Source organism: Vigna unguiculata, chromosome 11, assembly GCF_037176805.1.
Source record: "Vigna unguiculata cultivar grain cowpea cultivar isolate G323 ecotype 2 chromosome 11, ASM3717680v1, whole genome shotgun sequence".
NCBI classification, from domain to species: Eukaryota; Viridiplantae; Streptophyta; class Magnoliopsida; order Fabales; family Fabaceae; genus Vigna; species Vigna unguiculata.
In genome coordinates, this window is record NC_140802.1 from 39849260 (window position 1) to 39921348 (window position 72089).

At 30.5% G+C, this 72089-nt stretch overlaps 7 protein-coding genes and 1 long non-coding RNA gene across 10 annotated transcripts; 6 read left to right on the forward strand and 2 right to left on the reverse strand.

The window, feature by feature from the left end:
- The first annotated feature begins 10078 nt into the window (after positions 1-10078).
- Positions 10079-12685, forward strand: LOC114194957 (uncharacterized). Its single transcript, XM_085668441.1, has one exon. The coding sequence runs from the start codon at positions 10079-10081 to the stop codon at positions 12683-12685; it is 2607 nt and encodes an 868-aa protein (XP_085524567.1).
- A 3859-nt stretch (positions 12686-16544) lies between these two features.
- Positions 16545-17511, forward strand: LOC146881898 (uncharacterized). Its single transcript, XM_085668423.1, has 4 exons — positions 16545-16745; positions 16812-16904; positions 16987-17088; positions 17171-17511. Exons 1-4 carry the CDS (start codon positions 16674-16676, stop codon positions 17462-17464), a joined length of 561 nt encoding a protein of 186 aa, XP_085524549.1. The 5' UTR covers positions 16545-16673; the 3' UTR covers positions 17465-17511.
- Positions 17512-21259: 3748 nt separating this feature from the next.
- Positions 21260-22771, forward strand: LOC114168907 (uncharacterized). Its single transcript, XM_028053880.2, has 2 exons — positions 21260-22025; positions 22525-22771. The coding sequence occupies exons 1-2, from the start codon at positions 21314-21316 to the stop codon at positions 22629-22631; spliced, it is 819 nt and encodes a 272-aa protein (XP_027909681.2). The 5' UTR covers positions 21260-21313; the 3' UTR covers positions 22632-22771.
- A 4528-nt stretch (positions 22772-27299) lies between these two features.
- LOC114168382 (large ribosomal subunit protein uL2my, C-terminal part-like) lies at positions 27300-30864 on the reverse strand. Its single transcript, XM_085668552.1, has 3 exons — positions 30678-30864; positions 28339-28436; positions 27300-27989 (listed from the first exon to the last, which is right to left on the reverse strand). The coding sequence occupies exons 2-3, from the start codon at positions 28427-28429 to the stop codon at positions 27472-27474; spliced, it is 609 nt and encodes a 202-aa protein (XP_085524678.1). The 5' UTR covers positions 28430-28436; positions 30678-30864; the 3' UTR covers positions 27300-27471.
- A 917-nt stretch (positions 30865-31781) lies between these two features.
- Positions 31782-37680, forward strand: HDA9 (histone deacetylase 9). Its single transcript, XM_028053108.2, has 14 exons — positions 31782-31981; positions 32952-33064; positions 33178-33295; positions 33768-33842; positions 33929-34148; positions 34275-34338; positions 34459-34551; positions 34696-34804; positions 34975-35024; positions 35104-35194; positions 35856-35926; positions 36121-36219; positions 36787-36853; positions 37403-37680. The coding sequence occupies exons 1-14, from the start codon at positions 31945-31947 to the stop codon at positions 37483-37485; spliced, it is 1290 nt and encodes a 429-aa protein (XP_027908909.1). The 5' UTR covers positions 31782-31944; the 3' UTR covers positions 37486-37680.
- A 2292-nt stretch (positions 37681-39972) lies between these two features.
- On the reverse strand, positions 39973-42031 carry LOC114170501 (uncharacterized). 2 transcript variants are annotated; one of them, XR_003601085.2, is made up of 4 exons: positions 41668-42031; positions 40859-41161; positions 40692-40779; positions 39973-40351 (listed from the first exon to the last, which is right to left on the reverse strand). It is a non-coding gene; the product is annotated as an uncharacterized LOC114170501 (long non-coding RNA). The 2 variants fall into 2 exon arrangements; XR_003601084.2 differs by having other exon boundaries at positions 39973-40779.
- A 4231-nt stretch (positions 42032-46262) lies between these two features.
- Positions 46263-49461, forward strand: LOC114168513 (Protein kinase superfamily protein). Its single transcript, XM_028053362.2, has 2 exons — positions 46263-46960; positions 48635-49461. The coding sequence occupies exons 1-2, from the start codon at positions 46422-46424 to the stop codon at positions 49431-49433; spliced, it is 1338 nt and encodes a 445-aa protein (XP_027909163.2). The 5' UTR covers positions 46263-46421; the 3' UTR covers positions 49434-49461.
- Positions 49462-62072: 12611 nt separating this feature from the next.
- LOC114169280 (TATA box-binding protein associated factor RNA polymerase I subunit C) lies at positions 62073-68199 on the forward strand. 2 transcript variants are annotated; one of them, XM_028054353.2, is made up of 4 exons: positions 62073-66094; positions 66374-66666; positions 67462-67613; positions 67946-68199. In XM_028054353.2, the coding sequence occupies exon 1, from the start codon at positions 62177-62179 to the stop codon at positions 64841-64843; it is 2667 nt and encodes an 888-aa protein (XP_027910154.2). In that variant the 5' UTR covers positions 62073-62176; the 3' UTR covers positions 64844-66094; positions 66374-66666; positions 67462-67613; positions 67946-68199. The 2 variants fall into 2 exon arrangements, with proteins under 2 accessions (XP_027910154.2, XP_027910156.2); XM_028054355.2 differs by lacking the exon at positions 66374-66666.
- Positions 68200-72089: the final 3890 nt, after the last annotated feature.

Genomic DNA, 72089 nt, shown 5'->3' on the forward strand with positions numbered 1-72089 from the left:
ATTGAGTAATATGAAGAGAGCAGTAGGAAAGTATTATAAGAGTAAAAAGTTAGTTTTGGAGTTGTCACCACAACTCAATAAGTTTCTTGGATGTATGAGGGGGCTTGGGTAGTTGTGTGTCATTGGAAAGTTTGCAGTTTTTGCTAGAAAAATTGCACTATGAAGGGGTTGCAATTTTGATCCACAAAAATTGCATTATGAAGAGTTTGCACAAAAATTGTGTTTTTATTTATATTTTTCTGCTCTTATTTGTAAGTGTACTCTCGCTTGAAGAGATTATTTTTAGTGCGTGATTTCTCAACAACAACTAAGGTGTCAACTCAGTCGAGATTTCATATTTTCATAAACATAGTAACTTTTTAGAAAAATCATTGTATAAAATTATTTCTTAATGTATAAATTTGTATTTACATATCCTTATTTCATACTCACGTGCAACATTGGTCATTATTGCTCACCTTGAAATAAAATTACGCACATTTTGGTGTTCTGTAAATGTATCTTCCATATGCATATATTTTGGTTGGTTGATTGATGCATTGAACAATTCAAAGATACAATAAAGAGCATGGAGTCAAAAATACATTCATTTGGCCATGCCTTGCCTAAAAAAGGCTAAACACCAAATCTACTTTAGTAGGGTATGTGAAATGATTATCTATGGCGAAGACATTGAACGTGCAAAAAAAACCAATCACCAATTTGAAGTAACATAACTTTTTAGAAGGATGGTCTACAAAAGCAATGGCAACTCTAAAACAAAAGTAAAAAATTTCTGATTTATCTTTTTATTTTATTTTCTTAACTTCTATTTCATCTTTTTTTTTTTTTTAACTTTTAGCATTCAACACATCAGTCCTTTCGTTTTTTAGTTTTATTCAACTTTTCTGAAATCAATGCTAATTAAGTTATTTTCATATTGGATTTAATATTGTTTTATTTTATTACCAAAAATTTTAGAACTCCTATAAATTTTCCCCCCATTACCTTTTTTCTTTGATTTTTGTTTCAAAGCATTTCAATCTTATTCTACACATTATTATTGACACTTCTTGAAATAATTTCACTTTATCCTGAATTTTCGTTTGCCTTTATTATTATTATTATTATTATTATTATTATTATTATTATTATTATTATTATTATTATTATTAAGTTGCCTTCACATATTCGGGAGGAGAAAACAAAGCATTAGGATTTCTTATATTATATACTGATAGAAATTTCGTTAGCATAATATTATCACAAGGATATATAACAACATTGATTCCTTTGTTTATATTTTTTTAAAAAAATCATTAATATGACTCCATGAAAAATTGTTGAGAAAGTAAGTTTAAATCCTACATGAAAAAAATGAGTATTAATCCTGAGTAAAAATAGAAAGTAAAACATTATATATAATTAAGAAGATCCGTAAATTTATTATTGTAAGGTTTTGGATTAAAGTGATATCGATCTTTAATGTGGGTTCAAATTACATCTTATTAGTGTAATCTCTTTTAGGGATGCAATTTGGGTGGTCCATCCTGTTTTGTCCCATATCCAATTTGACTCACAAAAAACGGGTTGGTCCGCTCCTTATAAAAAGTGTGAGCTAATTTTTTGTCCCACGCTCACATGACATTTTGCCTACGAGCTTACTTGCTAGCTCATAGTCCACATAAGGAACTATTTTCTTTGTAATTTTTTTTTCTTTTGTAAAATATTAGCGTGCAAGATTTTAATAACTTATTTTTGTATTTAATTTAATTAGTAGAAGTAATAAATTATGATTCTATTTCTTAAAATAAGTAATATTCACAATTTTATAATTTCTATTTTTTAAGCATAAATGAAAATAGAAAAGACTTTGAACTAGATTGAAACAAGATAAGAGAAGTGAATGATGAAACTACTTTTGGATGAATTGAGTACAAATGAACAAGTTACTTTTTTGGATGGAATAGAGAAGAAGCTTGAATGAGCAAGTTGACTAGAAGAAACACTCATGACATACGGTGTTGTTGAATTTTAGAAATTTAAGTTAATGCAAATTATGCGAATCAGCTCGTCATTGGTCCACACAGACCGTGGGGCGAACTTAAGTGGGCTAGTGGACTAAAATACTCAGTTCACCATGCATGTAGGGATGGCAACGGGGCGGGGCGGGTACGGGTATCATGATCTCATCCCCATTCCCATAATAAAAATTCATCCCCATCCCCATCCCCAAACCCAACGGGTATACAACTTTTGACCCATCCCCATCCCCACCGGGTAACGGGTATTTTCTTATACCCATACCCATACCCATTTTTTTATTGTTCCATATATCAATTAAATATTTTTTATAAAAAAAATTTAAAAATCACACCAACGGAATCATGATACTATCAAAATATTCAATATTAAAATAACATACTCTTTTTGATTTTCATGATGTCAAATATTAAGAAAAATATTATAATAGTATAAATCTCAAATTAAAGTATCAAATAACAACTAAATAAAATTCAAATAATTATATAAAAGCTAAAAAATTACACATTACTAAAATTTTATAATAACCAAAATATTTATTAATTTTACAAATGATCAGTGGTTTCATTTGCATTCGATCCACCTACACATAGAAAAAAAATGAAAAATTAGATATGATATAATAATTGAAATTGAAAATTTTAATTACTAGAATATAATGTACCTTCTTCATCAGATTCATTTTCACTCATGAGAACATCTTTTCCTTTTAATTTTTTAACACCTACAAACACCAAATGTAGAATATTAGATGAGAATTCACAAAAAATACTAACAAAAAATATTAATAAATTTGAGTAACTTACCTAGATGGTTTGAGTTCCATATCCAACTTCTTGTACACATCAAAGCCTTTATAGTAATATGATGAAGTCGACTACGGTGAGAAGTTAATATCTGACCACCAGTACTAAAAGCAGATTCAGAAGCTACAGTTGTTATTGGAATAGCTAAAACATCCCTTGCAATTGCTTGAAGGGTTGGAAACTTTAACCCATTTGTTTTCCACCATGATAGGATATCAAATTCTTGTGTAACCGGCAAATTATCTTCTTCCAAGTAATAATCCAACTCTGTTTTCATAACTGTAGTTCTAGATTTTTTCTTTTTTGCCATAAACTCTAAAAATTCATTCGCATCATTATCAACATCCTTTCCCAACTCCAATGATGTAGCTCTATAAGAAGAAGTTTCATTCTTTTTTGATTGATATTCCAAAACCAAATCATAGCACATTTGACGAATCCTACTAAGTTTCAGATCAAAATCATTACCATACAATTTATAAAAATAATATTCTAACATGTCCATCTTGTACCTTGGATCTAAAACTGAAGCAATTGCCAATATATCATGAATAACACTCCAGTAACTTTCAAATTTCTTTAACATTTATATTGCCATATTTTGAATGGTTATCTCAGGAGATTTAACCCAATCATTTATTGCAATCTTGATCTCACAAATCTTTGGGAAAAAGATGTTGGCAGTTGGGTATTTGGAGCCAGAAATGATTTCTGTGATGTCATTAAATAATTTTAGCCTTCGACAAACATCCTTTGCAAATTCCCACTGCATATCAGTTGGCAAAGAAGTGTATTGAGCTTCACGTTGCTTTAACCTAAAAAACACATCCTTATAACATATGGCAATATCAAGCATCTTGTAAGTAGAATTCCATCTAGTTGGGCAATCCAAACTTAACTTTTTAGTGAAAGAAATTCGCAATTGTCTAGCTGTTTCCTCAAATTTTTCCATTCTTTTAGGAGTTGCTGTCCAATATGCTACACTTTCTCGAATTTTTTCCACCCCTTCTTTTAGGACGGCTAACCCTTCTTTCACAATCAAATTAAGGATATGTGCTGAACAACGCATATGAAGCAAAGACCCTTTCTTAATGAGTGTGTCCAACTTCAACTTATCCTTAATTTTTTCAATCATGCTATCATTTGTGCTGCAGTTGTCTAAAGTGATAGTAGACAATTTTGTATCAATATTCCAATCGAACAAACAATCAACTAATACATTGCAAAGTCGATCAGTTGTGTGAGGTGCGGGAACATAAATGAACCTATAAATTAAGCAATATTTTGTAAGACATATAATCTTTCTAGAGGTGCATAAAAAAAATTACTGGAAAATTTATAAATTAAAAAAGGTGTACCTCAAAATTATATTTTGCAATGTCCAATTGTCATCAATATAGTGAGCTGTGATAGACATATACCCTTTCTTTTGATTGCTTGCAGTCCACATATCCGATGTAATTGCTATTCTTCCTTTATTTGTATCTATCAACTTCATAACAACTTGTTTTTCATGTTCATAGATGCCGAGTATCTCTTTCTTTATCGTATTTCGTGAAGGAAGTTGAAATAATGGTTGAATTGTTGTCACGAATCTAATAAAACCAATATGGTCCACTATTGACAATGGATATTCATGCAATATAATCATTGTTGCAAGTTCCCTCTTGGCATTTTCTTCATTATAAGCTCCACAAGCCAATTCCTTTTTGCCACTTGAAATCTTAGAAAAAAGTGTTTTTTGTCCCCCTTTTCCTTTTGCTAAAGTCTTCTTTTGAATACATATGTTTGTATGATGGTGCAAGTGCTTTGTTCCATTCTTTGTTTCTCCACCAAGCAATTTCTTGCAATAGTTACATTTAGCTTTGTATTTTCCATCAACTTTTATCTTTTCAAAGTGTTCCCACACAACACTTTTCAATTTCCCTTTCTCAGGCTCTACTTGTGTTGTTGAATGTATTTCATCATGAACTTCTGAAGGTGTTTGCGTAGATGGATTCAATGAAGATTGACTGTCATTATTGGAACTTTGAAAGGGAGTTGGTTGTTGTGAACACAGTGGTGGACTTGGTACCTGCAAATCTTGATCTCCTGTGCTCATTTTCTCTAAAAACTAACATACGTAACAAAAAAAAATCAAACAAAGTAAAAAGGTTAATTTCTTTTTTAACAAAATATAAAAGGAAAACCAATAATCAAGTTTAAAAATATTTCAAATATTTTTTATACTATTAAAAATTTATATTATACCACTTAAACGAAATAGCACAAATAACAAAATTAAATTAATAATAATTCAAATTTAAACATAGATTCTTCATCTTTTGATCTTGAATTAAATTAAGGATTTATGCAATTGAGCACTTAAAATTGAGAATTAAACATTATCATGAAACAAAAAATAAATAATAAATAAAATTATCATAAAGGAGTAAAGATAATTAAATGTGTGACCCAAATTTGAGAATATCCATTTGAACATAACATAACGGAAAAAAAAATGTATAATTAAGATTATGATAAAAGGAAAAGTACCTTGAAGATCTGCTTAAACCTTAAAGAACAAGCCAAACAATTAAAAGAGAGTAAAAAAGTGTATAACCAAAGTAACAAAAAGAAGAGCTACAAAATAAGAGTCAAACATTTTCATGAAAATAAATAAATAAATAAAGATAATCAAATGTGTAACCTAAAAATTATTTCATAAAATGAAATTGAGGAACACCTATTTGAACATAACCATGTACAGAGAGTAAAAATTATGTAATAAGAAGAAGAAAAATTACCTTCAAAATTAAATCTTGAAAAACAAACCAGACAATTGAGAGAGTAAACAAAGTGTATAACAAAAAACAAAGAGAATGAGAAATATGTTATATATATATATATATATATATATATATATATATATATATATATATATATTATATTATATTATATTATATTATATATTATATTACTATGTATATATATATTATATGTGTGGATATCTTATGTTTATATATATATATATAATTATTTATATATATTATATTATATTATATATTATATTATTATTACTATGTATATATATTATATGTGTGGATATCTTATGTTTATATATATATATATATATATATATATATATATATATTTTATAGATATATATTTATTTTAAGTATATATTATATTATATTATATAATAATATAAATATAATAATATATATTATATTATTATGTATATATATTATATGTATATGCGTAGATATTTTATGCTTTTATATATATATATATATATATATATATATATATATATATATATATATTTCTTTTAAATTTTTATAAATTTGTAATGTTATAAATTTGTTTATAAAAGATCTCACTAGTTAAATGATTAATTTGTTTTATACGTATACATTATATATATTATATTATATTATTATGTATATATATTATATGTATATTCACTACAAGAATATGTAATTTTAGATGAGGTTTATTCCTTGAGGTTATAATAACCTCCGGTAAATAATAGTAAATAATAGGTATGGTGGAGGTTTTGAAAACCGTATTTAAGTATCAGGGGTTTTTTTATGAACCCCGGAAAATTTTTATCTTACCTTATTTTTTTATTTCTCACCCTTTTTTCTAATTTTTAGTTAGATTATTCAGATTTTCTCCCTTTCTCACTAAGTCAATCTAGAGGAAGAAAATGCAGCCTTCCCGTGCCTCCATCGTTTTTGGTTCAAGTTCAAGGTAACCAAGATCTTTTCTCTCAAAATGTCGTCTCCTTATTTTTGTTGTTCTTTCGATTTCATTTCCCTTTGTCTCATTTCAATTTTGATTTCGTTTAGTTTCCATGCTGCTATCGATTTGGTTTCCTTCTTTTCATCTCCTTTACTCATGCCCTAGGTCACTGATTACTTTGCCACCATCAAGTAGTAGCGTTGATCGTGCCACAGTTACCGGAACCAGAGTGTGATTCCATAGCCACCGCAACCATCGTAACAGTGTAATCCCTACTTTTGTTCAGGTACTCCTCTTTGCAGCTCCATCTTAGATTTTGTTCTTAAGTTTCACCACTTCGCCATTTTTTCTTTTCCAACTTTTCCTTTCTTTGCTGAGGTAACTCGGTAGGTTATTCCCTTTCTTTGTTGTATGCCTTCACACCTCTTTCTCCCTAAATACTTATCATTCACATTTCTAAATATAAGTGATATAAGTGAAACCAACACTTGTAAAAAATAATATTTCATTAATTTACTCTAGATTTTCCAGAATAATTAATCTTTATTCTGTGTAGAGTAACTTTCCAGAAAAAAAATTGTGTAGAGTAATTTGTCTTTTATAAAAGTATCCCGAGAAAATGAAGTTATGGCTAATTCTGTTTTAATATTGTTTGGAGGAGAAGATTCCAAAATGAGGAAACTGAATGATATAAATATGTCCTTGAAATGGCATATGGTTAACACTTAAATACTATAATTGACCGAATACTTTGTATCACCTAAATAACAACTTGGTGTAGTGAGAAAAATTTAATTAAGTTGTAGTTTATATAGTGAGAAATTTCCACGTATTTAATGGTGACAAGGAAAAGCTTCTAATTGTCCATGGCGTGCTGCCTGAAAGAAGAAGCATTAGAATTAATGGCATGTGAGAGTTAATGAGCAACTTAAACTCCTCCAAATAGACAAAGTAAAACACAAGAACTTAAAAAAAATGAGAAGAAAGTATTATTCGTTGTGCTAAAAATAGCTAGATGCCAGAATTGGAACCCAACACATAGGGTAAAAGGACTTTATTGGCATGATTTGATCTCTGCATTTTTGTTGTGAATGTTTTTTGTTTTAGCTAATCAATTAGGCATAGAGATATTGTGAAAGACAAATTTTCTTACAATCAACTACAATTTGATTTATGCAGTGCCAGTACAATACATGTAAATGGTAATTCAATATGATCACAACATCCCTTTTATTGTTTTGTATAACAGGTGGTTGAAAGTGGTTCTTATCGGGTGACAGTTGTACTTACAATTTCAGATTCCTAATCAATCTTCAATATTAGAGTTTTGAAATTTCATCTTATGGTGAAGTCAATCTTAGTTTTGCATGTTGTTAGATGAAGCTTACAAATGGCTATTTTTTTGGTTGTTTTATGTAGGATCTAACATATATTTCTGGACAACTATCCTTCCTGTATTTGTAAGTTACTTCATTATGTCCTTCATTTTCGTTTTAGATATCCTAATTGCATCAAATGATAGTGTGGTGGATAAACTAAACTTTTAAACTTTTGTTCCAGAACTATTTAGATGAATGGCATATGGTTAGTTCTTTGTGAAACAATATTGATATTTTTTGTCTATGATAGTTTAAGATTTTTTTATTAACTTATTACTGGACAGAATTTACAAACAATACACACGTAATTGACAAATTAAATTCTATGAACATATATTTTTATCTTCTTATCACATGTTTATGTTCTCCTTGTTTTCTTGTAACGCTTTTGATCCTGTAGTTGTGAATTTTACAATATTTTTAGTCTCAAGGCAAAGGTAAATTCATGAGAATTATGTAAATATTACAAAAGCCAATGAAATATAAGATGTTTACCATAATCTGTTTCTGGGTTGCAATCTTTTCTAAGATGCATTTTCTTTATCTATTTCACAATTCTCTAAAAACAAATTATTTTTCAAATGATTACTGTTTACTATATTCATATGATGTTAAACGAGTCTTCTAAAAATATTGAAATATATATATATATATATATATATATATATATATATATATATATATATATATTAACAATTCTCTAAAAACAAATTATTTTTCAAATGATTACTGTTTACTATATTCATATGATGTTAAACGAGTCTTCTAAAAATATTGAAATATATATATATATATATATATATATATATATATATTAAATTTAGCATCTGTTTGGACTACATAAACAATCTAAAAATGAAATAAATGAATTTTTTCATTCATGTTACTCCTAACTATAATGCACTATTAGTTTTGAAAATAAGATACTAATTTATAATAAATTTTAAAGAACATCCATGTAAAGTATAACCGAGAGAATATTATATAATGAATATGCCATAATTTGTAATATTGAATAAATATTATCCAGTATTTAATTGGGGTTTGAAAATATGTATTCGAAAATGTGCTGGTAGCACTCCTTAAACATAGTTCAGAAGAGATTGGAATTAGTTATGTTGTGTGATTAATATTGAGTGAGTTTAAGATAATTGATATGTATATTATCCATGTCTCTCTCTACCAACCCCACAAAATGAAGTGGGGAGTGGAAGGAAAATTACAAGATAATTTTGGAGGTAGCAGCATATTCAAAAATTACAATTCAAACGGATGACAGATAGGAACTTGCCCAGCTTAGGGAACATACCCCACAATGCTGAAATAGATAACATTGTACTCTGATTAAGGTTTTCCTGCTTTAGTTTAAGCCCTTCCAGTTATATATATATATATATATATATATATATATATATATATATATATATATATATATAGTCACACAATGTTTCACATTAATTTTGGTGAAAACGTGAAAACTTAGTAATTTGTTTTATAAGCTAAAGTTACAACTTTTGGAGAAATAAGAGCTAGAAAGTTTAGTTCTAGTCTTTCTATAATTTATATTTGTTTTCAATCTTTGAATTTTAAAGTGTATTATTTTTTGTCTTTTTAGCATTTAGACATCGTTTTATAGAAAAGCAAGGTGAGTGTATTCCTTCCTTGCACCACTTCCTCCTTCCACTAAGTAAAAGTATTGGCTAAGACTTTAGTAAATAACTTAAAAACACACGCATATATGTAATATAATACATATATGTAATATAATAATATTATATGATATATGATATAATATAATATGTATTATTATATAATAATACATATTATATTAAAGTTTAACCACGTCTAACAAATTTATTTCTGTAGTTAGTGTTAACTAATTGCTCTTATATTTTTGTATATGTATATCTTATAAATATAACTTGACACTTCCTTGTTTTGATTATATTACTATATTTTATGTATTTATGTAATTATTTATATTTTAATATTTAATTTAAAATAGAGGGCATTTTCTTCTCTTCATCTCTACTTCATCTCTCAATTTCAGCAAACGTGGTCCTCTCAATCATAGCTTCCAATTTCTCTGCTTTTCTCTTCTCCAATCGGTCAATCACAACTCCAAGTACTTTCGTTTTCATCTCAATGGACAAATCTTGGATAGAGATGCCTAGAAATACACCTCAATATATGGAAGGATTGAAGACATTTTTGGACTTTTCATTTGCTAATAGTAGTGTGAGGGGGGAGATAGTATGTCCATGTCCGAAATGCAACTTTAACAAGTGGCAATGTCGTGAAATAGTGTATGAACACTTGATTATCAAACCTTTTCCAAAAGGATATACAGTGTGGCTTCTACATGGGGAGAGAAAAGGAGCAAATGTGACGGATGAAATACATGTAATGCCAAGAGAAAATGATGAAGTAATTCCCGCTAATAATCCAATGTGTGACATGATTAATGATGCATTTGGGTATCATGAATACAACGATGACATGGTGGATGATAGGGAAACGGGTGCAGAGTCAAGCCATAATATGAATGATGATCTTGGAGACTTTTTTCAGTTGATGCAAGAAGGTCAAGAGAGTTTATATGAAGGGTGTGATAAATATTCTAAACTTTCTTTCTTGATCAAGTTGTATCACATCAAATGTATGTGCAGAATAACTAACAAGGGAATGTCCATGATACTAGAGTTGTTAGCCGATGCTTTTGGACATGCTAAAATACCAAGCTCATTCTATGAGGCGAAGAAAATTATTAACAAGCTTGGTCTTCATTACACAAAAATTGATGCTTGTCCAAATGATTGCATGTTGTACTTTGGAGAAGACGCAAATATGGACTTTTGCAAGAAATGTAAAACATCTAGATGGAAGGCAAAAAAGAAAGGTACAAGTGACAGTGGTACAAGTAATAAAAGAAAAAAGATTCCTGCAAAGGTTTTAAGGTATTTTCCTCTGAAGCCACGCTTACAAAGGATGTTTATGTCTTCTAAAATAGCTGAGCATATGCGATGGCATGCATCAAAAAGTACAAATGAAGACATCTTAAGGCATCCAAGAGATTCTAAGGCATGGAAGACATTTGACCTTAAACATCCTCAATTTGCCTCAGACCCTCGAAATATGAGACTTGGTTTGGCTACTGATGGGTTTAATCCATATGGCAATCTAAGCACCAGTTATAGTATTTGGCCAGTTGTACTCATACCGTACAACCTTCCTCCTTGGATGTGTTTGAAACAAAGTTCCTTTATTCTCTCTATGATCATTCCAGGAAAGCGAGCTCCAGGAAATGATATTGATGTATATTTACAACCACTAATAGAAGAGTTGAAAGAGTTATGGAGCACGGGCATAAAAACTTTTGACTCATATGGTAATGAAGTGTTTGATATGCATGCAGCCGTATTGTGGACTATTAGTGATTTTCCAGGTCTTGGAACTCTATCTGGATGGAACACGCATACTGGGTTGGCATGTCCTAGATGTAATTTTGACACAACTCCTAAGAAGCTTCTTAAAGGTGGTAAATTTTGTTTCATGAGTCATCGTCGTTGGTTAGATGGGAGGCATAGATTTAGACTAGCTCGCATGGGATTTGATGGAACTATAGAAAATAGAAATCCACCTATGGTAGTGTCAGGATATGATGTCTTACAACAAGTTGAAAATGTCAATGTTGAATTTGGGAAAGAACCAGTACTTGAAGAACGAGCCAAAAGACAACGGGGAGTTAATCATGCCAAGTTAGACACTCAACAATGGCGAAAAAAGAGTATATTTTTTGAACTTCCTTATTGGGTAGACAACTTATTACATCACAATTTGGATGTTATGCATATTGAGAAAAATGTATGTGATAATGTGGTGTTTACCTTGTTGAATGATAGTTCAAACAAATGTAAAGACAATCTAAAAGCACGAAAGGATTTACAACTTTGGGGTATTAGACCTGATCTTTGGCCTGATGAGAATGGTAGATATCTCCCTGCTATATATACATTGACAAATGCAAATAAAGATATCTTTCTCAAAACTTTGAAGAACATGACTGTTCCAGATGGTTACTCTAGTAACATTAGTAGATGCATTGATGCCAAACAACGTAAGCTTGGTGGATTAAAAAGTCATGACTCACATGTTTTGATGGAGCAACTTTTACCTTTGGCAATGAGAAATACACTTCCTAAAGAAGTATGCTCTATCTTGGTTGATCTGTGTATGTTTTTTAGGCAATTGTGCAATAAAGTTTTAAGAATGGATGAACTTGACCAACTACAAAGTAGAGTTGTCCTCACATTGTGCTACATGGAGATGTTATTTCCTCCTTCTTTCTTTACAGTCATGATTCATTTAATTGTGCATTTGGTAGAAGATGCCAAGCTTGGAGGACCCGTCCAATATCGATGGATGTATCCCATTGAGAGGTATTTAGGAAAGTTAAAGTCCTATGTTCGTAATAAGGCACAAGCAGAAGGGTCAATAGCTGAAGGATACATGGCTGAAGAGGCTTTAACTTTTTGTTCTAGATATGTAGATGGAATTGAGACTGTATTTAATCGACTGCGTCGTGTTAATGATGAACCTCATATTGTTCCATCTAATATAAGTACATTATTCCCACAAGTTGGAAAACCAGCCAGTTCTTTTGCTTATTTCACTCTATCAGCAAAGGAAAAGTTGCAAGCACATCGTCATGTGCTAACTAACTGCACCATAGTTGACCCGTTTCTGCAGTAAGTATTTATGCATTTTTGTATAATTAGTTTTTCCTTCAACATTACATTATATATTTTATATCTTTGACATAGGGAATTTAGAGACACTTTACGAAGACAACTAAGAAGCCGCACACGATCATCCTCTATGATAGACAAGAGGGTTCATAGGGAATTTGTAGAATGGTTTTCACGTCGTGTATGTATATGTTCTCCAATAATCTTTAACTTATATATATTATTAAAATATTAAGCATGTTTCTTAATATTAAGTATTTTGTTTTATTTTGTTTTAGATAAGGAATGAATCAATTGGTACCCATTCAATTGATTTAAAATTCTTAGCTATGGGTCCGATTGATTGTGCAAAGCGATACAGTGCCTATAATGTGAATGGGTTCAAATTTCGTACATTGGAGCGTGACCTTTGGCTTAAAACACAAAATAATGGAGTGTTTGGTACATTTGGGACAAGGAGTTATGCAAGTAGCATTGACAATTAAATGCGGTTTGGAGCTGTGCCATATTACGGTCGATTGGTAGACATAATTGAGATAAATTACCATGGACATTTCTCAGTTGTTTTATTCAAATGTATGTGGGCTAATACAACTTCTTCTAGAGGGATTATGACTGATGACTTTGGATTTACATTAGTAAGTTTTTCACGTTTGATCCACACTGGTGATAATGATGATGATGAGCCATACATTCACGCATCAGAAGCTCAAATGGTGTATTATGTAGAAGATGAGTTGGATAAAAATTGGTGCATACCTGTACATTTAAAGCCTAGAGACATGTACGACATGGGTGAAGAAGATGTTGACGATTTTCATGAATCTGAACCATTTGAGCAACAAAACTTAGAATTATTATATCCAGATGAGGATGGAAATATACAACTAGCAAGGTAATTGTCACATAACACTCTTTGAATTTTAGTTTTTGTGTAATTGATTTTCTGATTTTAGGATTCTTATTTCTGCACTTGTTTTGATTCAATTCTCTATTCCATAATCCAATGCTATTTTTCTGCATATTTTATGTTTCTATGGATTCAGTACAATTTTGCATCATGACTTTGTATTCAGCTTGAAGATTATCAAGCTTGGCTTGATGCAGCCTTAGTTTCTCATGTTCTTGTTGAAGAGCATCTTCAACCATAGCTTTATCAACACATAAATCATAAACCTCAAGTATAGTAAGTCATCCTCTTGTGTCTATCACAGATACAAGATATCTGGTCTCTTAAGTGTGCAACCTCTCTTAAGTGTATTCCAATTCTTGAACTAGCTTTAATATATCAGAAAATGCAAAATGTGATTCCCCTAGTTTAGAATCTAATACTGTACATTGGCCATGCGCTTCAGTTCTGCCCAAAGATCTGTTACCACATCCTCAGCTTCATTCAACTGTGCTTCAAGCTCTTCAATTTTTCTTTGCTGTTGCAATGATGCTTTCTCTGCTTCAGCTGTCTGTTAACAAAGAAAGCATTAGTTTATGGAAATTCATTAGTTTGTGACTTTCAAAGGAGAAACAAGAAAATCCAACCGAGATTATTAGATTATAAATAATGACATTCATAACTAACAATAAAAAGTCATAGGTGTCTTAAACACAACATATAAGTAACTACCAACAAAAGGAAGTGTCAATCATCATCTTCTAAATTCAATTCTTCTTTAACATTTTCACTATTATTATTATTATTATTATTATTATTATTATTATTATTATTATTATTATTATTCTTACAAGGTAGATTAATAAAATAAAAAAAGGTGAAGTATACCACTGTTAGCATTAGCATAGGAAATGCATGAGGTGGGACGCAAAATCCCATAGGAAAGGGGAAGAACACTAAACAGGGGATAAGAGGTTAATATTGAATGAAGTCAAAGATAAACACATAATTTATCTTCTGGGTTGTTAGTCTTTTATGGAGGTGTTCATCAGAAAATAGCTTCTGGGTTGTTTGAGCCTTTCATATTTAATGAAAGTCTAAAGTTGCTATATTTAAAAGACTTACATCCAATTCTCCTCCAAGAAAACCTAGAAGGATTAATATAAGAACAAAATATACATGCTCTCCCAAGAAAAACACTACCCACCAACAACACCAAAGTGTCAAAAAAATTATTCGGCATAAACTGTTTGTGGAGAACAAAGTAAACATTTGTTACTTACATGAAAGCAAAGTCAAAAGATCCTTCATTTGCAGGCTGCACCCAAACATTCAAATATGTTTTTAGATAAAACAGTAAACATTCACATAGTCTTAGAATCTTAAAATTTGGTTTACCTATTACACTTTATATTAAAATCAATTAATAGTTAGAGCTATTTCACCATACTTATGTAATTATGTAATGAGATGAATTCTTTGGTCAATACTATGTTTTATTAACTGTCAAAGGTGGCGGCTTATAAAACCATCCACTCAGAAAAAAACTGTCAAATATTATATTATATATTATCAATGTGTTATGAGCTTTGACTTTACATAATACTTGATACTAACATATGTGTTTCTCTTATTTTTTAAAGACCACCTGAAGATGAAGAAAACATCAATCAAGAGTAATAGTTCGGATGTACACACCACCCATAAGTCCTCTTCTACATGGGGACAAGTAGTTGATCACAAGTCTTCTTCATGTCATCATCCGTCTAATCCAGGTAGTATGTTGAATTTAAAATTGAGCTTTATTAAATCTTCAAGAGTTTTATTGGTTGTCAGGAGTCTTCAAGAATAAATTTGCAACCTCAAATAAGTCTAAGTCAGATACACAAGTGCATATATCATTTCCTGCACCTAAGTTTACTAATTCTAGACATCTTCAACGTCCATCTACACCAGGTTAGATATCTCAACTCTCTTACTAATTTGTTTTCCATCTATATTCAACAAATTTATTCATTTTTCAAAACTAAACAGGTTCTTCATTTCCATTTCCCCATCCACCTTCAACTGCACCTCAAAGAAGTAGTGAACATGCTCCCCCTCCACCTCCACTTGCACCCCAAGCAAGTACTGAACAAGATCCCCCTCCATCTGCACCTACACCTCAACCAAGTAATGAAAAGGATCCCCCTCCACCTGCACCTGCACCTCAACCAATTAATGAACATGATCCCCTTCTATCTGCACCTGCACCTCAGCCAAGTAATTTACGTTTCACATATTTATGCACACTTGTTTTTTTTTTTCATTCAACTAATTTACTTCCAGGAACCTTGAAAGTGAGGATATCTTCAACTAGTACATCATATGTATATTCTGAAAGTGAAGAGGAAGAAAGTGAGGAGTCTGAGTTGCAAGAAGATCAACATAGGCTTGTAGCACGAAAAAGAGCATGGTTTGTTGATGTTATTGGTATGCAACTACTTAAATTATGTGCTAGAATACAGTTTTAAATTATGTTATTGGATTTTGATGTATCAAATACCAAAAACTTGTAATCAAATTCTGTCTACACTGAAATCTTATTTTTAATCATGCAGATTTTTAGTTAAATCTACATTATTTAATTTGTTTTTCAAACTTTATAGATGATCAAGGAAAGATAAATACAAAATAGCTACGAGCCAATGATGTATGGAATTTACCTATAAATGAAAGGATTGTTGTGCAATGGAATAATGAGGGTCAACCAATTGGAGATAGTGGAGCATTATTGAATAGGTTTTTAGGTAGTGTTTCAAGAAACTCCAATGCTTTTCCTATTAGTTATTCTAGTTGGAGGAAGATTCCTAAAGATTATAAAGAAGATATACTTAAAAACGCTATTCAAGTAAGGAATGTAAAAGTTGAATTTATAATTTAATTATACCATGATTGTTGTTAATTTTAATTGTTTCATGTTTTGAAGGTTAAGTTTGATGTCCATTCTGATGTTCATGTAAACTATGTTCTCAAATCACTTAACACAAAGTGGAGAGACCATCGACAAGAATTGTGGCAACAAAGGAATGATGGTACACGTACTAGAGATGAATTGATCACAATGGCTCCAAAAGGAATAGATAGAGACCAATGGGCTTCTTTTATTGACTATCGTCTAAATTCAAAAACAAAGGTATAATTGAAACTTTTTTTCATCAACCTTATTTATTATTATTAATTTTTATACTTTGATGATTAGGACCATGCCCTCAAAAATAAAAACAATAGGGCAAAGCAAACCATTGCTCACACATGTGGATCTAAGAGCCTTGCAAGGAAAAGAGATGAAATGGTGATAATATTACATATCTTCAAATTAAATTTATGTTTTAATTTTTTGAATTGTGTCATAATTTTTTTTTTCAACTCTATAGGAAAAAGAGTGTGGCCAAAAGGTTAGTAGAGGAGAGGTATGGATAGCCACCCACAAGCATGCTAATGGAACATTTGTTAGTGATGAAGCAAGGGAAATTGGTGTAAGTTTGATTCTAATAAACTCTATAATTATCATCCACAATTGACGTTATTTTAATTAGTTTCTTCTCGTGTTTTGTATAGGAAAAAATTCAATCATATGAATCAAAATTATCAACATCCCAATCAAAAGATGTATCTAGCACCGATTCCTTAGCTTTTGCTTTCGGAAGTCAAGAACATTGTGGACGTGTTAGGGGTTTAGGTTTGGGACCTTGTCCATCTAAAGTGTTTGGCTTCAATGCACATTCATATAGTGGGGCGTCTTCGAGTTGTCCTTCTTATACACAGTTACAAAATCAGGTTAATAATTTCTTATTTTCAATTATTGCTTTTTTTAGTTTATCTCTTCTGTATAATGGTATTTTATTGCCATGAATATAGTCTTTTTTGTTGTTATATTGGGAATACAGAACCCCACTTTTAAGCTGCACAGTAGCATCCCACATGGTTACCAAAAACGTGGTGAAAGGCATGCTTTCTATTGCTGTTAAATCACCTTAAATTGCTATTGCTGTCATTGTTGTTATTGTTATCATTATTAAGACATCATTATCCTCATTTGGGTGTATGTATCACATTGTGAATGTGAAAAGTGGTTATTGAGTGCACCTATCATTGTTAGTTCTCTCTCCCTTGTGCCTTTTATTGATATACATAAGCCTCTTCTTAATAAGCCTCTTCTTAAATTGGGAATACTGGTTCATATGGGTATAGGTTGTACAGTATGGTATGGTTTCACACCAGGCGATGGTATTAATATACCTACGGAAGGATTGACACTCCTATTTAGTCCAATAGAAAATTATGAATCCTTCTTGACTAACCCGGATGTTCATGTTCAACCGGGCTTGTCGGTGTTAGCTTAGGACTAGCAGTTGCCATCTTATTTACCCTTGGTATTAATCTAAGTTGTGGAGAAACAATACCACTGTATTTATTGCGAAATGATATTATTCAAATAAATAATGGATTTTTAGTCTGCATGAATAAACTATAATTTATCATTATTTCACTAAGTAAAAGTTTTTCCCATAACCATTATTATTATTTTTATATATAGAGATATTATGAAACCAGTGCAGATATAGCTAAATGAGACAATTCAACACGTTCTTAATCTCACTTACTTCTATTCACAAGGGATTTTGCATGAATCATAAACTTTTTTTTAAAATTTTGTAAGTTTGCATTTGGAACATTGCTTCAATCGAATTATTTCTTTTACAGTAACATGTACCAACATTTCTTTCTTTTCTGCACCATTCATGTCACACAACAACACTACTCAGTTCTTTCTTGAAGGAGATTGTGGAAGCTTCCATTTCATGCAAACGATGCCTAATTATTATAATCCTAGAATATATTTATTTACAAGACAGTATTCTACAGACCATAATTTACAATTACAACTATCTAAGGATATAGGTTATGTACATGATTCTATGAAATCTGAGAATTTTATACCTAGTCTGACTCTTTATCAATTGTCTAGCATTCAACATCAAATTGAAAATGGTTCTTACAAGGTAGGACCGCTAGAGTATATTGATTGTTTAGAAGAAGATATGAATCAACTTTTAGATTCTACATTACCTGATTATCCGGATATCCATATACATGTATCAGAAAAACCTGATGAACATCTAGTGATAATAAAACCTGATGAACATTATTGATGATTTTGAGTTTGATTTAAGTTTGTATTATTGTTAGGCATGCTGTAAAATGCAGATAGTTTGATTAATTTGATTAGTTATGTTCTCAAACAGGTTTCTTCATTAACATCGCAAGTCAATGAAATGAAGGCAATGATGACTTTTTTTGTACAAAACTATCAAGGAGAATTGCCTCATGATTTTCCTGTGTTTCATTCATCATCGGTAATATTTAAATTTTAAGTATATTAATATATATTTTATACTGTGAAGAATGTTACCAATTATTATTATTTTTAATGTTAGGTATCTGATCAGGGGAGTGTTCCCAATGGAGAAACAAATGACTCAGATCAAGATTGATACAGAAGAATCTTATTAGACTTTCATTTTATTTGACTTTATAACAAGTATAACAAAGATATTGTAATATTTCACTAGTTTGAATGTTTAAACTTTATTATTTACTTTGAACTTATAAACTACGTTCCTTACTTTTATGAATGCTATATCTAGTTATAAACAAATATCTAAATGTTAGAATTTTTTCATATCATATATTTTATGAATTATATGCACTCAAAAAGTACAATAAATAAAATTAAGGGAATTTGAAAAGTAAAAACATTAATAAATAATGAATTGCATTGTAGGGGTAAAAAATGAACTTTCAGTACTATTATACGGTATAAAGGATTTAAAACTACATACAAGAAATAGGTACTAGAGTTACAAAACCACATTGAATACCAAGGGTTCTAAAATTGACGGTAATTACTAGGGGTTTAAAAACCTCAGAAAATACCAGGGATTACTAGGGGTTTTAAAACTGCCGATAATTACCAGGGGTTTTAAAACCGCCGGTAATTACCAGGGGTTTTAAAACTGTCGATAATTACCCGGGGTTTTAAAACCGCCGGTAATTACCAGGGGTTTTCAAACCGCCGGTAATTACCAGGGGTTTTAAAACCGCCGGTAATTACCAGGGATTTGAAACCGCCGGTAAATACCAGAGGTTTCAAAACCGCCGGTAAGTGCTGTTTTACCAGGGGTTAGTGAAAACCGCCGGTAATTCGTTAACGACGCTGGTTTTTCTAGGGGAAAAACAAACCGCCGGAAACTCCTTTAACGGGGGTTAAAACCCCCGAAAATGCCATAAATAACCTCTAGTAAAAATTATTTTTGTTGTAGTGATTATATTATATTATATTATATTATATTACATGTATATGTGTAAATATATATATATATATATATATATATATATATAAAAGTATATTTTATTTATATGTATATATACTATATTATATTATATTATATTATATTATATTATATTTTATGTGTAAATATATTATTTATTTATATATATTTTTTAGATTATTTAATAAATTATAAATAGTTTAGTAATTTAAGCGGGGACGGGTATTTGGGCGGGTATATATATATCCCCATCCCCATCCCCATCCCCAGTTGAAAATTTCGGGTATTACCCATACCCATACCCATACCCAGTCAAAGCGGAGATTCCCCGTCAAAACGGGGACGGGTTCGGGTGATACCCACGGGCACGGGTTTATTTGTCATCTCTACATGCATGGCCCGCCTGAATTGTCATTCCTAATCTCCCCAATGAATCATCCTCGAAAGACTCATCAGTGATTTCAAAGTCTTCCTGAAAGAAAGTTTAGGATGTGTGCGTATATGCATGTTTATCTAATAAGTAAAAAAACCTATACATTATTATAAATACAAATGCTTTAAAAAATATAGAAACTTACCAATTACCATATATAGAAATTATTACAATTAAAAATAAACATGGTGACAAAGAAGTATTAGAAAACTTTGAAACAATATTATTTTTTCCTTAGAGATCAAACTTGAGCAAATGAAACGTTTATATTGTATAGTTTTTCTAATTTACTTGGGACTAATATCCAAAAAATATTTGGTTCAATAATTTGTTCAAAAAACACTTCTAAGTATGATAGAAAGATTATAGAAGTTTAATTTGTGAGATTGTATATTTTTTTTCTTAAATCAAAATTCAAACAATATATGGTTAAACATTATCAAAGGGTTTACACATAAAAAAAAAAAGCAACAACAAAACTAGTGATCTCAAACGAAGATACCAATTGGTTAGATTTTAAAAGTTTGAAGAATAAAACAAAGTAACATTTAATCAGATATAAAGATAACTTAAGATTATTACCATCTAAAGTCATATAAAAATAACAGAATTTGTTGAATAATAAAATTTGGGTTAATAAGTAGGAAAAACATAAAAAAAAAGTTAAGAATTAAAGTAGTAAATTGACAAGAAAAGAAAAAAAGGTTATTAAATTTGAAGCCTAAGATTCCCTCTCAAAGCAACGTGACCTTTTTCTAGTGACTAAGGAAAGGAAAAGAAGGAAAAAGAAAAGTCACTAAGCATCCATGGGGCCAACATAGAAAGAGATTTGAGAAAAGTGTTTTCCAGAGTTATTAACACCATGCTTTCTCATCATCACCAATACAAATATTAAAATAACTTAGTGAACATTCTTTGCATCGATTCAGAAAAGGGATGAACATGAAGCCATTTTTGAAGCCACAAATTCTTCATTCTTTACTCTTATTCAATATCATATTATTAGGTTCTTCTGTTTCTTCTATACCCCAGCAAAATTATGCAAACTACTGTGAAAACACCACAAAACAAACACCTTTCTTGAATCCAAATTCTTCTATATTAAACAGCATCGTTTTGTGCATATCTCAGAATCTGTATTTCAGAACATCCCTTGGTCTTTTTCATGTCTCATCACTAGACAACAATGGTAGATTCCTAACCATCACTCACTCTTCTTGTTCTTCTCTGCAATATGTTTCTCCCATGGCTGTCACAGCTGGTTTCCCTTCTCCTCCTGAGCCTAACTCACTTCTTCTCTTCAATTGCTCAAGCAGAAGAACACACCCCATTTTACCAACCATGCAAAATTGTGGAAACTTATACACATGTGGAGGTGCTGAAGAGAAAAACAACTACCATCATCCATGTTTAGTTGTTGAAGATCTCAGAAAATTTGACAGGGATTTTCACCCTCGGCATCTGAACTGCTCTCATTTCAGCTGGGTGCATAGAAGAACATCACATGGTGGACATGATCATGGATTTAAGGTTGGAACAAGAATATCTGTTGACATTCCTCGTGTTCCTGAAATTTGTCAGGGGTGTGAAAAGCCTAATGGAACCTGTGGTGCTGGTTTGAATTGTTTATGTCACCCTAAAGAGTGCAGTAAGTAATTAACTTCATCATTTGACATGTATATACATATTTTTGTTCAACAAAACTTACAAGCGCTATTGATGTTTTTATAAGATGTTTTCTAGTTAGGCTTAAAGTTTCACGTCGACTAGAGATAAAATCAATTTACATTATATAATTGGATGCAATTCTCACTTTACAAGTCAATTTTGTAAAATTGAGTTAGGCTTAAAACTCACTTCTAACTTGGTATCAGAATCCTAATTTCTAGTCCCATGCAAGTCTTACACTCGGAATGCATATATTTCAACGTGAGTAGGTGTATTGAAAGTTTTACATCAACTAGAGATAAAACAAATTTACATTATATAAATTAAGAAAAAATTCTAGGTTTGATTGAAGGAAATACTGAAAGAATATTTTATAAAACTGTGTCTATGTTTTGGCTATTTTTTTTGTTTTGCTTTTGTTTGAGTTATGAGGTAACTGTTTGATGACTCTGACTCAGTGACTAACGAAAATTTTGCAGAAGACAAGGTGATCTCCAAGGCTGTGATAAAATCTACTGGTAGTGTTTTTTTCTGTGTGCTTTCTTTCATTGGTTCAGTTATTGTTGCCTTAATCATTTGTGTCTAAGAAAGTTTAGCTAAGGGTTGGTTTGTTAGTTAAGAGTACTTGGTTGTTGTACACTTGTCATTTGCTATTAAAATCTAATATAATATGCATAATCTTTGAACATGTTATGTTAATTTTAACTAACATGTATTGAACATGAACCTTGTATATTTTATCTCAAGGATTTTCTAACTAAGCTTAGATTGAAAGTTTGTCAGAAATGGAAAATGAAATTATCAGTAATAATGAAATAATAGATTTAACAAATAATAAATTCTGATAAAACAAACATTTATAAAAGTTATTAAGAAATAAATTTTAAATTTAATTAATATTATTTTTTCTATATGAAATTTGCAAATAGTAACCAGAAAAAGATTGTTAGAACTAAAATTGCCTATAAGGAGTAAAAATACGGTCCAAGATAAAATCTGCAACAAAACTTTCAGGGGTTTATAGGAAATATAATTTTTTATTTTATTTTACTGTCCTGTAAAGAAAACTGAAGCATAAACATTGAATAACGGCATGATAAAAAAGTGTTTTCTTCGACTCTAAGAGATCTATTAAAATACCTTTACCTTTTTTTATTGTTAGGATACAGAACTTTGAAACAAGACTTTGAAACAATTTCAAAAAATTAAAATATATTAAATTAAAAAAAAAAAACTCAATACTCTCAAACTTAATCTTCACATATGAAACAAAATTAATTAGTCAGAATTAATCGGTTGAAACTACCAAACTTAAATACTAAAACAAATTTTGAAGTCATGGTTGGTTATGAGTTTTTATCGAGTTTATCAATAAATTTATGAGTCTTCAATAATACTTTAATGTCTCATTTCTACACAGTTAATTTTAGACAGATAATTGAATTACAAACATTTGATATTAAATTAAAAACCACACAAGCCGGAAACAATGATTACAAAAAATGAGGAGATAAAAAATAAAGCACAATTTTAGCACCATCATTTCATGAAACAAAACATGACTGAATTCGGTAACATTCAGACATGGAAGAAGCCACTAAGTTGTCGTGTTCTCTCTCAATTATGTGTACTTTTGTCTTCCAGTTTTTGTTTTGATTTGAAATATCTTAACTTTTGACTAAATCTATTAGAGAGAGTCCATATAAATGTAAGATATGATGAGTTTTAAAATATGAGTTAACTTATATAAAAGACCTAATATTATATTTAATTCAAAATTTTGAAGTGATAAATTGAATTTTTTTGTCAACTTGTCCCACTCGTCTCTACTTAATATAGAATTCCTGATTTCAAATCATGTTATAAAGTTACAAGAGTCAATTTCAATGAAAAATATGAAATAAAGTGTTAATAAAATATTAAATAAAGGATAAAAGAACCTTCACCTTATTTGTGAAATCTCTTGCATCTTGGACAAATTTAATTGAAAAACCAATTCAAAACAGAAAAATAAAAAATTACATAGAAACTGACAACAAAACAAATTAGGTTAAAAATATTTGATAAAAAATAGCAATCATGCAAGCCTTAAGAAAAACAATAAAAGTATACAAATTAGAGGGATGTCTTGATTTTAAGTATTATTTATATTGTAATATCATGATTTAATTAAATTAAGCTTTAACGGATCTTTGAAGAAAATATTTATTGGACAATTTCGAAAATAATGAAACAAAGGTTCAACTCACATAATAAATTAACACAATAGATTATAAAACTTCATCTTTACATGATAGTTAATTTTTTCATATTTACTTAGTAGGATTTAAACTCATACTTATATTTAATTATATTTTATTTTAATTAACTTTCAGTCAAAAAATTATTTTGCTTAATTAACTTTATATTTAAAAATACGATTTTGCATAAGACATTTGTTATTTTTATATAAATATCTTTTTATTTGATTTTTGTCCGTGATTATTTTGTTCTCCAGTCTTTAATTCACATATTAACTCGTTTATTTTTCTATTCAATTATTGATCAATAAAATTAAAGAGAAAGATGCTAATAAATTGATATAGTATACTAACATAAAATCAAAGTATGTAACACTTTTACGAAAATAAATAAACAAATATTTTAAGTATGTAATGGACAAAATTTTTTAATTAAAATTTAATTAAATATAACTAAATTTATAAGTTAATTAAGCCATTAAATTATACATATGTTTGTAGATATTCAAAGGATTCAACTAAGACCTATAAAACAAAAATTAAACTATTGTAATACTTAAAAAGAGAAAAATAAGAATTATATCTTACATTATTCATTCTAGGATAAAAAAACTATGTCTGCAATAACTTCATAGTTTTTGGACACAATTGTGTCTCCACCGAAAGAAGAATAGAAAGATTAAGTTTAGCAAAGAAAAAAAAAAAGATGAGTTTAGACATTTCTGGAGGAAGGAAGTGGTCATTTCATTGTAAAATTGAATGATAAACATGAAAAACAAAAATGGTGGGGTATATATATATATATATGAAGTTATTGATAATGGATAACCTAATTAAAAGAAAAAGAAATAGGGCACAAAAAAGTGTAGATGGATCCCACAATTTTAGAGATTGTAGGTAAGAAAAGGTGTCTATGATTTTATGTTTGAAAATATATAAATTATGAACTAGGGTAAATATTTTCCTGTATAACTAAGTGATGTTTAAGAATATTTTGTAAAAATTCACAAAAGAAAAATAGGTTAAATATTTGTATTTAATTTTCCTTTTTATAAGTATCCATCTTTGAATATATATTATTAGTTGAGTATATAGTTTATCTATCCACATTATAACTCTTTCAACATACTTTTTTCTATAAATTAAGGTTAAATTATACTTTTAGTCCCATTTTTGTAGTAAAATAAAATTTGAATTTGGTCCCTTAATTATTTTTTATCTCAATCTAATCTCTATTTTGGGAAATTTGATACAATCAAGTCTTTTCCGTTAGTGATGTAGTAAGGTGTTAAATGGGGTGCCACGTGTCAGCTTTTGGATTTTTTGATTTTGTTTTATTTTAGAATTTTTTTATATTTTTTGCTACGAAAATAAGGACCAAATTCAAATTTTGCTACGAAAATAGGGACCAGATTGAGATAAAAAACAATTCGAAACTTTAAACCAATTTAGTCTTTCATTTTTTGAAATTCGTGAATTTAGTCATTTTAATCAAATTTTATTATGTTTATTTAATGTTTTGTACGTATTTAAAGATTGTATATGAGTTGTTTATACTCTTTAACACATTTTTGTTTAAATGTTAAGTCAAATATGAAACGCGCTTGAAATGTCAAATAAACTTAACAAGATTTGATTAAAATACTAAATTCACATATTTTGAAAGATAAAAAACTAAATTGGTCCAAAGTTTCGAAATGGACTAATTCCAAAATGCGTTGAAAGTTAAGGGAAAAAAACATATTTAACCCTAAATTAAAATAATTTGCTTGAATAAAAAAATCCTTAGGAATTAATCTTTAAGGAAAGTATATTAGAATTTCTTTTTCCCACTAGAACATTTTCTCATATAATTACTAACTTCTAATACATTTTAATATATAGTTTTTTTGCTAAATTATATTTTAATCTCTTTAAATATTTCTATCATTAAAATAACATTATATCACACCATAAATTATTTATCATAAATCATATATAATATATATTTGAAAATATTTATTTATTATATTATATAAATTATGTATATTATTTCTTATTCAATATTTACTCCTAGCACGTTTTTTACTAAATTCGTTATAATTTACTTAGACAGTTATCATTTATTTCCCATATATTAATTTAAATTATAAATAACTGTAAAATCGTTTTTTTTAACACATCATATATAAGATTTTATTTCAAACAAAAAGAATCACGGAATATTATATATATATATATATATATATATATATATATATATATATATATATATATATATATATAACTAATCATTATATATTAAAATTACATGTAATATAAAAAATCAAATTGTAATTATAATTATATGAAACACTTTTATTTAAGTAACTTTTAAATAAAAAAGTAATTATTATTTTCTGGAAAAATATTGTTCACGATATATTGCAAATGAAAATTAATTATGTGATTTTCTTATGAAAAGATTAATTTACTTAATTGAATTATAAATTCAAAAATAATGTATGCACTGATTTAATATTATAATATCAAAATTAATATATAACAAATAATTTATAAGCTCTAAATCAAAATATAATTATTTTTAATAAACTATAATACTAAAAGTAAATTATTAAACTAAAATTAAAAATAATTATGTATATATATATATATATATTTAAATTCTATAATTATTTTAATTTGAAATATATTTTTCTATCTTAATTATATTAATTAATATTTTTATGTTTAGATTTAAGCTAGCAGTAATTAGCAAAAAAATGAGAAAAAAAAACAGTTAAAAAATAATACAAATTTAAAATTAACAGATTTTTATTGGAATTATGATAGACCGAACTTAGTTTCCTTGCTGATATGAATGTGACTTTATGCACAAACATTCTTTGCCTATCTCAAGAACAATATCAAAGAGCATCAACATATTCTTTTTCTCTCCAATACCAAACAGAAAGATAAAAGAAACAAAAAAACGCTCTCATTTAAGCGAGTAAACAGAATTAATCCAAACCAATTAAGCTGAGTGAATACAAGACTAGTGCAGAGAAAATGCAAAAACATTTTACTTAAGCAACAATAAAATCTGAACCCATAACATTCACATTATCTGAATCTAATCAGTTCCATGATTTTTCTAACAGTTTCCACACTTATTACAAGCATGTTAAGCATCAGAAGCAGCTATAATGAATGTTGCATATACTAATACTACCTTCTGCGCTTTAGGGGTCCTGTCTTATAGCCACTCTTGGTTGGCTTGCCCCAAGGAGTGCGAGATCCTTTCCCCCATTTTCCACTACTCTTGCTTTTACCCTCTCCTCCTCCATGAGGATGATCTACCGGATTCATTGCCACTCCTCGAACAACCGGTCTCCGACCAAGCCATCGGCTGTGACCGGCCTTCCTAAGCTTGCGATCTCCATGGCTTGGATTAGATACAACACCGATGGTGGCCCTACACCGAGAATCAATTAACTTTTTAACACCGGAGGGCATCTGGATTAAACAGTATGCTGATGTGGGCTCTTTCAAGATCTTTGCACTGGTTCCTGCAGCTCGGACAAGCTTGCCACCTTGCCCTGGGTTCAACTCAATGTTGTGAATGATTGTTCCAATTCGCATTGCAGACAGTGGCATGCAACTCCCAATTCGTGAGTTTATGTCAGAATACATCATTTGATTCATCATACTCTCTCGCGTTCTTTGAGCACTGGTGTTTGTTACCTCTGAGAAAAGGCAGAACAAACACATGTAACTAAACGATATAGAAAGAAGTAACAAGGGTAGCATAGAAGCCATAATTTCCATTTGGATCTTGCAGGTCTAAGATAGCATTTAGCCCATAGACCAAATAAAATGTACAAATTTCAAACCCCATGTTTTTTTTTTTTAATTTTAAAACGCAACCCATGTAAATTTTCTTTGGTTCGTCTTCTAACAAGTGTACCTAATGCTACCTTAAACAACATTATTTTGAAGTAGGGCATGGACAAGGCTATTACTTGTTCTTATTGCTACAAAATACTACAAAACTAATGTTCTTATTGTTGAGAATTAAAGGAGAAATGAATGTACCAGAAGAGAATCTGCGAAGAGTATTGGCTAACAAGTTCAGTGTTGATGAAGCAGTGCGACTTCTCCACAGTGACAAAGCCATTTCAAACATGCAGTGCCTACAAATTCAGGGCCCATTTGCTTAAGCTTATAACAGATTGTAAATTATATAAAGAAAAAATGACATTTATAGAGGTTTTATGTTAAGCAGAAGTTTACATTTGGATATAATCATATAAAAAAACATACCTAGAAAAGTGATTTTACATATCATTTCTTAAGAAATAAGTTTGGATTCAAAAATGTTTTCTTTTGGTTCAGGTTAAAAATTTAAAAATGTAAACCACAATTACATTCATAAGTATTTACAGAAAATTAAAAATAGTACAATTAAATAATGTTGTGTAAGGAAAAACAGTTGGCCAATGACATTTGTATAGAAAATCCACAATATACATTCACGTACAGCAGTATTTCACAGTAGCAAGTGCAAGTTGTAAGCCTGTTTACTTTCATGTTGTTCATTGTGCTTGTAACTCAGGATAATTAGTATCATGGAACAAGTCAAGTATATGTTAAAGTGGGAAGCAGTTGTTTGTTTTCTCCATTTTCTTGCAAGTAAATTAAGGTGTACATAGTGCAAACATAACCAATACCCAACATATGTTCTGAAAACATGAAAAATGGGTCTATAGTGTGTACTCACTGGTCTCTACGTGATTCCTCCTTAGGAACAATAACCATCACTTCTTTTTCAATAGAACTCATTATACCAATATGATTGCTATTGGTAAAGTTAAAGGCCCGAGAGTCAAAATAATTGATGGTATCATGCCTCACAGGGAGACAGAAAGGGCACATACTATGAATTATGAACACTACCCAGTTTCTCTAAGTAAAAAACAGGATATATGAACATAATAAAATGAGAAATTGACTATACTAGTTATGTGGATTAGCCCCAAAAACAATATAAACTACCAACACAACTATATTTTGTTCCTTCAGCTAATTGGGTCCTCGTTTTAGCAGCAGTATCACATGTTATTTCTACAACACACAGCTCTTCAATTTCAATTTTCAACCTTTTCACCCAACTTCTCAGTATGATTTCTTTTTGGAAAAACCAGACGCCTTCATTAAATAAGATCAATATAATTTGTTTTCCTCTTACAAGAATCACCACACGATTTTCATACAACAGCACCAAACTAAGACGGAGAGAGATATGGAAGAAAAAATACACAATAGTGGATGTGTAAATATCCAAATTTTCAACCGAAAAAACAATTGACCCGATATTTATTCATAACAAAATGTACAGAGCATAATGTCCCCCAGTACAAAAATATTAGTATTCATGTTAGGGATCCCTTTGTAGACATGGATAGCTGTGTACAAAATGGGTGCATTTTCAAGCTAGCCATGGTGAATTATGGGAGGTTTGCATTGATTTCAAGAGAAAGGTGAAACAGGTTGAAAAAACAAAGTGAAGCAACAAAATATTGCAGGCAACAAGAGAATCGAGCAATAACAATAAAAATTGAACTTGAAATCACGAGAAGCTGTAACGTTTGAAAAAGAATACCAAGGAGGAGAAAGCCTTAACTCTAAATATATCTATTATCCATTTAATTAATTATCTTAAAAGACATCTCTCACAGAAATAATCATTGTTATTGTTTAACAATTGCCATAGAGCACTGCCCAATTGTGATAAATTAAAAATGATAACCATCAATTATCTTCTGAATAACCATCTCTTTCAACCAGGTGTCCCTGTTGAGTTCACCATAAATCAACATATGCTAGAAATTGAATAGGATCAAAAAAACAAGTTACCAAACATAACATATAGGAATCAATTTCTTTCATAAATAATACATGTAGGAACTGATTTCTTTAAAAAAAAAAAAAAAAACTCTAATGGTTTTCTAGGAATAAAATGTGTTATCTTGCAAGAAAGACTAAACTAGTAAACAAATTGGACATTTTTCCATGGCTTCGGCATATGTTCAGTAGAAGATCAATTCAACATCGTACATTTCTAATAACATTCAAACCAATCAGCTCCAAACGGTCCAAGACGACAGTGTTCTACAAATTACAACGACTACCCCACATAATTTCTAACTGTTATATAGTATAACCCCAGTTATCAAACTTGCGAGCCAACTCCACATCCTCTAACTTAAATATCTCGCACGCATAATCATTTCTTTTTCAGCAGGCTCGTGTGAACTCGATTAAAAAACGGTTTTAGAGACGATTCAGCGAGTTCGGTTGGATTCAAGAAAAGAAAAATCAAAAAACGACAATGCATTTTCTTGTTTTTAGGTCATGATTTATGCAGAACGTACCTAGGCAAGTTTGTGTCCGTTTCGGGTGTGGATGCTGCGTCCTCCTATCGCACTAACAGATCTGTGACGCGTCTTTCTCAGGTCGTTTTGCGTTTCCACCTTCACCTGGGAAGCTTCTGCAATCTCAGGCTTTTTACTTTCTGCAACCCCAAATTTTCAAAATAATTATTTTACCCTTTCAGGTTCATGTTCCGAACCAAGCTTTTCAAATTATTTTATCGATTAAGTATGATTTTAGTGGTTTAACTTCTTGATAATTTAAATTAATTTCTTTTAAAATCCTGATCCAATTAGTTTCTTAATTTTAAAAATACATAAATTTAATTTTTTTTAATTAAAGTTTATTAAAATTATTTAACATTTTAAATATGATTTATAATAATATTTAAGATAACATTAATATAAAAATCTATTAAATCATGTAAATTAGTCAAATACAATGAATGAACTAAAGTCCTTTTGTCTAATAAAATTCACTCACCCGATATAAGAATAAAGAATTAACATTAGTTATTATTTATGACATGACAAGGTTAATGTAAAATTTAAGTTTGATTAAAATTTTCTTCTCTCTTCCATTAGCAACCTTTTAAGTGTATTCACAAAGATTAAAAAAATATTTATTTACAACTTACCTTTAAGGATTATTATTTTTTACTATCCATCAAAACTAACATTTTATTTGAAACCATATTACAAAAATCAATGTTCAAATAAAAGAAAAAAGAGGCAATTATAATAAGTATTGTTATAAATATGGACATGAGATGCCCACATTATCAAAAGAAAATAAAATTGAAACAAGTTAAGAAGCAAACCCAAAATTGGTGTTAAAAGTGATAATAGTAAAACCCAAAATTTTAAAAGCAAGAGTTATTCTTTTCCCTAAACTATTATAAAAAATTATATTTATTTTTAAGCTAAATAGTAAAATATTTATTTTCCATGTTTTATTGAAAGTCACATAAAAACATTTTTTTCAACAATTTAATTTAAACACAAAAATATTACTTTTTATAATAATTTAAGAAAAAATATATTTAACTTGAAAAGAAAAGGAGTTGTAAAAAATAAGTTAAATTATTTATCTGTGAATTAAAAACCAGACAAAAACACGGTGATTCAGTGACAGAGAGAAGAGACACGGAAAAGAAAAACAAGAGGCGAAATGTCACAGCAGGGAAAGCTAATTCCATTAACACTGCCATGCTAGCCATTTTCTCTTTCATCAATTCCCGCCACTGCTCTTCAACGCTCTCTCCAAAACATGCGCTCCAAGGACAGAATCGCTTACTTCTACGACGGTGCGTTTTCCCTTCATATTCTTCAAATCGCGTTTCTTCGTTTCTTTGTTTTCTTGTTCGATTCTTCTCTCACGAAATTGAACTCGTGATGTTCGTCAACGCTCTTCGTATCACGCGATTTTCAAATTCCTAGCTCAGTTCGTTCTTGAATATCGAACCCTAGTCATGTGAGGTTTTTCGTGGGGAGATACCGAAGATTCGTTAACCGGTGCAGCAAGTTGTGAGCAATACCATATAAAAGCACCGGAACTATTTTCAACCTAAAATCAAGAAAATGAGTTTATAGTTCTTTCTATTTATATATTATTCATTTTACTTAATTTATAACTTGGAAGTTTCAACTCACAAGTTTCCTTGACAATAAGGATATGAATTTGTCTTTAGAACTGTTTTAGGTTTCTGAATCTGCTCCATGCTTGGCTCAGTATTTTTCTGAAAATTCAGTGTAGAGAATTTTCGATAGTTGCACTTTAAAAACCTCTATTTGTCTGTGTCACTGTGGAGTTTAGTTTTACATATTTTTTTTATTATTACTCATGCTGTTCAGTAAGAAAATCAGCATCTGCAATGACAGTCGAGTTCTGTGAGGAGCTGTTCGATCTTGAATACCAATTAGTTATCGGGTTCTAGGTTTTAAATTGTGGCTACAACATCAAGGTTTTTGTGGTTTTCACAACCACATGGGGACACCAGCCACGTTTATTTGCGGTATGACGACAATTTAAAACCTTGGCTCATGTCAAGAAGTTCCTTTAGTATAAATTGAAAAGTGAAATTATTTAATGAAAGTGCAATGTTTAGTTGATTGAGAACTTAGAAAAGCTTTGCTTTTCAATTTCCATTTAATGTCTGTTTATTTTTGAATCCTTAACAGTGTCATGACAGTCGGATTAATATTTATGTTATCTGCTAGGTTTTGTTTCTTTGCATGTTTTTTGTCTACTCATGTATTTCAATGTTCATATTGCAGGCGATGTCGGTAGTGTTTACTTTGGGGCAAAGCATCCAATGAAGCCGCACCGGCTTTGCATGACACATCATCTTGTTCTCTCATATGACCTTCATAAGAAAATGGAGATTTATGTTAGTTACATATATAGGCTGTTCTGCATTTTTTTAATATGTTTGTCTTTTTGTTGCCAAGTTGTTGATTGCATAATATTGTTCTGATGGTTTCTATTTTATGTATGATCCAGCGTCCACATAAGGCTTATCCTGTTGAGCTTGCCCAGTTTCACTCGGCTGATTATGTTGAGTTTTTGCACAGGATTACGCCTGACACTCAGCACTTGTTCTTAAATGAACTGACAAAATGTATGCTATTCAGTTTTAAAGGCATTCAGATATGATTTTAAGTGTTGCGATAAAGCCCAAATACTGAATGGTAATTTGTTCTAGATGTAGCTGTCACTAAATTAGGGTTCCATGTCCAGAAACATTCGCCTGGGGAGGGGGAGGGGGGGAGAGGAGGAGGAGAATTCCATAAATGTTTTGGATGAACATTATCCAACCCTAATGTTCATGGCAGTTAAGCTTGGGGGGAAAGGATGGCTTTCGAAAGTACTGTAGAATATAGTAAATGTTTTACCTATAATTCCTGTTACTTTTCATCAAATATGTGGTTACCTCCCTAGTCCTTTCTATAAATTATTGATATTTGACTTATGAAATTAATGTTTTCCAACCACAATGGCTATATAGTTATTTTTCTTATATATTATCAACTTACTGTCTAGCTACTGGCTAAAATCACGTTTCTCTTATTTTTGTTAATCATTTGTGTCAGATAATCTTGGAGAAGACTGTCCTGTATTTGACAACTTATTTGAATTTTGTCAGATTTATGCTGGTGGAACTATAGGTATAATATGTTTATAATAGTGCTTCTCTGAGTTTTTGTTATGCCTAGTTTGCTATATGTATGCTGATTGACTTATGTGCCTGCAGATGCTGCACGTCGATTGAACAACCAACTTTGTGATATTGCTATAAACTGGGCTGGTGGACTTCACCATGCCAAGAAATGCGAGGCATCTGGGTTTTGTTACATCAATGACTTGGTTTTAGGAATCTTGGAGCTTCTTAAATATCATGCCCGTGTTTTGTATATTGATATAGATGTGCATCATGGTGATGGCGTAGAAGAAGCCTTCTACTTCACTGATAGGTCAGTTGGTTTCTAATATCATGTTAGGCTTATGAGGTGAAGCTATTAACGATTGAGAATATAGGGAGTTTAGCCATACTGCTTATGACTTCTCTACCTTGTTAAATGGTAACTTTCTCATTACAGGGTGATGACTGTCAGTTTTCATAAGTATGGAGACCTGTTCTTCCCGGGTACCGGTGATGCTAAGGTAATTTTCTTTATTCTGTTTGTATCTTTGGTTGTGCCAATTAGTCTATTCTATCACAACCTTATTTTTAAATACTGTATATAGATTGGAATGATTTGAACTGATTTTACCATATTAAAGGAAATAGGAGAAAGAGAAGGAAAGTTTTATGCCATAAATGTCCCATTGAAGGATGGAATAGATGACCTTAGCTTCACGCGACTCTTCAAAACTGTAAGTTCAATTTTTTTTTTTGTTTTGCTTTTCTTTTTCTGCCAAACTTCAACCTAATTTATAAAGCTTCTCATTTTAATATTCATTGCATTATTTCTGCTTGGTGGTAATTTGTCTGAACTTTTTTAAATACTTATGCCATAGATTATTTCCAAAGTAGTTGAAACATATCAACCTGGTGCAATAGTTCTCCAGTGTGGAGCGGATTCGCTTGCTGGAGATCGCTTGGGTTGCTTCAATCTCTCTATTGATGGTGCTTATCTACCTGTAAATTTCCTATTCTGATGAAAATATCACCATTCATTGTTAGGGATAAATCCCGGTTGTTGTTGTTTATGTTCTCAGTCTGTCTTTTCAAATATTGGTCTGTATTGCTTAGTGGATGGTTTAGCTTAATTAGATTTTTTTTTGTTTCTTTAATAGGTCACTCCGAATGTGTTAGCTTTGTGAAAAGATTCAATTTGCCATTGCTGGTGAGTTTATATCAGTTTATGTTTGCCTTCCAGTCACATGTGCTATGGATGATTTTACAAGAATGGACTTCTATCACAGGTCACTGGAGGTGGGGGATACACAAAAGAAAATGTTGCTCGATGTTGGACTGTTGAAACAGGAGTTCTTCTAGATACAGAGCTTCCTAATGGTATTAGTCAGCCTCTTTTCAAGTCTTGAATTATGACATGTTATACCAAGATTTTTTTTAACGGGATGGAACATTTATTTTGTTCAAGCTTCAAAGTGAAACTAAAACACTATTGTCATGTGAATTATCAAGTGATGGTGATTTGAACACTACAGACCTTTGATGCTATGTAAAGTCCCCCTCCAAATTCACTGAATACTGAATCTCCTCTCCATTTTTCCCACCCTTTTCACCCTCTTTGCCTATTCCTTGTTATGACCAAGACCCCTGCTCTGCCCCTTTCTCATAATTTCTATGAGCATAGGATTTCGGTAGTTGCACACAACACTTGGAATGGGTGAAAAAATTATGCAATACTAATTTTCCCTCAGGAGCATAGGAGAGTTTTCAGTACATTAATTTAGTAATTGTTGCATTATATTTATCTTGCAACATTTGCCCGGAGAATAACTTATCCCCAAAATGCTTTCTAGCTTAGTTATAATTTTCTGCTTTAGGTTTATGTCCTGATAGACAATATAATCCGCCTTAACCCTACAAGCCCCTAAATAATACCATACACATGTTGTCCAATATAGTTGATTCAGCATTCCAGATTTAAATTCTGCCTTATTGTTTTCAGAGTGAAAATGTTTCTTACTTGCTTTGTTCTTTCTTGCAGAGATTCCGGAAAATGATTATATTAAATATTTTGCACCAGAGTTCTCTTTGAAGATTCCAAATGGGCAGATAGTATGTATTTGTTTTTTGGGGTTTCTCTGCTATTGAATTTAATTTGTTTGGCGATTTGGATTTCTTTTTGACATTTAATGTCTCCGATTTCATTGGATACGATTAAATACTCCTTAGAATGTTTAATTTGCATCTAGTGCTATCTTTCCTCTTTACAATATTGCTTGTACTAATCTTTCCTTTAAATTGATCAGGAAAACCTAAATAGTAAATCATATCTTAGCACCATTAAAATGCAAGTCTTGGAAAATCTTCGTTGCATCCAACATGCTCCAAGTGTTCAAATGCAGGAGGTGAGTGTGAGTTCATCCTTGAAATAGGAGGACCCCATCTTGTAGGCAGACTCCATTACTTTATCATACAATTGTTTCTTGTGAATGTTTTGTTTTTAGTTTAGAGGTGTTATGTTGCAAGCTCTTCAACTTGTATTAAAAATCTGTTGCCAATGGTTACTAATCAATTTTTGGGAGGTATACCTTTAAGCATTTGAAGTGAAAAATATTCCTTCCTATAATGCTTCTAAATTAAGATGAGAATCGTTGGTAGATTGTGGAGAGTAGGGTGGAATTTCAGGAACATATCAACCACTGATTCAGTAAAAATGTTAAACTGAAGGAAGATGACCATTGAAATTGGGCATTTGGACTATTGAAATCTATTATTTAGGCTAAGCTTGTTAGTAAACTTGGAATCTCGCTAATAATTAATTCTTCAATGTTTCTTGTCGGTCTCCATTCTTTGTTGAATTGTTTTGGATTTGGGTTCAAACCCATTTGATGATGTCGGATCCAACTACTTTTAACAATGCATCAACTGGTAGAGTTTTCCAAACGGTGTTACTAACGTTTTGTGGATCACAGGTCCCTCCTGACTTCTACATTCCAGATTTCGATGAAGATGAGCAGAACCCTGATGAGCGTATTGATCGTAAGGAAAAAGAAATAAATTATTGCATTTCTGATCTCTATTTTGATCTGTGATTTTGGGGTGTCTAATTTTGATTGCTCACATTTAGTCTTCATATTTCTCTAATTGTTCAAATAAGTCTTAAACAATTTTCCATTCAATAATAGCATAAATATAATAGAGATACAACATATCATTGGTTTATATAAATTAGCCAAGAAAAATGTGTAAAATATTTGAATAAAAGTAGTATGAATGTGTATGCATCTGTACAAACACACATGTATAGGGAGAAAGAGAGAGTAGCAGATGAGAGTCCTTCTCAATCCTTTTTTTTGTGTGTGTGTGTGTGTGTGTGTGTGTGTGTGTGTGTGTGTGTGTGTCACACATCACATTCACATTTTTATTATACATTTTTAATATTTATTATATTAATCAGTGGATAAACTTTTGGGACAAATAACTTAATGAAAAATCTTAAGGACTAAATATCCGTAATTGTTAAAATTCAATATAGACTTTACCTTGTTGCCAAATCTTGGTTTATGGATATGACAATTACCTTTTCAGAGCACACTCAAGACAAGCACATCCAGCGCGATGATGAATACTATGAAGCTGACAATGACAATGATCAAATGGATGTTTCATGAAGTTAGCTGGACCTTGATTCACTAGTCACATTTCAGAGTCAAGGGCTGCAGTCACGATATTATTTCTTTTTATCTTATTTTTAGTTTATGAAGAATGCCAGAATCTCACTTTTTAACACACTCTTCCTTGTACACCCTCTTTTATTGGTTAAAATTTATTGAAAATTATAAAATCAGAAAAGAGTCATTGAGTTACGATATTTACCAAATTTTGTAATTTTCAATAAATTTCAATCAGCGAGATTGTTCTAAAAAAGTATGTAAAGTTAAGTGAGCTCTGTAGCCATTGTCGGAGGTGTGACCATTTTAAGAGAAAGAAAATCTAATTAGAGATGGACACCTACGTGTATCATGAAAGCGGTATATTTGATAGAATTTTTGGTTTCGAAATTTTATATATTTGCTCAAAAGTTCATTATCTTTTATTTCCTTTGTATTAAGGAATGTTTTTTTTTTATTGGAGCAACTCTGACACGATTTGAATAGCATTATTTATTTGTTCATTTTTCAAAGGAGGTTTCTCCCTCCACCTTCAAATAATCTTTTAGCATCTTCAAATGTATTTTTTATGTCGAAGATGTCACTCTCTTTTTGTTACTATTACCTTCGTTAATATTACGTAGTAAAAGTTTTAAAAGAGTGACATTTTTTTTAATAAGAAATACTTTTGGGTACAAAGAATTCTTTGGAGGTGCGAAAAAACCTTTTTGTCAAATAAGGTGCCATTTCTTAAATAATGTTGGCACCAGTGTTGCACTTGTCTAATTACAGAAGTGATAGTATTCTACAAGAAACGGAAGGGAAGAAAGGGGGTTGTGATATTTGACTCAATTTATTGGAGAAAGGAAGAATACAGAAGAGAGAGAGTCTAATTTTCGATTATTTAATTTTTCCCCTCCAATATGGAGAGATTTATAAATTATTTAAAGCTTTTTGGATATATTGATCACAGTATTCTTGTTCTTTGAAACTAAAAAGAATACAAGGATATTTAGGTACTTAAAATTGCAATACAGTCTTTAAATTGGGTAAGGTGATTATTATTTCATTTGTTATATTACTTATTGTCTTCCTGAAATATAAAATTTTATGATTAATATAAAATAATAATATTATAATTAATGTAAAATAACTAAAAATTTATATTACTCGTTAATTACAATATTGTTTTATAATAACAACAATTTTTTCCACATTTTAATATGTGAAGAAAAGATTATAGTCAGATCACTTAATTAATAAAAAATTATAGTGACAAAAAATCAATTAAAATATATAAAAGTTTTGACTATTTAATAAATAAAAAAACAAACAAAATTTAATTAAAGATATAAAATTTTATGAGAGATTTATAACGTAATTAACCAAATAAATAACAAAAAAGACATTATAAATTGATATTAAAGAAAATGAATAAATTGTAATTTTAATTAAAGACATGTAAAAAAGAAAGGAGAATATTGAAAAATGTTCCCTTTCTCTTCTATGAAAACTCTTATCCTCTACACCAACCAAAACATCTAATCAATATCACCCACCATTAAAATCTTCTCTCCTCCAAAACAGACAGCCCTGACATTTTTTGAAAATCCATTTTTCAATTTTCTCCACAGTAATCAGCTTTGTGTCTACTACATGATATTCGATTCAACTTTTAAATGCATTCATCACCTCATTACTCCCAATCAATGGTAGTAGGTAAACCTTGACAAACCAAGTTAAATGAATCTGAAGTTTTGTGTTCAATGCTGTAGCATGTTACAACTAATAATAATGTGCCTCATTTCAAAAGGCTTAGAGAACTAATATTTGTTTGGCACTCTTCTTAAACTTATAAAATCACGTTCACTATGTAAAAATGCACAAGTTTTTATCCATAGCTTCTGAAAAGATGTGTAACATAACATGCCACTAAACAACCAAGTTAAATGAATCTGAATTTTAGGTTTGATTCAGTGGTTGCATCTAACAACTAATAATAACATCCATCATTTGAAAGGCCAAGATAACTAACCTGTGTTTGCTTCAAAGGTATATAATATTATGATACACCAAAGTATATAATCTTACGATATATATTGATACTTCAACTTCAATTTGAACTAAGTAGTATCTGTGTTGACATATATCTATCTTTGATACTTATCAATGAAATATTTAAACTATAAAACAATAATATTATTATGATTTTAGTAATTTATAACTTTTTTTCACAATTTTAAATACATATTATTTATAAAATAATAATAAAATATTTATCATATTTTTAAGAATTTGTACATATTTTTAATATATTTATATCACGTATCATATTTTATTATTTTTAAAATAAACGAATCAACATATCAAAATATGTCATATCCGGTGTCATTTCCGATATACATATAGTACATGTGAATCATAGCCATTATATAGCTTCTAACAAGACGTGCAAAGCATACAAGTAAACACAGAACCAAACTTGCCACAAATCAGTCCTCACCCATATAAGAATTCAAGAACATGTACGTCAACATAATAGCCACCAATATAAGAATTTAATGACATACATCTGCTATAATCTGCTGAATTTCAGCATTGAAGGTACCAGAAGAAAAACAAAGAGAGAATCGAACTTATGACTCAAATTGTTATATGACTATGGCAAAAAGTTTCCAACAATATGTAAAAAATCGTTGCATTTAGGACAGTGAACTACTGAAACAAGAAGATACTATGATATCTGTTTTTCCAATAATCAATGGATCTATAACTTCACTACAGGATTGAATCTTCTGTACACGTTTTAGGATTCTTGTACATGTTTATTTTCTGCCAAAATGGTTTTCAGTAATGATCCACAAGCATCTTCTAGCAAATCCAACACCTGCCAGTGCCAACATGATGCTGATAACCAAAGCATCAACCAAGAGTAAAGAGTTCTACTGTAGTTCGATCATTAGTGTTTGTTATCTTTGAAAATATCAACAATTTGAGACCAGACCCATCATGCAATATTCATATTGTTTTTTCAAACAAAGATTCTGTAGTATCATCATTCAAAACTATTCCAACAAAGACAATAAGTTTATGTATCTTCATCCTTATATAGTGTTCAACTTTTTTATTTTTATATAGTGTTCAATTTTTTTATTTTTACTTCGACGTGAGACTCAGATTCACTTGGATTTCCAATAAGTACCACCATAACCAACGTGAATTTTTACCTTCCCAAAGTCTTGCGTTCCACCTTAATAGGATCCAAAACTTCACTTCCATCATGCTTCTTACAATAAGAGCACATCAACTTAGCCTCTGCATCATCACAATCCTAGTTAGACCAAAAAACATACCGAACAAAAGCCTCAAAAGAAGAGCAAGACCTTGCACCAACCTTTTTATGTGCATCATCCTGTAAGGAATGTTTTCCTTTCCATCTGTTAAAAACCTTTTTAAACAATCTATAGAGTTTAAATACCATGTACTATGAAAACCTTTTTACACTGCAGATGCTTGGTATAACTTTTTAACTTTCACTGCAAAAACCAACCAATTTATCATCCATGATAACTTGTGATTGAAGATGTATTATAAATGAATGAACCAGCACAATCCTTCATATTATATCCCGTCATTTCCACCCCCAAAGCTTTCTCAATTTCCTCTTGAATTCTATAGAAAAACGCTTCACAATTTGCTGTCATTATCAAATGCAGACTTAGAATTAGTGATTTGTTCTTCCAACAGAATTATGCATGCACTACTTATCCAAAAGTCCTCAAACATGTGTGTGAGAGAGAGAAATCCAATCACAAAATGACACAAGACATATATGATAATCCCCATCTTAAGAATTATTGCAGTGAAAATTTTGATTGGTGGGCCATATTGAGAAAATCTCAAGTCCACATTGAGTTTGTGGGTCATCTAACATATTATCCACACACTAATGGTGTATCAAAGTCACACAAATTTACCAGAACAAGGACAAAGAAAATACATAAGTGTGAAACAACACTCATCTCACCAACAAATTATTTGATGGGATTGAGTTAAACTTTACTCATATTCTAAACTACAATGTAAAAACTTTGCTCACTCCTTTTAAACCAAAGATAAACCCATCACAAATTTTCTTCTAAAAAATAATCTTTTTGGATGAAATGACATTAGGTGTTTGTTATAAGCACAACACAAACCCACCTCGTGGTAATCGATGGTGCCAGCAATTATGAACATCAAATTGAGGCTCTTTTTGTTGACTAAGTCAGTGAAGACGCCTTCGATAACGGAGCTTCTGCAGATGTTGCTGAGGCACACAGAGAACTGAAAATGGCTTTGTTTCGTTCTCAGTTATGGAGACTGAGGAGGCCATGGACGCACAAATTGGAGAAAAGAAACGATTTTTGAAAGAAATTCTCAGAGTGATGTTTGGAGTTTGCGGAGAAAGAACAATGCATAAGAAGATATTTGGTTAATGGAGGAATTTGGGAAGAGTGGCAAATTGTAAATTCATAACATTCATTTCGTTCTTTCAAAGGACAGTTCTCAATTTTTTTTTCTCCTATGACGTTTTTGAAGAGACCAAGAAAAGAAAAATCCTCCAATAAAAATTATATATTTTTATTCATTAATGTCTTTATAGTGTGCCCATTTTCTATGTTGTTATTTTATAAACTTTTTTAGAGATGTTTAATATGTAAACATGCTTAATTGTGGTAGAACATTTGTTTCCTTCCTACAATATCTTTGCCTGTTTAGTTCTTCTTTTTGTTGGAATAAATTTTTTTTATCGATCAGTGAATTTTAACATTCGAATTTTTTTTTTTCATCATTTTATCATCAGTATTTTTCATTTTCACGATCTTTTTTAATTTAATTTTACAATAAAGTGACAGTGTAATATTAGAAAATTTTTTAAGATTAAATATATTTTTATTTCCTACATTTATATGTTTTATATGTGAGATTAAAATTTTATCATAAGATATATTTTAAATTTTAAACTTTAAAATGAATAAATATTGTTTTTAAACTCAACAATATTAATTTTTTTATTTGTTAAATAATAATCTAAGCTGACATTTGAATTTTGTACTCAATTTGTTACGTTCCATCTAAAAATACTTTTTTTAATATTGATAATAGAAAAAATCAAAGGAATGATGGTAAGAAAATTACTATAAAGGTTATGTATTTATATATGATTATTTATTACTGAATAGATATGTTGAAGATATTTTAACCTCGATGAAGAGAATAAAGTTTCATTTTATACATATAAAAGTTTAAAGAAACTAGAAAAAGAAAGGGAAAAAAAACACAAGAACAATTATATTCTTTTTATCGGTGACAAAAAGTATATTAGTGAATTCTAACCCAAAATATTTATGTACAATAGGTATTATACATTCATAAACAAAAATATATAAATTATATCATCTACTCAATGAAAATTTTTAATTTTAAATTAATTGTAAATTAAATTGTAAATCACTCACTTTAACACCACCCACTCAAGCGTTTAAAATAATCTCTTCCACTTCACAATGAAAATCAGTAAAAAAAAAAAATTCTTAGGAATTGGGTTTAAAGTCTAACTTAATCCTACAAAATTGATTTGTAAGGTGAAAATTGCACTCACTTATATATTGTGAATTGGTCTTATCTCTAGTCGTTCTGGGATTTCCAACACACCCTCTCACGCTGACAGATATTCATCTCGCGCGTGGGACTAAAAATTAGTGAGTGGTACATTAGCGGTCCGATAAGGGGTGAAATAGAATATCCAAGAAATCTTGTTAGAATTGATTGTAACCTGACACCATGTTAGAAGTAAGTTTAAAGCCTAACTCAACCCCACAAAACTGATTTGTATTTTATGCATAATTTTTTACAAATTAATTTTGTGGAGTTAGGTTAGACTTGAACTCTCATTCTAAAAAAACTTAATTATGTTTTATCCACGGAGTATCTCTCACATGCGCTGCATAATAAGAAAAAAAAAAACTATGTATAATATACATTTCATAAGAAATGGTATAAAAAATTACCTTTTTATTTTCTTTCATACCGAATAAGATTTATCTCTTTTGTTTTCATTCTCATTTCACTTTATATTATTTCACATAAACAGCCATTTTTTCACTTTGTTTTACTCTGTTTTTTTTTTCATTCATTTATGATATAGACTCATACAAGAGTTTATAGATTTAATATCATCAAACTAAATTTATGAATCAAAATTAAATTATAATTTTTGTGTGTGTTGTATTTAACATTTTGATTAATGTAAATATATATAAAACAGATAAATAAAACAAATATCTGTTTTCAAACGAATCAAAAAACTATTTTAAAACAAATCATAGAATTATGAAAATTAAAAATTAGACAACAATATTAAAAAATATAGAATCAATCACATATAAAAACAAAGAAAAATGCGAACTCATGAATAAAATATGTTTTTTTTTCTCTCACTACATATAAATTTCCGATAAATATGAAAGCAACATAATATTTTGACTAAAAATATTGTGTTACTTACCATATTAAATTTAGTAATAAAATAATATTATGTTTGTTTGCATTGAAAAATTTTAATTCCAATTTTCATATAATTTTGGAAAAATCTAACTACCAAACATTATCAATAGTTTTATGATAATATTATTTTTTTAAATATAAACTCAACATAAAAAAAAATCTTAATTTCGAATTCCAAAAAAAAATATTAAACACTCCCTCCAATTATTCTAATTTAATTGAGGAAAACAACACCTCTTTGAAAAATAATGAAACACAAAGAAATATTTTATCTTAATTATTCCTTAACTTTATTCTTTGCATAAACACACACTATAGATTTAGATTTCATTCTCACAAGTCATTATATTTTATCATTTTAGAAATATAAGTTTTCAAAATAAATTACATTTTAATCAATTCTTAAAATGTATCCCTGTGCAAATGATCATGTACTCTTTAATACCGATTTCTACTCATCTTCATAAAAATTTGTGATGTCTTTTCTACATTTCATTTGTTTATGGAGATAGGGTAACGTGTCTCTAAAGACACTCAAAAAATAAAGCTATCAAAACCTAACAAAAGCATTGTAAATGATTAATAAATAAACAACACAATAAAAACGTCATAATAAATAAATTATATAAGTATGTATATATATTTACAAAATTTATATTATATACAAAATAAAAATGAATTAAATCTGCATTTTGCTTTGTGAATGAAAACGTTATAATGCCATTTTTTTTTCTTCCATTGTCTTCACTATTATATACAGTTACTTTTTTGCATTGATGTTATGAGAGATCTGAAACTTAAGAACACGAGATAAACACAAAAACGTTTAAAGTTAACTGTTACTAACAATAAAACTTTTATAAAGACAAAACATAAATGAACCTGAAATCTGAAGATACATTTTGATGGTGCTTCTTCATGCACGTGAGAACAGTGAATGAGAATGCATTGCATGCAGAGCTTATTTACTTCATGTTTTAACGCTCACCTAACCTTTACAGTTGTATCAAACATCCAACATCAATGGTTTAAAATTTTTTCATTTTCATAATACTGTAATACTATAATATTCTCATACTTTTCGTAACATAAAATTTTATGCTAGATCTATGCGACATTTTCTAGAGAACATATTGAAGATATTTAAAATTACTACTTTGGTTTCTTTAAATTGATCTTGAGGTAAATAAACAACGTCTGAGACGGTACTTAGTATTTTAAAAACGCATATATTAAGACTATACTATAGTTGTCAAAATGGGTAACTCAGTCCGACTCGATCCACAATGGGTTGATCACTTAGTGAGTCAACTTAACTTGGCTCATTTATTAGCGAGCCAAAGAAATTTGAACTCAATCCGACTCATTACGGGTTGGTGGGTTAAACGGGTGGACTCACGGACTCACTTAATTAAAAAAACAACAGTTTTTTTTTCAGTCAAAACTAAATTATAATTATAATTAAATCTAAATAAACTTCAATACATCCAAATATACAAACTAAAATAAAAAAATACCAAATTATTTATGTGTTGTTCTAAGTAAGCCGGATCAAAAATCAACCCGTATTCAAATTTATAAAAAAATTTCAACCCAACCTGGTCCAAACCCGTGGTGGGCCGGGTTGGCTCATGGGTTCCAACCCATTTTGACAGCTCTAGATTATACCCCCAAACACTACTTACCAAATTTATACAATAAGTTTTATGTTGCTTAGCAATCGAGGTCAACCGCAGTTTAAATATTATCTCCCTTCTATTATTTAATTGTTCTTTGATACACCTTTTAAAATCAACATTATGACAGAGTTTCATGTTTTAAAATGACGTGGTCGGTGGTTTTTCTTGTAAATTTTTTTTTTAAGTGAAAATAAAATTACTTTTTAAAATCAAAATTATAAATCAATGATTTAAAAGAAATTAGAGACGTATTTAAACTTTTAAAGCAGGAGACATTTATAGGAAGTGAATATAATGTTATAATAATATCTGAAGTAAAAAGAAAAATATAAACAATATAATATTTATAAAGTTAACACCTTAAAAGATGATTTTGACATGTGTTTTAAGGATTAAAACAAAAAGTTATTAAGTTTACAAAAACTTGTTTGATATTTGAGTAATTTATTTTGACTTTTTTCAAAATTTAGGTATTTTTATTATAGTGTTTGAAGGTGGGCCAAGCCCAGATTCTCGGCCCAACCCTTTTGAGATAGAAAGCCGCGTGTGGCTCTGGAAAATAAAAAAAGGAAAGGATCGAACCGACAATTACCCTCTTTCTCTGATCACAACCTCTCTCTTTCTCACACGCACACTCTCAAACACTTCAACTTCGTCTTCTTCTTCTTCATCATCTTCTTCTTCTTCTTCTTCCATTCCCATCTTCATTTCCATTCCCAAACACAAACCATGGACGCAGAGGATCTAGCCGACGACCTTCACAGTCTCAGCTTCGCTTCCACCAACACCACCAAACGCAGCACAAGTTTCAGCTCCGAAACAACCACCGTCACGCCCTCCACCTCCTCTCACTTCCTCCACGCGCCACTCCCTAACGCCAAGCCGCACGCGCCATCCTCCGACCCCTGCGCCTCTTTCATCCACCGTACGAGGCCTCTCGCCCTCTCGCACCTCCGCTTCACGCGCCGCCTCGGCTCCGGCGACATGAGCGCCGTCTATTTGGCGGAGCCCAAAGAAGAAGGTGGCGGTGCCGTGTTCGCGGCGAAGGTGATGGAGAAGGAGGACTTGGCGAGGAGGAACAAGGAAGGCAGAGCGAGGACAGAGAGGGAAATTCTGGAAATGTTGGATCACCCTTTCTTGCCCACGCTGTACGCGTCCATCCACGCGCCCAAATGGCTCTGCTTCTTAACGCCCTTCTGCCCCGGCGGTGACTTGCACGTCCTCCGCCAGCGCTTCCCCAACAAACGCTTCCTCGAATCCGCCGTCAGGTGCGCCCGCCGTTTCCTTCCAGTGAAATCATTGCAATCTTTTTTTTTTTGTTTTTTTGTTCTGGAGGGAAGAATCCTCAGGTTAAAATATTCATTCACTAATAATATCAATTAATAATTATAATATTATTTTGTATAAATTATAAATAAATTCTAAATTCTAAATAACATTAAAGTATTTTGATAATATTGGTTTTATGAATGGGTTTCCACTTCAATTAAGCAAAATTACGCGCTTTTCCTCAAAAGCCATTCCCTTTGGAGACGGTAGAAAGCTTTCGGGTGAAAATAGAATTTTTTCTTTCTCAATCGACACACAAGGAATTAGCACGGAATTAAGGAATTGATTATGCATTTTAATTTTTTAATCTGGTGTTTTTTCATTTATTAAAATATTAAAGTTTCACTTTTACAACTTAACTAACCAAACAAACAATAACTTACAAAAACTGTTTTGTGAAGAAGTGTGGATTAACTTTAAACAAAGAACACTGAGAGTAATATTGGACTGGGTTTAGGAAATTAAGAATACGATGATGACGTTTTGAAGAAGTGATTTCAAAATGGCGGCACGTGATGGTGCGATTGCCTATGCATTCTATGTAAAATTACTTTCAAAGTCAAAACGACAACGCACTCTGCTAGTTCAAATTTTTTGTCATAAACTTTGTGGTACCATAAAATGCGAATGATCACCCTTTGAGGTCGTGGATAAATTTCACTCCATCTTTTATTTTTTTAATGTAAATTTTACAGGTTTGTGGGGACTACGCAGAGTTTTTTAACCTGAAAAAGTTCATAGCTTTTTTTCTTAGGGGAGAATCTACCCCTGTTGACGAATCTTCTTGCTTTTTTTTTTTTGCTTTTTTTTCTCTCTCTGTATATACGTAGGGGATAAGATAAAACATTTTAAACTTGATTCCATAATTTTTGCGGGATTTCTGCGTTTTATTTCTTAAAATTAGTAAACTGATTGAGAGCCAAATCTTGCAGTGGTCCCTGTTATGGAAATAAATCCCCTTGGACAGGGGATATGGGATTGATTTTCCTAATTAAATGTTTTTGCAGAGTATAATTAACTAATTAATTAATTAATTAATCAATCAATTAGTTTGTTAATCTTTCTGTAATATAATGGAATTTGCTTTTTGAATGTAGATTGATAAAGAAAAAGAAAAAATTGATGGTTATAGGTTGTCTGTTAGGCGAGGATTCAAAAGATTCCAACGCATGTCAAAATGTTTCTTTCATGTTCTTCCTTCTTCCTTCTCTGCTTTTGATGTGTTAAAAAAACAGAGTGATGAATGGAAACAAAGCTGAATCCTTCAGAGACATGTTCAACTACCCTTGATTTTTATTGTGGGTGAAATCACAAGAAAATGCTTCCTTTGCATGAAGAGTCACTTTAATAACTGCTTTTGTTCTCTTGTCATTATCTGCACGTCTCACTCTCACATGAAACACAAGACTTTTTTTTATGGACATGCATATGGCTGTGTCGTTGACTTCTCCTACTTTCTTCCATTTGCATGGAGGTTATCGATGTTGTCCCAAAAATGTCGCACAACACATGCCAAGTTGAAAAACAAGCCACATTTCCTGTCTTACAAACAAACAAACTTGTGATTAATCAGTTTAACCAACATTATTCAATAATTATGGTGTTAATGACAGGTTCTACGCTTCGGAAGTGTTGTTGGCGCTTGAATATCTCCACATGTTAGGGATAATCTACCGCGACCTCAAGCCCGAAAACGTGTTGATAAGATCAGACGGCCACATCATGCTCACCGACTTCGATCTCTCGCTAAAATGCGACGATTCCTCATCAACGGCTCAGATTATCTCCGACCAAAACCCCCTTCCCCCGCGCAACGACTGCCACGTGGAAGGCGCGCGCGTGGCGTCGTCGTCGTCGTGCATAATCCCGAACTGCATAGTCCCGACGGCGTCGTGTTTCCAGCCAAAACGCAAGCGAAAGAAGAAGCAGAAGCTGCGTAGTGGGCCTGCGTTCGTGGCGGAGCCCATGAACGTTCGGTCGATGTCGTTCGTGGGGACCCACGAGTACTTGGCGCCGGAGATCGTGTCCGGCGAGGGCCACGGCAGTGCGGTGGACTGGTGGACTTTGGGGATATTTATGTTCGAACTGTTTTACGGCGTGACACCGTTCAAGGGCATGGACCACGAGCTGACCCTGGCGAACATTGTGGCTCGAGCCCTTGAGTTCCCGAAGGAACCGGCGTGTTCTGGCGCCATGAAGGACCTTATATCGCAGTTGCTGGTTAAGGACCCCGCCAAGCGGCTAGGGTCCCTCATGGGTGCTTCTGCGATCAAGCAACACTCTTTTTTTGACGGCGTTAATTGGGCGTTGCTGAGGTGTACCACTCCACCCTTTCTTCCTCCACCTAATGCTAAAGCTGTATATGATGATGATCATCACACTTCCCCTGACATTTTCGTTGATTCTTATTAATGGAAACACACCCTTTCACCCTACACAACACCTCCATTTTCCACATTCATCTTCTTTTTTTTTCCATTTTTTTACAACTAATTCCGGAAAATCGCCTTTTATGTAATATTACTACTAATAATAATATAAATATGTATATTCACAACTATACTAAATCCTACAAATAATGGAATGTTTGGTATTTGAAGTTTTCTGTGCAATTCATAAGCACGTGTGATTAATGCAGAGTGAACATTGAATTATCCTATACAAATTATGGTTTAATATATCAGATTCAAACATAATTTTTTAAGAAAGCATCTGAAGAATTTATATAACTTAAGTATATCTAAAACTTTTTAATAAGAGATAGTAAAGATAGAAAAAAAGGTTAAATTGTATTTTTGTGATTATATTTTTTGTTCTTTGAAAATATGTTTCAATAAAGAGAAACAGAGACTAATGTGGATGAGTGTTATTTTCCAGAAATCAAGTACATAATGTTTTTAAAGTGAGAAGTGATTTTTTTTATTATATTTTTTTTATTAACAATAAACAGACTTTAAAAGACATCTCGTATAGTATTAATGAAGACAGAGATATTTACACTTTAATTTGTAAACTTATTATTTTATTTTGGTCGACAGATACTCGTAACTTTTTTATTTCAAATTAATTTAGTTTACTTTCAACTATATATTTTTTTTTTTCATTATAGGAAATAATTATGTCCTAAACATAAACAGAAACTATGAAAAGGTAACTAATTGCAGACACCAGTCAACAACAGATACTAGTTATAATTATTCACCATTGCAGATTTAAGTAACTATTAGATCATCATGTAAACATGGTTATCCAATAGAATTAACTAATCAATTACCTAAACTTTTTAAAGTAAGACTCTCATCAAGATATGTGAATCACCGGTGGTTGATGTTTGGGGGCCACACAGCCACCTTGTGTGGCGGCTTGATTATAGTTGATTGGGTAAGATTTTGGTGAGTTCTGATTTTCTAAAAATATACTGTATTGATATTTTAAATATTTTTTTAATATATTTTAAAACGTCAAAATTAGTAGTAATCGGTGTATTATAAAAATAACAACACAAAAAAATCCGGCAAAGAATCCAAATTCAATTTTGGTTTGCCATAATTCCTCTTTTCCCTCCAAAAACTTTAATAGAAAAAGATAAAACTTAAAAAAAGTTACATCAATACTTTTTCCCATTTGATTCTTACCAAACACAATGAAAAACAATTATGGCATGTTCATGGAGCATTACACATGAAAATGGTCCTCAACAAGCACATTTATGGTTTTGATATGAGAATGGTCCCTGAATAATAACATCCCCAACTATTTATGCAGAAGTAAATTCTAACTGCCACAGAATTTAAAATCAAACTAAGCTATTTTCCCTACCTTGTCACAGGTTTGTCATAATTACTTCTCAACATTACTTTTAACTATATACAACTAGAGAAATTTAATGTATTTCAATGTTCATCCAAATGCATTTAATTTTCACTTGTCCGCACTTTACTCCAAACATCATGTAGTAAATAAATTGCAGTCATTTACGAAGCCATAAATGTGAATCTTAAGTAGACACTGCATGGAGGTGGAACAGTGCCCAAATAAAACAAATCCAGTACCTATTAAGAATTTTTAGCTTGAATGCAAGTGTTGAAGGAAATGAGTTTTTACTATGTGAAGATTAATTTAACAGATTTTAAATTTTAACGGTTTCATCTAATGCAGGGACTGATTTGCACTGTTGATTTCTGAGTTGTTCATATTATGGCTTTCTGCAGGACCATTTTGTTTCATCGTTTCTCAGTTTATGTATTCCATGGAAACATAAACCAGCAACAAATACTTTTTTCTAAATAATGTAATAGTAATATAAGATTTGTTAATTTGTGAGTTGATGTACCTATGAAGTCTGGATACGCCTCAATAATGGCGTGATCCTTGTCCGATACTTATCGGATACCGATATTCGTATGACATGTATCAGTAAAGTGTTCAATTTGAAAGACATTTTTTTTGTCTTTAATATGATTTTGACATGATTTCAATACAATGTTAATAATTACAAATTTGATAATTTTCTAAAAGAATCCACAAACTTGTAAATTTATCACATAAGTTTCTATTATGATTATAAAAATAAGAAAAAAATATTATATGATCACTACTTCCCACTTTTTTGGATATTAGATAGATAAATTAGATTCATTTTTTTGTTAATTGACGATGTGTTAGTTGAAAGTTTGATACTAATGTATATGCATGTCATGTTCCATGTCATATGTTTTTCAATTTAGTCGTATATCTGTGTCCGTGTCTGTATCCATATCCGGGCTTCATAGGATGCTACTACACTGTCTCACACGACAGGAAGAATAGTTTTAATATAAGCAGAAGAATAGTTTTAATATAAGCAGAAACTATGTGATATTTTCTTGTTAAATCCATATAATTCCTTAGCACATTCATACATTTTCTTGCTCCACTAAGTTAAGTTTAATGACTTATTTCTCCCTCTGCTGTTGATTTTCTGGCACAAGAATTTGCTCAAATATCTGACTCTGGAGAGGTATTGTGCGAATGAAGAAATATGCAGATATTGATATCTGCATAAGTGCTATTCTGATTTCTTATAGTTCTGATATTTCTAATATTTCTGCACAATAGCATTATGCAGATCAAAAAATATGGAGATATTTCTGAGCATACTCCACAGGGAGCCTTGTGATTGAGATCATGGTATCAATCATATAACAATGTTTAAATTTTATTGGAAAATATTAACTATGGTTAGGATTCCAAGTGAGTCCGAGTATATTATTGAATAAAAGTAAATAAGATCAATAATATATAAATTATTTATTTTAGAATTTTGAGTTGAATGTAATATCCAGATATCTTATATTTTTTGCTTGTGGTTAATTGATATCAGAAATTTAAAGATTTTTGAATGAGATGAGAAATGCAACCGATGATGTTTTGAAAGCAAAATGGTTTGCAGTGGTAGTTTTCATGTGCTGGTTGTATACATAACAGTAGTATCGAGGATTTTGTTGTAATCATGGTCTTAACTTTATCATGTCTATAACATTAATAAAAGGTTTTTTATTGTGTTATTAAACACAAATTTTCGTTAAAATGAAACATGTTTTAGATTATTTCTTTCATTTTGTGAAATCGTGCTCTAATACATTTTTTTTTAATTATACAAACAAGTTATCTCTCTGTTTTGTTTTTTGTTTTTAACGAAACTCTTCATTTATGATTTCCGTTTTTAAATTGTTTTAAATTTCATTTTTCATTTTTTACAGAATTGGTTTCCTAAACAAAACAGTTTTATCAAAATTGGAAAATTAAATTTATGTTATGTTTTTAAATTGATTTATTGGATTTTCTTTATGAATTTAGATATAGATTTTAGGGGGGGGGGGGGGGGGGGGGGGGGGGGGGAATAATTAATATGTTTTATTTAGTTCTTTGTTTTCTGAAACCAGAGCATTTTTCCTTCTGTAACTTCTTTTGAGCTGTTTGAAACAAATTTTGTAAAGGTTTTCTGTTTTGGTTTTTTAGTTAACTTATTCATTTTCAAAACTAGTTTTAAGAAATATAAAAACTATCTAATGCTCTTTAATTTTTTTTGCATTTATTTTTGTTCATATAAATTTTAATTTTAATTTTAATTAATAAGCCACACCATTTAAAAAATTTGTACATAAAAGTAAATATAAAAATATTTTCTCAAATTAAAAGACCATAAAATAATTTTATGTTCGTAATAAAGTATTTTTAAATAAATAAAAAAGAATTTAATTAAAAAACCTAAAACAGAAAATTAATATTCAACTTTTGTTAAAAAACTGTTACCAACAAATTAAAAAACTACAAAAACAAAAATTACAAAAAAGTAAAGTGTTAAATATGTTTTTGGTCCCTCAAGTTTAAGTGAATTTTGGAATTAGTCCCTCATCAAAACTTTATATCAATTTAATCCTTCATCTTTCAAAATGCTTGAATTTAGTTCTTTTAACCGAATTTTGTTAAGTTTATCTGACGTTTCAAGCACATTTCAGGATAGTATTTAAAAGCAAAAATGTGTCAAATAGTATAAATAATTTAAATACTATCATGCGCTTGAAACGTCAGATAAACTTAACAAAATTGGATTAAAAGGACTAAATTCACGTATTTTGAAAAATGAATGACTAAATTGATCAAAAATTTTGATGAGGGACTAATTACAAATTTCGCTGAAACTTGAGGAACCAAAAACATATTTAACCCAAAAATAAAACATACAACTTTTTTTTGTCGTTAGAACTATTTTAAGTTAATTAAAAAAAACCAAAAGCATAAATTTAATTCCAATTTTTGTTAAAACATTTTTTTTAAAATCAATTAACACATTAAAAAATGAAATTAAATGAAAAAAAGTTATAAAACATAAATCACATTTAAAAGAAGAAAAAAAGGGAAAACCCACACATAATTTAAAATAAAATTGAAATCAAGTTTGAGATCACAATTTCAAAATCTATACCTTTATTTGTGTTTATATATATATATATATATATATATATATATATATATATATATATATATATATATATATATATATATATATATATATATATATATATATTAAAAATTTATTTTCGTGTACATAATTTTCTTTTACTTTATCTATTTTAAAATAAAAAAATTATATTTTAATTTTTTAAATTAATGTTAATTAAAATTAAATTATTTTTTAAATTAACATAATTATCTTACTGTTTTATTTTTTAATAATTTATTTCTAAAATTTAAATAATTATTTATAATATAAATTTGTTAATAATAAAATATATAAATTATTATTTTGATCATCATTTTCAATAAAAAATATTTTACAGTTTAATAACTTTTTGCTAGAAAAATGTATATTTATTTATATATATATATATATATATATATATATAAAAAATGTAACATCTCATTTTAATAATATAAATAATATAAAACTAATAAAATAAGACATTCATAATAATATTTAAAAGTACATTAATATAAATAAAAATTACAATCATACAATCCTCAAAGAGTTCAGACTATAGAAATATACCGTTTATATAACAACACTCAAAGTTACAAAAAACTTCATATACTAGACGTATCAACCACTCGTACACAACTCTAGTTACACTTTCCATCCTTCATAGGTAGGGATGGCAACGGGGCGGGGCGGGTACGGGTATCATGATCCCATCCCCATCCCCATAATAAAAATTCATCCCCATCCCTATCCCCAAACCCAACGGGTATACAACTTTTGACCCATCCCCATCCTCACCGGGTAACGGGTATTTTCTTATACCCATACCCATACCCATTTTTTTATTGTTCCATATATCAATTAAATATTTTTTATAAAAAAAATTTAAAAATCACACCAACGGAATCATGATACTATCAAAATATTCAATATTAAAATAACATACTCTTTTTTATTTTCATGATGTCAAATATTAAGAAAAATATTATAATAGTATAAATCTCAAATTAAAGTATCAAATAACAACTAAATAAAATTCAAATAATTATATAAAAGCTAAAAAATTACACATTACTAAAATTTTATAATAACCAAAATATTTATTAATTTTACAAATGATCAGTGGTTTCATTTGCATTCGATCCACCTACACATAGAAAAAAAATGAAAAATTAGATATGATATAATAATTGAAATTGAAAATTTTAATTACTAGAATATAATGTACCTTCTTCATCAGATTCATTTTCACTCATGAGAACATCTTTTCCTTTTAATTTTTTAACACCTACAAACACCAAATGTAGAATATTAGATGAGAATTCACAAAAAAATATTAATAAATTTGAGTAACTTACCTAGATGGTTTGAGTTCCATATCCAACTTCTTGTACACATCAAAGCCTCTATAGTAATATGATGAAGTCGACTACGGTGAGAAGTTAATATCTGACCACCAGTACTAAAAGCAGATTCAGAAGCTACAGTTGTTATTGGAATAGCTAAAACATCCCTTGCAATTGCTTGAAGGGTTGGAAACTTTAACCCATTTGTTTTCCACCATGATAGGATATCAAATTCTTGTGTAACCGGCAAATTATCTTCTTCCAAGTAATAATCCAACTCTGTTTTCATAACTGTAGTTCTAGATTTTTTCTTTTTTGCCATAAACTCTAAAAATTCATTCGCATCATTATCAACATCCTTTCCCAACTCCAATGATGTAGCTCTATAAGAAGAAGTTTCATTCTTTTTTGATTGATATTCAAAAACCAAATCATAGCACATTTGACGAATCCTACTAAGTTTCAGATCAAAATCATTACCATACAATTTATAAAAATAATATTCTAACATGTCCATCTTGTACCTTGGATCTAAAACTGAAGCAATTGCCAATATATCATGAATAACACTCCAGTAACTTTCAAATTTCTTTAACATTTGTATTGCCATATTTTGAATGGTTATCTCAGGAGATTTAACCCAATCATTTATTGCAATCTTGATCTCACAAATCTTTGGGAAAAAGATGTTGGCAGTTGGGTATTTGGAGCCAGAAATGATTTATGTGATGTCATTAAATAATTTTAGCCTTCGACAAACATCCTTTGCAAATTCCCACTGCATATCAGTTGGCAAAGAAGTGTATTGAGCTTCACGTTGCTTTAACCTAAAAAACACATCCTTATAACATATGGCAATATCAAGCATCTTGTAAGTAGAATTTCATCTAGTTGGGCAATCCAAACTTAACTTTTTAGTGAAAGAAATTCGCAATTGTCTAGCTGTTTCCTCAAATTTTTCCATTCTTTTAGGAGTTGTTGTCCAATATGCTACACTTTCTCGAATTTTTTCCACCCCTTCTTTTAGGACGGCTAACCCTTCTTTCACAATCAAATTAAGGATATGTGCTGAACAACGCATATGAAGCAAAGACCCTTTCTTAATGAGTGTGTCCAACTTCAACTTATCCTTAATTTTTTTAATCATGCTATCATTTGTGCTGCAGTTGTCTAAAGTGATAGTAGACAATTTTGTATCAATATTCCAATCGAACAAACAATCAACTAATACATTGCAAAGTCGATCAGTTGTGTGAGGTGCGGGAACATAAATGAACCTATAAATTAAGCAATATTTTGTAAGACATATAATCTTTCTAGAGGTGCATAAAAAAAATTACTGGAAAATTTATAAATTAAGAAAGGTGTACCTCAAAATTATATTTTGCAATGTCCAATTGTCATCAATATAGTGAGCTGTGATAGACATATACCCTTTCTTTTGATTGCTTGCAGTCCACATATCCGATGTAATTGCTATTCTTCCTTTATTTGTATCTATCAACTTCATAACAACTTGTTTTTCATGTTCATAGATGCCGAGTATCTCTTTCTTTATCGTATTTCGTGAAGGAAGTTGAAATAATGGTTGAATTGTTGTCACGAATCTAATAAAACCAATATGGTCCACTATTGACAATGGATATTCATGCAATATAATCATTGTTGCAAGTTCCCTCTTGGCATTTTCTTCATTATAAGCTCCACAAGCCAATTCCTTTTTGCCACTTGAAATCTTAGAAAAAAGTGTTTTTTGTCCCCCTTTTCCTTTTGCTAAAGCCTTCTTTTGAATACATATGTTTGTATGATGGTGCAAGTGCTTTGTTCCATTCTTTGTTTCTCCACCAAGCAGTTTCTTGCAATAGTTACATTTAGCTTTGTATTTTCCATCAACTTTTATCTTTTCAAAGTGTTCCCACACAACACTTTTCAATTTCCCTTTCTCACGCTCTACTTGTGTTGTTGAATGTATTTCATCATGAACTTCTGAAGGTGTTTGCGTAGATGGATTCAATGAAGATTGACTGTCATTATTGGAACTTTGAAAGGGAGTTGGTTGTTGTGAACACTGTGGTGGACTTGGTACCTGCAAATCTTGATCTCCTGTGCTCATTTTCTCTAGAAACTAACATACGTAACAAAAAAAAATCAAACAAAGTAAAAAGGTTAATTTCTTTTTTAACAAAATATAAAAGGAAAACCAATAATCAAGTTTAAAAATATTTCAAATATTTTTTATACTATTAAAAATTTATATTATACCACTTAAACGAAATAGCACAAATAACAAAATTAAATTAATAATAATTCAAATTTAAACATAGATTCTTCATCTTTTGATCTTGAATTAAATTAAGGATTTATGCAATTGAGCACTTAAAATTGAGAATTAAACATTATCATGAAACAAAAAATAAATAATAAATAAAATTATGAGTAAAGATAATTAAATGTGTGACCTAAATTTGAGAATATCCATTTGAACATAACATAACGGAAAAAAAAAATGTATAATTAAGATTATGATAAAAGGAAAAGTACCTTGAAGATCTGCTTAAACCTTAAAGAACAAGCCAAACAATTAAAAGAGAGTAAAAAAGTGTATAACCAAAGTAACAAAAAGAAGAGCTACAAAATAAGAGTCAAACATTTTCATGAAAATAAATAAATAAATAAAGATAATCAAATGTGTAACCTAAAAATTATTTCATAGAATGAGATTGAGGAACACCTATTTGAACATAACCATGTACAGAGAGTAAAAATTATGTAATAAGAAGAAGAAAAATTACCTTCAAAATTAAATCTTGAAAAACAAACCAGACAATTGAGAGAGTAAACAAAGTGTATAACAAAAAACAAAGAGAATGAGAAATATGTTATATATATATATATATATATATATATATATATATTATATTATATTATATTATATATTATATTATTATGTATATATATATTATATGTGTGGATATCTTATGTTTATATATATATATATATATATATATATATATATATATAATTATTTATATATATTATATTATTATTACTATGTATATATATTATATGTGTGGATATCTTATGTTTATATATATATATATATATATATATATATATATATATATATATATATATATATATTTATAGATATATATTTATTTTAAGTATATATTATATTATATTATATAATAATATAAATATAATAATATATATTATATTATTATGTATATATATTATATGTATATGCGTAGATATTTTATGCTTTTATATATATATATATATATATATATATATATATATATATATATATATATTTCTTTTAAATTTTTATAAATTTGTAATGTTATAAATTTGTTTATAAAAGATCTCACTAGTTAAATGATTAATTTGTTTTATACATATATATTATATATATTATATTATATTATTATGTATATATATTATATGTATATTATATTATATTATATTATATTATATTATATTACATGTATATGTGTAAATATATATATATATATATATATATAAGTATATTTTATTTATATGTATATATACTATATTATATTATATTATATTATATTATATTTTATGTGTAAATATATTATTTATTTATATATATTTTTTAGATTATTTAATAAATTATAAATAGTTTAGTAATTTAAACGGGGACGGGTATTTGGGCGGGTATATATATATATCCCCATCCCCATCCCCATCCCCAGTTGAAAATTTCGGGTATTACCCATACCCATACCCATACCCAGTCAAAGCGGGGATTCCCCGTCAAAACGGGGACTGGTTCGGGTGATACCCACGGGCACGGGTTTATTTGCCATCTCATAGGTGTATTTAAACTTGCATCTTCATCTGCTCACACAAAAATGATGATCATCGCAAAAGAAGAAAACAACATAAGACCATAGAATGGAAGGGTAAGCTAATATGCAAAGGAGTTATCCTAAGACCATTAAATCATACCAATTATAAGCGGTGGTGGATCTTGAGCCCATATGTTGGGAGTACCAAATTTTGGTTGAATTATTCTTTTAGTCCATTTTTCGTCTAAAAATATCAAGTTGGTTGTCTAATACTTTTTAGTCTCAATTTGATTCTGATTTTTAAAAATTGATGCAATTTGATCTTTTTCGTTAATTTTCTTAAAGCGGAACAATAATTTTTCACCAAAATTTACATTAGGATTCTGTCAATTATACCAACAAAACAAACTATCCTCATTCACAACTCCAATTTTGATGAAAAAACTTTGGTCGGATTCAAGAAATTTAAAAAAATGACAAAATTGCATCATTCTTTCAAAAACTGGGATCAAATTGAGACTAAAAAAATCAAGGACCAACTTATTATTTTTGAACGAAAATAGGAACCAAAATAATAATTTCAAAATTTTTATACAAATTAGTAAAAACATTGTATTTACTTTTTTATGATAAGAAAAATAATAAATTATAATTAGTTATTATTATAATTATAAAATTAAATATAAAATAATTTTTATTTTTAATAATTAAGTTTGAAAATAATCAAATAAAAAATGATTAAATTAAATAAATAATATTAATAAAATAATTATTTAAAAAAATATATTTAAAAGGTAAAATTAAAAAATAAATGTGAAAAAAATACTTTTTTTCATCCATAAATATAAATATATAAAAATTTATTAAAATATCAAATATATAATATATATTAAAATATTAAAATTTCAAAAAGTGTATACAAAATTATATAAATATAAAACCAAAAGGGGGAGGGGTAATGACCCCTTTTGTCCATAGAGGTTCACCGGTATAGACAAACTATCAATGACACTAAAATAATGACACTAAACTCAATTATCCAGATACATGTATTTGAAAACATAATTATTAGAGACTTACATTTGTGGTGACCTCTAATGTTATGTACAACCATTGTCAATGAGTTCAATCCTACCATACACAAAATTAATGCATCATCGTCTAGGGCTACATGAACCATTATACTCTATTTGAGTGTGAACGATCATTAGAGTTTTAGGATGTTACCTTACTTGAATCCATAACGCAATGCATATACTAAATAATACCACCATAAAATTTTCCCATGAGACCCATAGAATTTCGTATATACCAACAATCTATCACAATTATATACATCTTTAATCACATTTTCATATTTCACAATTTCATGTAATAAGCTCTTTGAAACATCAATGTTCATGAACAACTAAAATTTCATGAAAAAAAAATGTCACACATAACGTAACAGAAATGAGGCGAGAGTTCATGTTAAGGGTGAAAAAAGTAAATAGAAGGTTCCACAAGTAACATTTGGATTTTTTCCATAATCTGTGGATTTTGCTCAAGGATGCAAAAACGAGTTCCAGAGGTAACCAGTGGATATTTTCACAACTTGTGAATTCAACTATAAGAAGCAAAATTCAAACACTCAAGGATGCAGAAGCGAGTTCCTCAGGTAACCAATGAATATTTTCACAACTTGTGAATTCAACTATAAGAAGAAGAATTCAAACAGTGAGTTCCACATGTAACCAATGGATATTTCCATAATTTGTGGATTTAGCCACGAGAAGCATAATTCAAATAGCGAGTTCCACGGGTAACCAATGGATATTTGCATAACCTGTGGATTTAGTTACAAGAAGCATAATTCAAACAATGAGTTTCACATGTAACCCGTGAAAATTACCACTACTCGTGGATTTAGCTACAAGAAGCATAATTCAAACCATATGAGCAAAAACAATCATACTCATCATAGATCAAATTCATAAACATGCATTCATTAATTTAGAAAAAAACACTGCAAATCAAACCAATACTAGCTTCTTTTACCTGAAAGCGGCTTAATCGACCTAACCAGCTCTAAAAACACCAAAACGCCTTTAGTTCTACAAGATGCTCTATCTATACCTACGAATAACACAAAAACGACCAAGACCTACCGTCATGATCATCAACCAATAGACTCATATTGATGATTAAAACCTAACATACAACCAAATGAGGGTCATATACAAGCCATAACACCCACAATAAAATGATTAAAAATTCAATTTATATGGTTGAATAAACAAATCGAATAAAATGAAAGAGCTCATCAAGAGGATCACTTTAACGGTCTCCGATCTTCAAACATATGAAAAGAAGATTAGAACTCCTAGATAGAAGAAGTTGGAGAACTTAAAAAAATGGTTTTAGGAAAGATGATGTATTTTAAAATATTAAATAATGAAACTCGTTTATAACAAAACTATTTATACTAAAATATTTTAATATTTGAAATAATCAAATCTCACTATTTTTAAACCATTATCATTTTTACGATGTCATTATATAGGATTTTACATAAAGGTTGTTATTATGTATAATTTTTTTTAATTTTATGTTGTTAATAATAATTATTTTAAATTTTATTTATTTTATAAATTAAAGTAATTATTTTATTATATTACTTTCTTAATAAATACTTTTTTAAATTTAAATAATTATTTATAATGAAAATTTATTTAATAATAAAAAAATATACAAGTTATTTACTTTTATAACTTATTGCTAAAAAAAAAGAAAAAAAGACAATAATGTTTTTCACTAGTAAAATTAAAAAAAAAAATAAAAATCGTGTTTTCATTCAGCGACTTTGAAGCTTCCATCGGCTAGCCCGTAGAATTTTAAGAAATATTTTATGTAGTCTATGAAAATATAACTTCTCTTATGTTTTAATTGTTTTGTAGCCCAATGCAATTAGATTTAATAATTTCGAAAATATTCATCTACTCTTTTTGAAGATCTTATTTTGTATGATTCTGTTACAGGGATTGTGCAATTGCCATGGAGCTCTCAGAAGAATGGAAATCATTCTTCCCAGTGGGTTCCTCTACAGTAGCTCCTCTTCTTCTCTCCAATTCCCCTTCTCTCCCTTTGGGTCCTCTTCTCTTCAACCCTAACCCTAATTCTCTCTCCCTTCTCTTCTCTTCCACCTCTCTGCTACCCTCTCTTCACTACGCTCCCTACCTCTTACCTTCACGATTCCTTCTCTCTTCCCACCCTTCTTCCATTCTCCCATCCACCGCTTCCTCCATCGCCTCCCTCTTCTCCTCCACCCACCAAAACGACGCCGCTTCCCCCTTCCTCCGCAACCGCCTCCACCTCCTCACCTACCCACACCGCCCTTACGCCCTCATTTTATTCCCCGCCGGCGACAACGACCACAAGCTCGCATTTTTCACGCTCCGCTTCGAGGACTCGCGCTTCCATACCCAGCTCGATACTAACGGCGACGTTTTTTATGCGTCTACCGGCTCCTCGCACCGTATCTTGAACATTTCTGTTAACCCTGTTTCTGATGATGACGAGGTTGATGGAGCTATCGGGTATTTGCTGGCTACTACTCTGTATTCCGTTCATTGGTTCGCTGCGAGGCACAATCAAATTTTGGATAGACCTGGCGTGGTTTGTTTGGGTGATAAGATGTTTAAGACTTGCCCCGTGGCGCATGCTTGTTGGAGTCCTCATATATTGGAGGAGAGTTTGGTTTTGTTGGAGAGTGGCCATTTGTTTTTGTTTGATTTGGAGTGTTGTGGCTCCGGTGCTGGTTTCAAGGGGACTAGGTTGAAGGTGCCCTGGGATGATTCTTCGGAGAGTAAGGTGTGGCTGAGTTGTGAGTTTAGTTGGCACCCCAGGATTTTGGTTGTGGCGCGTTCCGATGCTGTTTTCTTGGTTGATTTGAGGCTGAAAGAATGTAGTGTGAGTTGTTTGATGAAGATCGAGACGCTTCGAATGTATGCTCCGGATGAGAATGAGCGGTTTCTTGCGATGTCAAGGGCTGCTCCGGACAATTTTTACTTTGCTGTGGCTTCTACTAGTGTTTTGCTTCTATGTGATGTGAGGAAGCCTTTGGTGCCGGTTTTGCAATGGGTGCATGGGATTGAAGAGCCTAGCTACATGTCTGTATTAAGGTTGTCTGATTTGAGGTCTCATTCGAAGGAGGATGCTTTTGAGGTGGCTTCTGAATCTGGGTTTTGTATTATGTTGGGATCTATTTGGAATTGTGAGTTCAATATCTTCTGCTATGGGTCTATATTACCATTTCGCAAAGGATCTGTTACTTCAAAGATTAACCCAGCCATTTGTGCTTGGGAGCTTCCACTTGAGATCAATTTGTCTGGTCATGAGTGTCATTGTGGAAGTTGTCTCTTAAGGAAAGAGTTCTCGAAGGATGCGCTTCCTGAGTGGATTGATTGGCAGCAAAAGAAAGAGATAGTTTTGGGATTTGGCATTTTAAGCAATAAACTTGCTGCATTACTCGCTGAACCTGATGAAAATGGGGGTTTTACACTGATAAGGCTTACTTCATCGGGAAAGTTTGAATTGCAGAGATATCATGCCTCTTGGGCTCCGGCGAGAAACTTAGAAGATTGCCCCGATCAAGTATTGTGTTTGAATAGACACTTACTGTATCACATGAGTGATGAGGATTACAAATTTCCAAAAAATTATAACTACTTAAAATTGGATTACCTTTACTCATATGCAAGTGGTGGACTCACTCGATTCCTGGTTAGAAAACTAAAAAAACACTGTATGGATGCTCATGACAAAGAACCTTTTAGCGCAGAAGTGCATGAGTTATTGTGTGAGAAATTAAATGCTTGTGGGTTTGGTCAATTAAGATCCTGTCCTGAAGTTACTTCTGTTTTTAATGATGTCAAGCTACCAGAAAGCTTACATGAGGTTGCTTGGAGAAGATTGTGGGCTGACTTACCTATGGAACTGTTGCAGTTGGCGTTTTTGAGTCGTGCTGAATGCCATAAAGTTGTTGGAAACCTGGATCACATTAGGGTGGCATTGGAATCTTTAGCTGTTCCCGAACTTCCTCAATTGCCTCCATTCTTTTTAAGGAAATCATCACCGCACGGCAATAATGACATTGTGGGTCCAGTTATTCCCTTTCCTGTTCTTCTTGTGCTTAATAAATCTCGCAATGGGGGCTTAAACTTGGAAGAAGGCGAATTTTCAGTAGAAACAGAGCTTAGCCTCAAATACAAAGAAGTTATGCAGGTGGCTGGCGAGATTGCTGTCTCAGCTTATGGGCCTACGCACCTTGATGATCATGCAGTCTCCCTTGCTGAGGATGGAGACGAAACCTGGGCTGGACATTCGAAACCAAAGTCTTTTTTGTTATACCGTCCAGTTTCATTCAACTCGTCTGCAGCCGACCACGTAAATGAAAAGTCTGTTTATAGTGACACAAATTATGATACATTCATTTCTCATATCCCAGAGAAGAAGTCCACTGAGCAGACTGAATCTGTTAGCCAAGAGATATTTGATGATCTTTCCCCCGTTGAATTGAGATTTGATGCTCCTGCGAAGAAGCTCGAACCTCTAGGTTTAAAGGCATATGATCTATTGAAGAGGCAGATGTCTAAATGGCAACAAAGTTTTGATTCGTATAAGGAATTTTGTATTCAATCTAGATTTGAAAAGAATAGTTAACGGGTGATCCCTCCTTTATTCATCCTCTTCCCCTTAAAACGTGGATATCTTAGAAGCAAATGGATCCCCTCCTCCTCCTATATGTTGCTTTTGGTTGATTCTTGGAGACAGGTATAGTCGGTGTAATTTTTATGTAAGTAATTGACAATTAAAGATGGTAGAATTGAGAAGCTGCTCTTGTTGAAAAGAGGCTCTTATCAATTTGAAGAGGAAGTAGGCAGCTAGTTCTCAAAAACTCTAATCTATTTGGACAATTTTATACTGCTTCCTCCCATCATTCTTAGTCCGTATAGGGGAAGATGATCTTCTTTTGTGGCTGGTTTACTTAATGAACCTAAAAAGAGTTTATCCTCTACTTCCCCTCAAGATGATTCAGGAATTGACAGAAGTACAGTCTATCAATTATTGATTGCTCATACAAGAATGATATTTTGTCCAACCAACATCGGTACAGATTTTAAAGGCTGTCTGTGTGAATCTGATATCTACTCTGTGATACAAGGCAAAATGTGTGAATCTGATATCTACTCTGTGATAGAAGGCAAAATGTACGAAGTATTACCATTGGCATGTTCAAGTATCTTCTGGTATATAGGAGAGACGCATTGGAAGACTTGCTTGTTTGTAGACCTGATCAAGGGCAGCAACTTGATTTACTCCATGGTGTTTTTGATAAATTATTGACTTGAAGTTTATTAATGGTACCAAAGTTTCGAGGAGTAAGAATCAAAGACATAGATTGTTGTCAAAAGAAAGAGATGGGAAGGAAATATCTAGAAACTTCAAAATTGGATTTAAGACTCTGGGTGCAGGCAATTTGGCAAATGTATGCACTGGGAGTAAGCGGCATCTTTCTCGCTAAGTAAACCTTCTTTCACCTGAGAGCCAAAATGGAAGCTTTCTACCACTGAAGGTCTGTATTGAATGTGGAAAAAGCTCAAATACTGCAAACATGAAGTTGATACAGTACACAATATTCTTGATGAATGGTTTAATTAGAGAAACCAGAGTTGTCCGGGAAAAATTGAAAATGGACCTGATGCATCAGAGTCAAAACCTTATTTTCAACTTTTGATTAATGGTGGCAAGTTCTACGGCTGTCACTGTGAGCTGTTTGTTGAACCTTTAAGAGTGGGTGAATGCTGTTTCATGAGATTTTGAAGTTTCCTAGATGATTATTGGTTTTCCACCAAAAAACAGAAAGAAGTTCTTAAAATATTTGGTTGCCACAAATCTTTCTCGGAATAGCATGTAAGAATTATCTCCTTATCTCTTGATATTATTGCTAGTTTATGACCATGGCATTTATTCTGCATTATTGACGATGAGTTGTTGCATAAAAAGCCTTAAGAACTTGCAGTCGCTCTGGTGCTATTTTTTAAAGGTGTTTAGTGTTGCAGCACACATCTGAGCTTTGCTTTTATTTTTTTTTAAATTTGGTGGTCATGCCACTTTTTTGGTGTGTGGGTGTATCTCTTCCCCCATTTCATGTTTTTGAATGTAGTTTGTCTGCTTTGTATCCGATTTCAGGATCATCAAAGCAAGAAAGCAACGATGTACCCATCTTTCAAGATAACAACGAATCCTTTTCTAAAAGTTGTCATAAGGGAGAAAGAAATAAGCAATTTCCAGTGCTTTATGCATCTAAACACCTTTTCAGGACGTGGATACAGTATCTTCCCTAATGTCTATCTAGTCTTTCCATGAGTCCTTGCTGATTATAAGAGTGGAAATCTTGTTTTGGCCAACCCAAAAACATTTCACAGGCTTGATAAACCAGTGGACTGCCAGACTCCAGAGGGTGAAGATCAGTTTAGAAAATGGTTGGTCTCTTTCAGTGCTGTATGGTTTTGTTTTATGTTGCAACTTTTCTTTCATTATATATGATGTGTTGTTTGCTATCATGCATTACCTGGGGATTTTGTGCTGAATGTTTTACTGGTTTTCATGTGTTAAACCTATATTCAACATTCATTGATGTGAGTTTACATCATGAAGCAAACAATCAAATTTAGATCCATTAGAAAAGAACTAGAAATATCGGTTTCTGCAAGAGTTGTAAGCTCCAAGGAGACATAAATTTATACACTTATCTTGAACTAAGATGTTATAAGAATTAAATCATAAAAAACTGAGAAACTTGACCGTGAACCTGATGATAGAAGCTAGTTTCTTTTCCTTACGATGCACATTAACTCTATCAGTCTTTGTTAGATAGAGCCGGGATGATCTGGAGGTCCCAAAGTTTCAGTATGGATCTAATTATTCTAATTCTGGAATTGACCTATTCTATCTTCTCCACCTGCCCCCATTTAGTATGGAGAACAAAAAGCATCAGAGTGCCTAGTTTGATATACCGATAGTTTTTTTCAATAGCATGAGGGATTCTTGGCCCTGTGTTGCTGGGAAGGGAAACACCTCTTATGTGAAGGAATTGATTTCATAATTTTATACACTCCCGAGTTCTTGGAGAATCTATCCACTCTTGAATTGGTAGAGAAAACAGTCTGGCAAAAAGGCTATCCTGTTGAAAATGCATCCTTTTCTATTTTAAATTCTAAGAGCCAAATATGCTGGTGAGGTCACTAGTAAATTTAATTATTATGATGTTTCTTCAGGCTGGGGATGTTGCCCTCCCTCCATGGGCCACAGGTAGCCCTCGAGAGTTCATCGGTAAGCAGCATTGGGAAGCTCTTGAACCAGGCTTTCTCAGAAAATTTGTATCACTGGATAGACCTTATTTTTGGATATAAGCGAAGAGTGAAGAAAGGTATCTTGTTTTGATATATATACTTGCCCCTTCGTGATTATTTGGATGTTCAAATTTCTTAATTAGATTATTACAGGTTAGATTTTTTATTTTTATTTCATTTTGATGGTCGAAGGTTTAGCCCTACAATCTAATATCACTGTCTTTAATTGTACACACTTTTCAAGCATTTATTTATATGGAAATGTCTGACCTGGTTTGTCGTTGAACATGGCCATTATAGACTCCCGTGATAAATGTTTTCCAGCATTTAATTTTGTGCAATCCTATGCATTGCAACTTGATTTGACAACCATAATTTTGTGGTGATCACCATCTTTTGTTACTTGTAGATACATTAAAACCCTTGGCAGAATCTTCTTTCAGCGCACATGTAAATTTACATTGAGGTAATCAAATTCAGTACGACCTAATGCTACATTATTTGTAACTGTAAATGAAAGTGATGCACCTCTTTTGGGTATATACACTTTATCAGAAGTTACCATTAAGTTTAACTACTTGCAACACACTCCATCTTGATTACTTGAGTTGTACTTGCTAAATATTCAAATATCGATTTTATATTTAGATATTCAACTTCTTACACTTTAGTATATTAATAATTTTAAGTATGAAAAACTATAGTCTATAGTTAAGATATTAATAATTCCTTGATGATCTAACTATACAGGATTTTATCCCTATTAATATAATCTGCAACTAAGATGATGATCACACACTAACAGTAATAATGTATTAAGGTAGTTTGGACACTTGGCCTATTAAGATAAAAGCTTATTAAGAGACTATAAATATGATGACAAATCCTTCATTAATTACACATTTATTTTTAATTCTCAATTCTAACAAACTTGAGCATCAAGGTGTCTCTATAAGTATTTTCATATGCATACCCACCCATGGAACAAAAGTTAGAACACATTTGGAACAAAGGAAAATATTCTACTACATAGAACATATAAATAAGAAAATGTTGACCTTGTAAAATAATCCCCATCTTTGTTAAAACAAGTGTAAGCTAGGATTTAATAGATTGAAAATCAATCTATGCTGTAAAAGAAAAATTAAATACTCCACAATATACATGTGGTCAATAATTGTTTGGCAGAAACCACTCAAAAACTGTTCATGTTTTTTGTCACTATTTCTATTTCAATGGTAAATTGGAATATATATATATATATATATATATATATATATATATATATATATAAAGTGTAAAAAAAAAAACAAAAATGAGTAATTGGCAATTGTACTCCAATTCTTCTACCACCCCAATCACAAACCTTCCGGAGAGTGTTTTCCGTAAAACTGGAGAACATTTGGTTTTCAGAAAAAAAATTCCAGGAATTGTTTTTTGTGTTTCGGAAAATAAAGTCCGGAATTGATGGGGTGCTGGAATAAAATGTGGGGTGGAGGAAATAATTGACCGAGTGATTTGCATCTCAATTTTTATCTCACTAAGAAAAAGAAGCGTAAAAACACTGTAGGAGTAATTTGAACTTCCACGTTTACAAATGAAGTTTAAGCCCAACACTTCACCGAGCTCGTATTAATATCTAAGATTGTTCCATTCCCACTACTAAATTAACACAAGTATTACGAAAGGAAATTAACAAAGTAGACATAGGTGGACAGACCCATTTATAATGAAATTTCTTGGTTAGTTTCAAGTGTATTTATATATTTTGATTGATCAGAAAAATAGCGAGTTCATATTCCCTTTTAAATTTTTTGTATTATATTTTTATCATGTTTTCAAAATATATTGATAGATAAACATTTTTAATATATTTTAAAATAACAAAATTAGAATAAATAAATGTATTTTAAAAACACAATATAAAAACAATGTAAAAACACATTGAAAATCTAAATTCAAAAATAACTAATGAAATTAAATAGTTAATATTATTTACATAAAAAACTTCATAAAGACTTAAAAATAAAGTATTATATATATAATTTATTTTCTTCTTTTAAGAATATTCTTATTGGTAGCATGCCATAATTCATAATATGTCCTCAAAAGTCATTGCAGAACTAATTTCCATCAAATTCAACATTTTCCATATAGACGAAAGTCAATGCATCTTAGTGTGTATGTTCATTACCAATTAAACATATCACCAATGAGCTGCAAGAAAAGAGATTATTAACAGACTTTTGTTATCTTTAGTCCAAATATTAGAAGAAGCACTAGGTGGGGGAAATAATGGCGAGATTGAACAAGCTTTAAGCTCTCACTTTTTAGTGTTAAACCTTCCAACTATGATTTACTTCACTGGTTGGCCTTCAGCACCACCGATACCTACCCCATTCTCATTCCAAGCTATTATTTTCAATGGTAGAAACTTTTCCATTATTTTCCTTTTATACATATCATCATACTTGTCATAAATGCATGGAAGGAGTTGAAAGTTCTACATCGAGTAAAAATGAATAATATGACTAGTATATAAGTAAAAGGAGTTATAAATCTATTATCTTAAGATTTTAGGTTGAAAGTGTTGTTTTAATCTCTCATATAAACTTATTTACGACTCATTAGTATTAGAGTTGATAGTTCATCATGGTGCCAAATCTCCTAATATTTACCATAAAAAAAGCCTCACATGTATTATCTATTTATTTCTATACTATTTAGCTTCATATACAAGATTTTATGTACTTCATCTTATTGGTTTGAAATTAACATATGTTAATCTTTAACAATAATTCAGTTGATATACACAATTATTAAATAAGCACTCATGCTAGGCATCATTGTCATAACATGAAGATTTTACTAAATAAAAGAAAAACATAAAAACATGGGGAGATCACACTAAACCCATGATAAAAATACATTGCACACATAAGAAAAATACCTATTATACAAAAACTAACCAAAGTTCAATATTAAATTCTTCACCATATTAATAGATGCAATCTTCTAAAACTCATTTATGCTTTTTAGAAATTCTTACTTTGGAAGATTTAGTATTAACTTTATTTTGCCTACTTCAACTAAGTTTCCTTATAGTTTGAACGGATTCATCATCCTTCTTAGAATTAAAATCTTCCTTTTCATCAAGCATATTAGTTAATTTAGAAGTTATTTTCAATTCTTATATAAAATGAGATTCCTTAGATGTCAAAAAATTAGAAACAACAACATAACTAGAATAAAATGAATCTAAATGTTGTAAATCCTATAAACTATTAATAATGAGAGTAACATCTTTCAAAAAAGACATATTAACCTATGAATCTAAATCTATTGACACATCATCCCAATAAAAACATCTAGATTCTTAACCATATAAGATCCATGCACAACACAAAAATTACCATCAATATCCCCTAAAGGGTCCACCTAAGAATCCCATGATCCACCCACAAGGCTCCACCATGTTGAATTCTCATATATTTCATACTAAAACTAAGCACAATTGAAACAAAATTCTAATAATTCGAGTCATGATCTTTGAATAATTAAGTTTTAGTTTGTAGTGTTTAAATTTAGTTTCATGCACTCTTTTACCTCAAACACCTTCAAGTTTTACACTTTATGACATTCTTCACCTTTTTATATTTTTCTTAAAGTTTAATTAGTAATTTGGTTACAATATTAGTCGAGTTGATTTAATACAATCTCCCGATATTCTTGTCTTCAATTTAGTCTTCATTTTATTTAAAATGATTCAATGTAGTTCCTTCTTTAGATGAGTGTTAACACAGTTTAAAAAATAACCACATATTACCTTTACCAGACAAAAAGGTATTAAGAAATCACATTGTATTAATTGTATTAATCCAATAAATGTTGTAACCAAGATACTAATCAAATTCTATTTTTACAAATCCACAATTTTTTGAGCACATTTATTTTACTTTGCTAACTAATTTCCTTTCAATTATTTAAAGGTTTTATATTGTCTAAATATAAAATAAGATTATAATATATAAATGAGAAGCGTAACTCATCTTACAAGTGTAACTCACTTATTAAGATGATATTACGTTACTCATTGTCGAATTCTTATTGAAGTATCAAGAATTCAATTTGAATGATTGGTAAGTTAGAGTTATTGTGTTATTTGAGAAGGTTAGGCTTAAGGACATAAATTTTTAGGAGAAAACAATGAACAGAATTAGAAATGGGGAAGGAAGAAGGAGCATGTGTGAAGAATTTTTGCCTAGTGCGAAAGTAACATCCACCAAATAACATCCAATATGCAAAACCAGCAAAGTAACATGTAAAGCATAAATGAAACGTACTCTGTGTTGGAAAGAAACTATTATGTAAATGAAAAAAGAAAGGAAATAAATTTGAAAAATGACTGACACTGTTACTGAATAGTAGTAATACTGAACACATCTTTGCACTTTATTTTGAACAAAGTGGGAAGGAAAAGGCAGAATAGTAGCCACAAAGGCAATAAAATCCTTTCATTCCACTAAATTTCAGTACAGAATCTCACCAGTTAA

Coding starts and splice junctions, on each gene's coding strand:
- LOC114194957 (XM_085668441.1), top strand. CDS start 10,079: ATGGACAAATCTTGGATAGAGATGCCTAGAAATACACCTCAATATATG.
- LOC146881898 (XM_085668423.1), top strand. CDS start 16,674: ATGGCTCCAAAAGGAATAGATAGAGACCAATGGGCTTCTTTTATTGAC. Junction 16,746..16,811: donor GTCTAAATTCAAAAACAAAG/GTATAATTGAAA, acceptor TTTGATGATTAG/GACCATGCCCTCAAAAATAA. Junction 16,905..16,986: donor CAAGGAAAAGAGATGAAATG/GTGATAATATTA, acceptor TCAACTCTATAG/GAAAAAGAGTGTGGCCAAAA.
- LOC114168907 (XM_028053880.2), top strand. CDS start 21,314: ATGAACATGAAGCCATTTTTGAAGCCACAAATTCTTCATTCTTTACTC. Junction 22,026..22,524: donor ATGTCACCCTAAAGAGTGCA/GTAAGTAATTAA, acceptor AAAATTTTGCAG/AAGACAAGGTGATCTCCAAG.
- LOC114168382 (XM_085668552.1), bottom strand. CDS start 28,429: ATGTTTGAAATGGCTTTGTCACTGTGGAGAAGTCGCACTGCTTCATCA. Junction 27,990..28,338: donor TCTTCGCAGATTCTCTTCTG/GTACATTCATTT, acceptor GCCTTTTCTCAG/AGGTAACAAACACCAGTGCT.
- HDA9 (XM_028053108.2), top strand. CDS start 31,945: ATGCGCTCCAAGGACAGAATCGCTTACTTCTACGACG. Junction 36,220..36,786: donor CAAGTGTTCAAATGCAGGAG/GTGAGTGTGAGT, acceptor TGTGGATCACAG/GTCCCTCCTGACTTCTACAT. Junction 36,854..37,402: donor CCCTGATGAGCGTATTGATC/GTAAGGAAAAAG, acceptor TTACCTTTTCAG/AGCACACTCAAGACAAGCAC.
- LOC114168513 (XM_028053362.2), top strand. CDS start 46,422: ATGGACGCAGAGGATCTAGCCGACGACCTTCACAGTCTCAGCTTCGCT. Junction 46,961..48,634: donor TTCCTCGAATCCGCCGTCAG/GTGCGCCCGCCG, acceptor TGTTAATGACAG/GTTCTACGCTTCGGAAGTGT.
- LOC114169280 (XM_028054353.2), top strand. CDS start 62,177: ATGGAGCTCTCAGAAGAATGGAAATCATTCTTCCCAGTGGGTTCCTCT.